Here is a 53,862-nt window from a genome sequence, read left to right as displayed (position 1 = left end):
GGTTTAGGTCTTAATTTGTTTCATTGGGTGTGGTTTAGTCTTAAATTTGTTTGTGTTGATGAGTTTTTTCCCAAATCAAGCTTTGTCATTTTCTAACTTCTCCTCTAACGGAGACGATAATCCATCTCAGCAAAATCTCTCAACAATTTAATGGAATTGGAAGGGAAAAGCCTAATTGAATAACGGTTCAATAGTTTGGGCGTGAAATTAAAGTTTAACAAAGTTTGGGTGTCTATTAGACATTGAGGTCAAAGTTTTGGAGGTATTTTGAAATTTTTTCCATAATGGACTTAGACAACTCATGTGTGACTCATTACGAAAATAGTTAAGCGAATAACAAAAGCAAAAAAGAAAAAAAAAAAAACCAGCTGAATATAGCACATAGAACATAGATCTAGATTACATACCACTAAATTTTGGTTTATAAGTTTAGACATTGTATCTTTGTGATTCTACAATCACACAGCCGCTCTTCAATTGTATTTTGGATTCCTTGTTAAATTTTCTTTTTCCTTTGCTTTGTTTGGATGAAAAGGGGGAACTTAAGAACTTCAGCTGAGGTATATTTCCAGCTTCAATATCTTTTAGACATATTTTAAGCCAAAAGAAAAAAAAGGATACTATTGTTTTTAGTTTCAATGTAAAGGAAGAAACAAAAAAATACAAAACTTCAACTCTGGCTCAACTTGTTTTGCAACTTCAATAAGACCAGAGATGACACAATGTTTCTTTCTCACTTGGCCACAGTTTTTCTTTTTCTTTTTTTTTTTTTGATAACCGAGGAACAGCCCTCAGCCGAGCCACAATTGGATCCAACTGCACAACCCAAATCTCAGGGAGAACTAGCGCGGCCACACCAGTCACGGCCCCCCACTTACTATCAGGGTACTCACCCGGTAGGGAATCGAACCCCTGACCAGAGGTGAGGTTTAACCAAAATGTTTCTTATTTTGATCCAAACAACAAATTTGATTCCTCGTTCTCTTCTTTGTAATTCTTGGTGTGAAAGGAAAAGGAAATGCCTTTTACGATAAACATGACAGTCAAAGAGCACCCACAAGATTCTATCGAAAAATTAAACTGACGAAAAAAAATCCATAATTAGCCAGTGTCTTTGTGAGCCCAAACTTTCATCCATAAAAGAACAACAAAAAGAAGCCAAAAAAAATTGAAAGATAGCTCACCTTCTATTCTAGAGGGGTTGTTTGGACCTTTTGGTGAGTGAGTTTTGTTGTGAGCCTGAGAGAAGTGCAAGGGAAATGAGAACCTAAAACAAAAGACAAAACAGAGAGACCCTTTCGAACCTTGACTTCATGAAAGCAAGAAGATAGAAAGCAAGTAACAAGAGCACAAGCTCCCAAATATTTGCACACCCGCTCAAAAGAGGTGGATTAGGAATGAAGAAAGTAGCAACAAGAGTACATAGAGGAGAGTTTATTTAAGATGGAGATGTCATCGTAGCAAGAAGGTTGTGCAACCTGCATTAGTAAAGGCAAAATGCAATCAAAGCCAAATCATTTCAAAGATTGGATTCAAATATGTTGGCATCACATAAGATGTTCCATATATCTCCACCAAAATGAACGAGGTTTATTTGTTAGAAGAACATTAAGTAAAGATATTATAGTAGGAAAAAAACAAGTAAAATAGGAACACGAGTAACCAAAGAGGAGAAAAAATAATTGTGCGAGATCTTTTAAAAGAAGGAGAATAAAAAAAGCAAGAGCAAGCAGTCTAAAAGAAGTGATCAATTCTAAATTCAATAGGCACTAATTTTGTTTCTATGCTATTGCTTTCAAAACAGCCCTTCTTATGCCATTTGGTATTGGATTCTACCATCCACAAAATTTCAAGGGGATCTTAACTGATGAAGACAACATTTCAAAAACCTTAACAAAGTGGCATTTTGGCAACTTTTTCTTTTCTTTTCTGAAGGCATATGTGGCATTTTGGCATCTCCAATTTGACATCAAAACCTCCTCCCCATCCCTTATGCAAAATTCTATTTATTTGAAACGTCTAGAATTATTCCCATCAGTCAAAATTTGGAACAAAAGAAAATTTGGCATTGGGTGAATTTTGGCTTCAAAATTGGTAGGCGCTTGCTTTCCTCAAATCCATGTGGATTTGAGTCCATGGGTTGGACTGGAACTTGCTACCAAATAATTGGCTTAAATACTAGACACCCCTTGAAGTTTATCTCTTTGTCTCGCTCTCCCCCTCTTAGAAATTCGCCAACGCTGAGATCCACTCATTAGAGTTTTTTTGTCCCGTAAACCCCGTTCCAATCCTCCATATTTCGATTTCAAGTCCGCAATTCTCAGAATAGAAATAGCGTGATGGTGGTCAATGGGGTGATTGTGGTGTTCAGTGGTGGTGTTTAGCCGTGGTGATGGGCGGCAGTGGAGAGTAGTAGGCAAAGAAATGGAGCGTGTAGGTGGTCTACTGTGGTATATTACCTAAAAGGGCAAATTAGTCTTTTCATTCTTTCCATCAAACGGAGTTAGGTCCTCCAAATGAAAACGTTAATGGGGGGGGGGGGGGGGGGGGGGGTCTCTTCGTTGGCGAAATTCTAAGAGGGGGTGAGCAAGACAAAGAGGTAAACTTGTGTCTAGGTATTTAACCCCAAATATTTCTGTTGAGCCTCCACGTCGCTTTTGAAGTGGCCGGTTGGAGATACTCTAAGCAAGAATGTGTTGTTAGGAGTTGATTCAAAATAATAGTTACCTTAAAAGAAGAAAATAACTGAAGGTTGAATGAGACAACTCAAAAATAGTTGTATCCTAAAAGTAACAGTATTAAATGAAGTAATAACAAGGAATATAACTATAAATCTTGCAAGAATATTCTTAATTGATTATGCAGTAGTATCAAAGAGAACCAAAATTAGAAAAACTAAAGTAAGAATTGCAACAGAGAGAACTAGAAGCTACACCCGTTGATAAGCAGAAATACCAAGAACGACTAATTTCAACATACCTTTTGATAGGTAACTTGAAAACATAGTCCTTTTGAATGCAATACAAGCCATTGAAACATATATTGTGTCATACCTTGGATGAGTACACTGGTTTGGCTGTGAGAGTAGGAGAATCCAACCATCTATTCAAGTCTGAGTTGTAGTTGCAAACCTAGAAGTGTTTGTCACTTGATGCTCTCAGGAAGTAACTATTCTTTCCAATTACCAATAAACTCCACAAAACAGTTGAACGAAGATACAACTGACATTTATTAGATGTCATATGAGGATCAGGACTACTATATATGACCATTAGATTATACCAAATTTGTTCACCTCCTATTTGGCTTCTAACATGCCACGTAATACTTTTGGGATGCAGAGGATCCCACATGTACACATGAAGTGAGGTGTATTAATACACATTGCAGGTTGAAAAAATGGCAAATGAATATGGTGACATATATCATTTTCCCCTAAGGATTCATCCCCTTTTCCATAGAAAAACAAGACAAAAATAGAATTTGAACAAAAGCCATAGCAAAGATATTATTAGACTTTCATAAAATAAAGAGATCAAAATAACCTTTAAGACTTCAGATTCAAAATGATTGTCTATTATTTCCTACTTAAATCCATGAGCTTAACTGTAGCTATGGTTTCTTGCAAAATTTCAAATCTTAAAGCTATATTTAAGGCTAATATCACCCTTGTAAAACATCAACTTCCAAGAAGGTTAATTTTTTTAACATGGCTTTGTTCCATCTCCACAATATGATGGTAACAAACTCCTTAATGGTGCATATAAATATACAAAAGAAGCACTTAATCAGTTCCCAAAGGTCTGAGGTAAATTCAAGTATCTCATAAAACAAATTTGTCATTGATCATTACCACTCATGTTCTGCATGAGAGATACTAATATAGCGACTCTATAAAGTAACAATGCTCTAGGAAGAATTGTCCATGAACGTCTTACAGGCTAATAGTAATATCTATGGACAAGAAATTTTGTTTTTGAAATACCCTTTGGAAAGTTATCATAGATATAGAATAAATCAAGGATAGAATTCGCCAGGAAAGTCAACACAAAAAACTCACCGATGGTGTTGAATAAATAGGGGCTTCCACTTTAAAGATTGGCCTCATATCTGTGAGTATATTAGCACGCACATATAGGCATAAAAAAATGGCTAATAACTATTGTAGATGTTGATCTATCATACCGCTAACACCCAATAATAGCATGAATATTGTAACAAAGGCAAGCATTTTCATTAGCTACCATCTCCAAATGAAAGGGAACTGTTCCCAAGGATATTCAAAATTCCAATTGTCCTACGTACTATTATATTTTACGCAACTACAGTACCGATATGACCAAGTTCACCATTCTCCTACGATCATCAATTTGAAACACGGATAATTAAAAATAGGAAGGCAACAACCACATAGAACATGCAAATCCCCTTCTAAAATCAAGCTAATAACAAGTTCATAGATTTGAGCGTAAAATACATAAATGTCAACCGAAGAACAAAGAAACGAGGAAAATAAATTAGAGAATAGCGAAATTCTTTAGAAAAGCTGTGATAACAAGATTGTAACAATTTTTACTAAGCAAAATTATTCGAGCAATAATTGTGAAGTACAAAAAATCCACCACACTAAAGAAACTATGGAAAAAAATGGCAAAACACAATTCAAAAAAAAATACAACTTGAATCACAAGAGAGGAGAACCTAAACCGTACAACTACTCTTTTTATCCAAATCTAAAGATGAGTCATAGAATTGGCAATTTGCCCCCAAAACAAGGGGCCCCAAACCGATCTGCTCATATGGGGTGCTTTTTATGCACTTCCCCTACCCATGGTGTGGTTTTGGTATTAAAATGAAATTCCAAACTAGGTATGGTTAGGGTATGGGAAGCAACCCCCAACCATACCCAAAATTGAACCAAGCAAGTTTACATACATGTATGTATGCATGTATGTATGTATATTGTGAAGACCCGCAAATTCGTAAAATTTATTTAAATATTTTATAAGAAAAAAAAAGGAGGAAATTGATTCGAAATATTGAGATTTGGAGTTAAAATGTTTAAGTGTTGTGCTTGAGGGGTGAATGTGTGATGTGTGTAAAGTGTATATACATATATGTGTGTGTGGGGTGAGAGGTAGGGAATTTATTTCCCTTCTCTCCATCTCTCCCGTTCCCTCCTCTCTCTCTCTCTCGGCTCCCATCTTTCACTCTCACTCTCACTCAAACTCCACCCAAATCACCCAAAACCTACACAAAACTACCTCTAATCTTTCATTCCTACTCATATTGGAGCTCGTTTCTCGTTGGATTAAGCTCGGTGGAGGCGTATCCCATTCGATTGCAAGCTTTGGAGCTAGGGCTTGGAAAATCACTTAAATTCGTTCTTCAATCTTGAGGTAGAGAGCTCTAACTTTCAATATATGTTTATGACTTGTGTCTTGTAGCTTGAAGAGTGTCCTTGATCATTGTTGTTGTTGTTGAGATAGTTGTTGTTGAGGAACCCATTGAAATCTGGAGAAATTCTGCTCGACAGCCTTTGTTATTGATACCTTCACTATTGTTATCGATACCTTTGTGCTTCAAAACCCAGAAAATCACTTGTTATCGATACCATTCATCATTGTTATCGATACCCTTGCGTCTGGAACCAATTTTGGCCAAATGGTATCGATACCTTTGTGCTAGGTATCGATACCTGTTGTCTATCTCCAGCTTTCACTGTTTTGCTTCATTTTTCACCGTTTTGATTTCTAATCACTTTCAACCTATCCAAACACTTCCCGAATGATCCCTTAACTCAATTACTCGTACCTAGTGACTTTGTTGAATGTATCCATGACCTTAATGCTCATTTGAACTTGATCTCACGAAAATCATTTTATATATAAAAGTTTGAATTTGAACGGTACGAACATGACGACAAAGGGATTTTGAAACTTTACGGATACGACGAGAACTCTTCAGGACATCCCAAATGGGTAAGGTGCCTGGCAGAGGACAACGGGTCCTTTAATTGGCCCGGCATGAGCTATACACTCGTATTTGATACTTCAGGACATCCCAAATGGGTAAAGTGCCTAGCAGAGGACATTGGGGTCCTTTAATTGGCCCAGTTAGAGCTTCGGCTCATGACACACGTACGAGACATGTCTTCACATATGGTGTTTTCAAAGTTTGTTCAGTAAGACACATGATTGGTTTTGAAAATGAAAGGTTGGAATCGGATTACTATTGTTGCCCTTTCCATTAGTTTTGGTTGCCATCTTTCATTCTGTGACCGTTCCTGCATTTCATCTGCATATATTGTTAGATTAGAGCTTTCTACTGGGCTAGTGCCTTACATTATCTTTCAAGTACTAACCTAGGGCAATAGCTTCATGTTTGGAGTGCATGGATGTGGACATTCTTTTGAAAGCTAACATTGAAGGGTTACTCAGCCATCTTTGTAAATCTATTTTTGGAAGATGTTTTTGTAATACTCTTTGTAAATCTTTTGATTAAGGAATATTGTAAGTTCTTAACTCTCTTTTGACATTCGGTAATTATGTTGATTTGGGCCTCGGAGCCAAAGATGTAATCTCTTGGAAACGGAAAGGTTAAATTATTTTGGGCTATCGTACAAATTAATGTGAGGTTTTCTTTATGAAAATCCTTTATATTTATGTTGAAAATCGAGGGCGTGACATACACACACACACAAAATATAAAACATTGGTCATTGTGCTTCCTAGAAATGTGTTTAGCACACAACTAATTTGCAATATAACTATATAAGTGTTAGTTCAAATGGATGTTTGGCTTGAAAGAACATTCTACTTTGTAACATGTACAAGTCTACCCATACAATACCATAATTTAAGCCATTGAGCATACCACATTTATGTTCCCATTCATGTTCCCATTATCAGAACTACCATTGTTCTAGCTCTTAGGGTTATAACAAGCATTTTCCTCAAGCTTCACCTGGTGCCTTCACAAATTGTTGAGCACCTCATACACTCAACCTAAATGCATAATCTTATTAAGTTTGAATCCATGCCCAGATTCTGAGGAGGCAGTGCCAACCGAGTGGCATTGCGACTCACTCCCTGATTAAAGAATAGATTTTAGACACCACCTACAAGACATTATTAACACTAGTACACTACCTTCTTTTTCTCTTTTTTTTATACAACAGAAATTCCCTAATACACTACCAAGAATAAGTAAGACTAACAACATAAATTTCTACAACTCAAAACACAACAATCCTAGATGATAGCCTACATTATAAAAGTAATAACATGAGATATGCAATTCGAGAAAGCACACTCTTACCAGCGAAGGCTGAGTAGTGACCAGTACGGATCTTCAAACTTGATTACATCCACAAAATGCTCCCTCCATGTATTCCTACAATTATAGTTCACATTTTAAGACCCTTTTCATGAATGCACCATTTGCAACATCATAAACTAAAGAAAAGATGACAAAAAATACAACAAAACTTAGTAGCTCATAATCCAAAAGCATATAGGTCCCACAATGACAGATCAATACTTTATAGTGATAACTAGCCACTAGGGAACAACATGGTTTCGCACCAATTGCATTGTCATCCTATACCTAGTCGCAACACACTCATGCTCCACGATTTGCAAACTGACAAACTTCCACACACAATCAGATAAAAAGAGGGTAGGAAAACCACAGCCACTCAAACATTCATACAACTTCATTCACAAACACGCTTGATTCCCAAATATCACGATGAAGCATAAATATGTCACCCTAATGTAACGGCATTTCGTTTGACGTTGGAACCACTTCATAGCACAACAAAATGTCATTACTTTGGGTTAAGTGGGCAAAGACAGAGGCCATATAACCCAATTCAAGGCAGCTATTTATAGCGCCATCTTTGTGAACCATCCTAGGAATTATCAACTCCAAAGTTAGATCAAGTACTATTTTGAGCTACCAAGTTTTCAAATTAGATAACATGGCCAAAGTAGAGAGGAAAGCTGAACAAAAGGAGGTCTATGATAACTTCCACAAGTTGCAATAACAAGATTTGAACCAGCAACACAAAATATAGATCAGATTTGGAAAAATAACTCCCGTTTAACTAATTAAAATCTGGAGAGAGAAGTAAACAAGGATCATGCTTGGACACGGTTACCTTAACGAAAGCTTAAAATCTCTCTTGTGCTTCTCCTCCCTACTATACTCGGATTGATTTGCCTCTTCCTCATGCAAGTGAGTCAACAAAAAAGGTCAAGCCTACATGTTTTCATGAAACGCTTAACTGGAGGTGCTAAAAAAAGGGTGGGCTTAATAGTCAAATAGTGGCAGTTGTGTCGGTCAAACAAAACACAGATTGTGGGGAAGCAAGCAGTTTCATTAAAGAATACATGTATCTTTATCTTACCAGCTCTTCAACCTCAGAATCATGTGCAACACCACAAGCCTTGCTTAGACATGTCACAAGCTACAAGCAACAAAAATAAAAAATACCAACCAGCTATATGTTAGTTAAGTCAAAGTTCAACATAATATACAAATAAAGAAAAGACAAGAGAGTGCACAGTAACCTAAGGACACAAACATGGATGCGGACACGGACACGGACACAGGGACACATGAATTCTAAAAAAATGGGAATACGGACACGACGCGGGACACGCCCCGTGTATATTTAATTAATTATTATTTGTTTATTTATAATACATATATAAGGGCCGGTTCCACCCACAATTTTTGACACAAAATTTGACAAATTGTTCCCTTTTTCTCTATCTCACTTGACACCTAATCTCTCCCTCCCTCCGTCCCTCCCTCACACAAGCATGAAAAAAAATCCACTACCACCAACCTCTCCCCACTCTGGCACCTCTATGTCCAGCCGACCAACCCTGGCAAGCCACATCTCCGGCGGCCCCTAATTCCAACGAACTCCATCGTCTCTCAATCCCCTCCTTCCTTCTAGCTACTTGATCAATTGGATAAAAAAAAAAAAAAAAAGGATTTCATATCAAGAAGCTAAGAGATGAGGCTGCAGTTTTCTCTATTCGTTTATTACCTTAGTCTATTCGTGACTTAATCCCATACAGAAACTTGCCCTCCTCCGCTTCGATATGAAGAGAAAAACTAAGGTCCTTCGACCTCCATGTTCTACGTAAACTTGTTACCGAGTCTAATATTGATGTCGCAAACTTGAGAGCATGAAATACAACCTTCAATCAAACAATTCTTGAATCAAACGCTAATAATTAAGGAGTTAGACAGACTGATAAAAACCAGACATTTAGCTACTCTACAAATATGATACAATAATTTTCTGCAATTGCATCATTCTTCAAACAACCATTTGAGCCAAAAAAAAAAATCATACAATTCCATAAATTGTGTAAGACCATATGATTGAATCAAACTACCATAAAGTTGATTTATACAAAAGGAACCAAAACAATCTGAATTTGCTCACCCGACTCAGCCTCTTTTCTTCCCATTTTCACTCCCCAAAAAAAGAAAGAATGTCCAAAACTGTACATGTTGCAAAAAATGGCAATAAAAGATGTTACTCTCATGTAAAAAGGGGAAAAAATGGTTTGAAAAATCACTAAATGCAACTTTAACAATTTTGCGTTCTCTTAACATTTTCATATTGACAAAGTGAGACAACTCTAGATCATATCAGCAGCATCGTAGATGCTGATGGGGACTCTACACAAACTGGTGGTAGTTCAAAACAGCGGTGCTAAATCCCTTAGCATACTTGGCCAGCTCTTACTAAAAAAGGACTGAGCCACTCATCCATAAAGAAGTTCAGATTCGTTTAAGTGATATAAAGAAAATAAAACAAATATAAGCCAATCTACTATAGGTGGAGTTATGTCTTCCTTGTCTAATCACTTTTCCAATCTATAGTTGGCTGTCATGATACTATTGTACACTCATTAGGAAGATGGTAAAAAACTACAAAAACTACAGCGTTGCTCAGGCAACTCGAACTTTAAGTCCCCTAATCCGAAAGGGATTTCCAAAAGGGATTTTAGAGCTAACATTCGCAACTAATTTGTCAACACCATATAAATACCCAAAACCTAGCTTTCCAATCAAAAGCCTAAATTGAATACAATATTTTTTTAAGTTAAACTATATATAAAAATAGCAAAGATTGGAGTAGCCAAAATTTTAAGCCTTCCACTATGGATACCAAAATCATTCAAAGCCGAAATAAAAATCACCACCAGAACCCATTCCAACCAAAGTGACCATGCCGCTGGCCGGATTGCGCCCATATTGAAACAGCGGCCGACTCACATCGGGGAGCCAAAACCAGAGAAATCTTCGAGAAATCTAGGCTCCGTTCCGGAACTAAAAATAAGTCCTTATTTTTAAAGAAGGCAACTTCAAGCTCAAAAATTATGGGCTTATTGAAATCTAAAAATATGCAATATGGATCTTGTTTGGAAGATCTCGATGAGATTTTTTATACGATGCAAAAAAAATTGAAAATTTATTTTTCATTTACTTTATTTTTAAGTTTGAAAATGTGAAATAAGCTACTTATTTTTGAAGAAGGTTTCTGGAACGGGGCCCTAGTCACCTGCAATAAAACCGAACAAAAAAAACACCCAAAACAAGTCTCAGCCACGCATAGGTCGAGCGAATCCGAAGGGAGCCAGTCGGAAGAAGAAAAAGGAAAAAGAGGCCGATCGGACGAGAAGGGGAAATAAGGAGAGGGAGGCCGATCGGGTTTTGGAAAAAGGCCAACCGAACGGACGGGTAAAGGGGCAATCGGAATAGGGGGGGTCCGGACGACTGGGCGTTTGAGAGAAAGCATGCGTGGCTGAAATGGAGGAGCTTCGCCTGCGTCCTCGCTGGAGCAGCAGGAGACTGGAGAGACACGGCCTCGGGAGGCGGCGAAGAGGGCCGAGGTGAGGAGGCGGAACGCGCTCTAATCGAACGAGCTAATCGGTAGAGGGGACTAAGGGGTGCTTATTCATGGAAAGGAGATGGGTTTTACAGGCAGTGGGGTGGTCGGTGTGGCGGGGGAGGAGGCAGCAGCCTACCCCCCACCGAGAGGGATGGCGTTCTTTGTACGCTGAGAGAAAAAGGGGGGCTCTGCTTTCTAGAGAGAGTTTTTTGATCTGTTGGTTTTATTCAACCACTTAGGCTCACACTCTCCCCTGCCACCTTTATTATTACTGTAAAATTCATATTGCTGACAAACCTGCAATAAATGAAATTTGGCAAAGACATAAATAAATTCATATTCTTCAAAACATTAAGTTCAACAGAGAAGATATTCACTTATGCAACATTCAAATGCATGATATAACATCCAAAAATCCTAAAGATATGTGATACAAAAAACAATAGAGCGACTACGACAACTTGGACAGGGACAATGTCGCCTACTCTGAATATGGGGTCAAACAGAAAATAATAAAGACACGTGTGAGGACAGTTTCAAGTCAACATGACTCATAGGATGTTTGAATACATGCCCAAATGGGCCAAATCGACACAACTCATAACCTGAAACAAAACCAACCAGAGACTTTATCACATCCGTACCATTCTAAAAAAGGCAGCCACAAAAATTACAGGTCCCCTGAAACCACCCTAACGAGGCTGCACAAATCCATGCACATACACAATCGTTCGCTTCTCACCGGAACAACCCCTTGTCAAACCGAATTAAGATTTTAGAATAGTCAAAACTCCAAGAACCTAAACTATTGTGTTCATCCGTTTACATAGACAAGTCTCCAATGATTCAAAGAGTAAAAGCTTGTTCCCAAATACTCCCACCGTTCCATTTTAAATATACTACACGGGAAATTTTACAAATATTTTGGGACATAGCTACTGCCTTCTTTTTACGTCACAATTTGCATATCAGAGCTTTCGTGCAAGGTTTCCCTAACTAAGTGATCAACACAAATGTTCACCGCATCTGAGTTCAAATTTTCAGAGTACAATTAGGGGAGTTATAATTGCAACTGTGAATCAACTCCAAGGCCTCCTGCGAATCTGTTACTAGGACCATACAAGGTAGCAACAATGCCTTCCATATGGACCATAGTTCTGGTTCTAACGCTGATGGCAACCAAATGTTTTGCATGAAACAGACAACCCAAAACCAGCACTATCACGCACCAAAACTCCATACCTTCTGTTGCCTGGGTGACCCATGGAGGAAACAAAAGTGTTAACTACCAGAGTTGCTAACAATGGTGGACTCCAAAGTTCCATTCCAAATTTTAGTAGGGGATCACAATAGCTTGAGCAATCTCAAATTCCGTCACCTTTTTACCAATCCATTCACACAATCTGGGGGTACAACAGGATTCTAAACCCACAGAATAGCAACTATTCCCATAAAAGCCCGAGTCCAATAATCTCTAGTTCCAAGGACATTAGCCAGCATATACTCCTCAGAGAAACTAATCACAAGCAAGACACTTATGATGGCTGCCAAGAGAGCATCATCCCGTGCAACAATTGTAGCAAACTGTAAGAACAGGGAGTTAACACCAACCCAAACTACATGATTCATGTGATATTAGATAAGAACAATGATTTCAAAACATCAAAATTCAGTGGCAGCAGGGGAAATACTTTTAAGAAGAAAGAAGAAAGAAGGACATTATCAGGATGTGATGACTTAGAACATTCAGAAATAATTGATTGATTAGCAAACCAAAACATATATACATATACACAAACATCTGCAGATATGTATATATGTGTTTATGGATGGATGGATGGAAACAAGGCCAATGAAAAGGCAGGCTCAGCTCCATTCAACCTATGTGGAGATGCAGGAAAACTTCTGTTTTGTTAGATGTTTAACCAATCGTAAGAAATCAAACCAGTTCCATGTCATGGCAGGTTCAGCACAATAAATACATGATGATTTTTAAAGTACCAAAGCCCTGATTGCAAATAGTGATAAACAAGCACAACAGCACCACAATAGGAAGAAATCAAGTATACAATACACCTAGATCACCAGCCCCATACCCCCAAGAATGTAAAGCACGCATACACATACATGTAATAGACTAATAAAAAGTGACGAGATACCTGTAATGTTTAGTCACTCAAAGATCATTGACATTACACTGTCAATCCTAATCAGTCCTAGATTCACTATGGCATCACGAAAAGGTAAAACTCACCTCTCGGCTTGCACGATTTCCAACGTCAACGAAGCCACTTCCTGAATTCTTTAGCCCAATTTGAGAAAGTAGATAATGGAACGACAATGAGAAATGGCCCATATATTTGTTGAGCATTCTGAGGAAGAGAAAAAGAAATGAGCTCTCAAAAGAACAAGAGAGCATATTTGTAATATCTGTCAAAGCTGAATTTCTGGAGATCATTCTCATACCAAAAATAGATGATTTGTTTTAATGGTCTGATTGCTTAGGACCAGCAAATCAGTTGTAGGATCTTTGACTTGTATGATTGCTTGTGATTAGGGAATTAGTGGTAAATGGCTTAATCTTTGGGATTGGATAGTTGTAAACATTTATTGTATAGAATAATGAAGAGTATAAGAAGAGGGTCTTCCTAAGGAAATGACAACACAGTTTTCCAGAAATATACTCCCTCATAGATTTGTCATGGTATCAGAGCCCTAGCTATGGTGTCTCGCTTTTAGAAGTGTAAGCATCTTAGAATCCATTCTTGGTTTTGTGTTGCTGTCATCAGTTGTTCTAGAGGTATCATCCTACTCAAGTTAGTTAGGTTTTTTTCTGTCATTTTTTAAAGTTTCTTTTGTGGTTAAGAATGTCAGAAAAATCAGAAATCTTGTCCATCAAGATGGATGGGAAAAATTATTTTTCTTAGGAGTTTCAATTTCGCAAGTTTGTGAAAGGGAAAGAATTATGGGGACACATAGATGAGTCCATTCCTAAACCAACTCAAAATGCTGAAAAAGCAAAGTGGGAAAGTAATGATGCCAAGGTAATCACTTGGATTTTAAGCTCAGTAGATTCCAAAATTGTTCTCAATTTGCGTTCTTATACTTGTGCAAAAGATATGTTGGCTTATCTAAAGAAGATTTACAATCAAGATAACCCAGCTAGAAGATTTCAGCTTGAATTAGACATATCTGAATACTCCCAAGGGACTATGTCTATTTAAGAATATTATTCTGGGTTCATTAATATTTGGGCTGAATATAAGGAGCTTGTTTATGCTAATGTTTCGATTGAGGGTTTAAAGACTCTTCAAGCAGTGCATGAAATCACTCAAAGAGATCAGTTTCTCATGAAACTTTCTCATGAAACTGAGACGTGAATTTGAACTTGTCCATTCAAATCGTTCAAATCTGATGAGTAGGGCACCCACCCCATCATTGGAGACTTGCTTGAGTGAACTCCTTCGAGACAAACAGTGATGCTTGACTCAGGCAGTGCTCGAACAGAAAGATATTGGCTCTAATCCACTGGATGCAGCTTTTGCAACTCAGGCTAGAGGAAAGGATGTTAGCACAAAACAATGCTACAACTGCAAAGAGTTTGGCCATATAGCCATTAATTGCAAAAAGAAGTACTGCAACTACTGCAAGAAGCCGGGAACACTTGATCACAGAATGTCGTCGCCGACCTCAAAATCGATCTCCTAATGCTTTTTATGCTGCTCCTGCTGAGGGTTCGCACATGGTTCCTAATGCTTTATATGTTGCTCCTGCTCATACTACTTTCAGTGCTATGACTCCAGAGGTAGTTCAACAAATGATTCAATCTGCATTCTCAGCTTTTTGCCTCACAGGTAAAACTACCTCATCTCCTGTTTGGTATGTTGACTCTTGTGCTTCCAATCACATGACCTTTTCCTCAGCACAACTTGCAAATACAAATTGCTAATGGTGAAGTTGTGCCAATCAAAGCAATGGGTGATATTCCTCATACTTTGCCCTTGCATAATGTTTCCATGCACCACGTTTGGCTTCTAATCTTATATCTGTTGGTCAATTGGTTGATGACAATTGCAACGTCTCATTTTCCAAATCTGGTTGCATTGTGCAGGATCAGGCGTTGGGGAAAGTGATCGTGAAGGGACCTAAATGTGGAAGGATGTTTCCTATTCGTTTATCTAGCTATCCCAAGAATAAATCTTTGTTTTCATTACTTTGTTCTACCTCTACTCCATCATATCAGATGTGGCATAAAAGATTGGGGCATCCTAATGCCAAAAATTGTTGTTCATTGTTTGATTTAGAGAGATAACATAATTGAGAGGAAAAATCCCATTAGGGTTAATTTCATTCAACGTAATGTATATATACAAGCTATACAATTAATTTCTCTATGGTCCTAGATACTTAAACTAATTACATGATAAGACACATAATTATACTAGATACAAATAAGCCCATCATCTAACACTCCCCCTCAAGTTGGTGCAAAGATATCAATCAAGCCCAACTTGAACATAATAGGATGAAAACTCTTACTACCTAGCTCTTTTGTGAATATATCAGCTAACTGGTCTCCAGATCTCACAAACGGCATACATATCAAACCCTCGTTCAACTTTTCCTTAATGAAGTGTTGATCAATCTCTATGTGCTTCGTTCTATCATATTGAACGGGATTATGAGCAATGTTGATGGCAGCTTTATTGTCGCAATAGAGTTTCATCGGAAAGCTATCAGCAAGTCCCAAATCACGTAACAAAGTTTGGAGCAACAAGAGCTCGCAAACACCATGAGCCATAGCTCTAAATTCAGCTTATGCGCTAGACTTGGCAACTACCGATTGCTTCTTACTTCGCCAGGTAATCAAATTACCCCTAAGAAAAGTGCAATAACCAGAAGTAGAGCGCCTATCATCCACAGAACCAGCCCAATCAGCATTAGTGAATGCCTCCAATCGCAAATGGCCATGATTAGAGAACAAAATTCCTTTTCCTGGAGCTGATTTCAGATACCTCAGAAATACGATAAACTGCATCTAGATGTGAAGTACGAGAATCATGCATAAACTGACTAACACCACCTACTGCATAAGAAACATCTGGTCGAGTGTGAGCCAAGTATATTAGTCGACCCACAAGTCGCTGATACCTCTCTTTATCAGTACGCTCCCCCACATCTCCACTAAGATGATGATTTGTCTCAATAGGAGAATCTGCAGGTCTACAGCCCAACATATCTATTTCTTTCAAAAGATCAAGTATATACTTGCGCGTTGGGAGATAAAGATACCTCTATCAGATCTTGCCACTTCCATTCCAAGGAAATATCTCAATGATCCTAAGTCCTTAATCTTGAACTCTTGAGCTAGACGAGACTTAAGATTATGAATCTCATTCACATCATTGTCTGTCATTATTATGTCATCAATATAAACAATAAGGACAGCAATCTTACCATTACTTTGTCGGGTGAACATCGTATGATCTGCATGGCTCTGCTTGTAACCAAAACTCAACATTGCCTTAGAAAACCTACCAAACCAGGCTCTAAGGGACTGCTTCAGGCCATAAAGTGCCTTCTTCAATCTACATACTTTTCCCTTACTTGCAGGAGAAGAGAAACCCGGTGGAATATCCATATAAACTTCCTCTTCTAAATCACCATGGAGGAATGCATTTTTCACATTAAATTGTTTAAGTGGGCAATTCAAGTGGGCAACACACGAGAGGATAGCTCGCACAAAATTCATTTTTCGCTACCGGAGCGAACGTCTCTTCATAGTCAATACCATAAGTTTGAGTAAAACCTCTGGCAACAAGCCTTGCCTTATATCTCTCAATTGTACCATCAGCCTTTTGCTTAATAGTGAACACCCACTTGCATCCCACTGGCTTCTTCCCTTCTGGAAGTGACACTAGATCCCAGGTGCCATTCTTTTTCAAAGCTGTCATCTCTTCTACCATAGCTCTTTTCCACTTAGGTAACCTGAATGCATCTTGCCAATTCTGTGGAATAGATATAGAGGAAAGAAACAAATGCATAATACGAAGGAGACAAACGGTCATAAGAGACAAACTGTGAGATAGGATGTTGAGTACAAGATCTAACACCTTTTCGAATAGAAATAGGAAGATTGTCAGGATCCATAGGAGGGGGTTTAGTAAGAGAAGAATCATTACCAGAAGAGTCAACTGAGGAAGAATCTGGAACTGGAGTGGGTGATTGTGATTGACTAAGTGATAACACACATGAAGACTATCTATTTTTCCGTCTAGCATACCTCTGTAAGCCAACTCCTTGCAGTCGTGCAGGTAGTTGTTTCTCAATGTCACCACCAATATCATGTGTTTCTCTTTCAGCAGATACTAGTTCCTCTCCAGTGTTTTCCTTCTTCCCCTCACTATGATCATAGAACAATTGTTCCCCCTCACTATGATCATAAAAAGTAAACATCTCTTCTTTCTGCTGATGCTCCCCCTGAAGAGATGGTTTGGAAGGAGAATAAAAAATCTCTGTTTCCCAAAAAGTAACATCCATAGAGACAAACATTTTCCTAGAATAAGGGTCATAACACTTATAGCCTTTCTGGGTTGGAGAACACCCAACAAAAATACACCTATGGACTTTATGTGCCAGCTTGCCCCCAGAAGGTTTGGGGGCATGAACAAAACACACACAACCAAACACCCTAGGTGGAAGAGTTGTAACTCGACAACTGCTTGGCAGACACTCAATGGGTGTTTTAAATTTAAGAACATTAGATGGCATACGGTTGACAAGATACGTGGCAATTAAAATAGGTTCTCCCCACAAGTATTTGGGGACATTCATAGTGAACAAAAGGGATCGAGCAACCTCAGCAAGATGACAATTTTTGCGTTCAACGACTCCATTTTGTTGCGGAGTGTCAACGCAAGTCGTCTAAAAAAGAATACCATTATCAGCTAGATATGCCCGAAAAATCTTATCAATATACTCAGTCTCATTATCACTCCGAAGAATTTTAATATTTGTATCAAACTGAGTGCACACCATCTTATGAAAAGATTTGAAACAGGAAAATACTTTATTTTTTGACTGGAGTAAGTACACCCATGTGGCACGAGAATAACAATCAATAAAAGTAACAAACCAGCGATAGCCCTTTAAAGAAGTAATAGGAGAAGAACTCCAAACATCAGAATGGATAACCATAAATGGGGAATCACTCCGTTTATTAATAGGTGCAAAAAAAGAGCGTTTATGTTTCCCAAACTCACAAGCTTCACAAAAAAATTGATCCTTAGGACAATGTTTAACTAAAGTGGGAAACAGTTTCTCTAATATCCCAAAAGAGGGATGACCCAATCTACGGTGTCACCGATGTAACAAAGAAAGAGTGGAACTCATATCTGCATGTAGAGCTTGTCCACATGATAAAGATGGCCGAGATGAATGAGGTGCATGCTCTAGATAATAGATACCACTATGTGCTTTACCACTGCCAATCACCTTTCCCGTTTCCAGTTCATGAAAGACACAGTGAGTAGGAAAAAATATCACAGAATAATTTGCAGAACGGGTAAAACAACTGAAAGAAGGTTAGTGGCAAAGTTTGGAATATGGAGAACTGGAGAGAGAGAGAGATAAAGGGAGAATAGCGAACGAAACCCTTCCCTGAAATAGCAGAGAATGATCCATCGGCAATTCGAACCTTATCCTTACCAGAACAAGGGGAATAGGAATAAAAAACAGAGGAACAACCTGTCATATGATCTGAGGCACCAGAATCAATAATCCAAGAGATACCAAAGGAGGCAGCAAATGCACTAGCTGGAATACCTGAATGAGCAAAATAGGATGCCGAAGGAGCTGCAGTGGAAGTAGGAGCTATAGTAGAGGAAGGATCAGCCCGAGCCATAAAATGCCTGAGAGCTTGCATCTCCCCCTGAGAGAAACCACCAATAGAATCAGAAGATGACTGAACTCCTGTATTGTACCCAAAATTGGACGAGGTAGCAAGTTCTGAAACATGTGCCAAGGCCTGAGAATGCCCGGGACCACGACCTCGCCCTCCACGTCCACTGCCTCGCCCACAAGAAGGACGACCATGTAACTTCCAACAGAAATCCTTGGTATGTCCAGTGTTGTGGCAGTGATCACACTGGAGTAACATACGGTCCATAGTTCCAGTGCTAGTACCAAACTGAGATTTTCCACTGCCTGACCCAAATTGTCCCTGCGGAATAGCAACCAAGGCAGAACGATCAGAAGTAAGAGCTTGCAACATAGCACTCCTCCTGCTGAACAAAGGCATAGGCCTTTCCCAAAGATGGAAACGGAACACGACCCACCACTTGCACTCTAATCGGATCATACTCCACATCAAGACCAGCAAGAAAGTCATACACGCGCTCTTTTTCTATTCTTTTTAACCAAGCAGCAGCATCAACGACGCAGACTACCTGAAACCCCTGATAATAATCAAATTCCTGCCAGGCCCCACTGAGATCTGCAAAGTAAACAGCAACAGATCGATTGTGTTGATCCATAGTATGAAGTCTTTTCCGCAACTCAAAACACTAAGCATCATTGCCCTGCTGAGAATAAGTTTGTTTGGCAATAGTCCAAATCTGCTAAGGAGTGTCAAGAAGCAAGAAAGGACTACGAATATCAGCCTTCATAGAGTTGAACAACCAGGTCATGACCAAAGATCGATGAGACTTAAATGTCTTAAGTTCAGTAGCAGTAGTAGGCTAAGTAACAGGACTTTCAATAAACTCAGACATTCCTTTAGCCTCAATAGCTAAAGTAAAAGTTCGAGACCACAGTAAATAATTTGTACCATCCTGTTTGATGGGACAAATATCCAGTGAAGAGTTATCTAGAGTCACAACCTTACTCACTCCACCCGTTTCCACAACTTGAGCATCTTTATCCTTTGAATCCTCCGACATAGTCATTCAATAAAATAGCAAATAACGCACTGTCTTAATGAAGAAAATAATCAGGAGAAAAGAAGTCAACCCAATGCTCTATTTATATACTTATGTAGGCAAATCAGTGTTTTAAATGGCGAAAGGCGCATCGAGGCGAATCAGTCCCCTGGGGCTTTAGCGCAAGGCGTGGCGTGCGCTTTATTGTCACGAAGCGCAAAAAAAAAAATTTCCTTCGTAACGAGGCAAATTTTATTAGAACAAGTTGTCAACACAAACACGCTTGTAAAACTTTCAAATGTCATAAAACATAACATGTCAATGGTTAAACGAAAGTACCAAACACGAAACATAACATATCATCCATGAAAAGCTAACATAATAATGTTTGGCCTTAGAGACATAACAAAAGGATTAAAGACAATAAAATCTAAAGTCATGCATAGACATTAATCATCATTCTCAGAACCAAGAACTTCATCTTCAATTTCATCATTATCATCTGATGATTCTGATTTATATCCTTCCACATCTTCCTCCTCCTCATCATCCGTCTCCCATTCTCCCTCTTCGATCACCTCATCTATAAGAGATGTCTTTCCTCTTGAAGCCTTAGCCTTTAGAGTTGGTTTTGCCATTTTCGCGATAGGTGTTGAGTCTGTTGACTTTGAACTTGATGCTCTGGTTGTTTTCCTTGGTTCTTCGGCTCCAGAAGCTAAAGCAACATCATCCCAATTCAAATCATCACCCTCAAACACAGCTTCTTCCTCCATCTTCCCAACCAACCATTCATTGCTCTCATCAATATCTTTCAAGGATATAGGATCAATGCGATCACGTTTGAGGTATCGACGTTTCAATGCTCTATTGTACTTAACAACTACCAAATCATTGAGATGCTTTTGAGCTAGTCTATTCCTTTTTTTTGTGTGAATCTGCATTAACAATTAATTATACAAGGGATTTAAATTCATGATCATACATAACTAAAGGAAGTCAATGAATGAACTTGATTATCATATACTCACATGCTCAAAGACACTCCAATTACGCTCACATCCCGAGGAACTACAAGTAAGGCTAAGAACTTTGACGGCAAATTTTTGCAAGTCGGGAGTGTCATGACCAAATGAGGCCCCCCAATCAGCTGCACACCATAGAATATTGATATTGGAAAACACTCTTAAAGTGCAACTCTTAGGACTTAAATTAGTTACTAGATTAAGGTTAACATGGTGATACCTGGTGCCCTTGTATTTCTTTGCCTTATTGCCCCTGGGTTACCGAAGAGTCGTTCAGCTCTCTCATACTTCATCAAGTCGGCACAAATAAGGTCTTGTGTATCATTATTGGGAATCAACTTTGTGATACATCTGTATAGGCCTCCAATGACTTCTGGAACTTTGCAAGCCTCTGGATTTTTGTAAAAAAATTCAAGATTTAAGTAAAAACCAGCTGCATACAAAGGCCGATGCAATTGGGATTCCCACCTCTTGTCGATTATCTTATAGACCTCATCATACATCTCCTTATTTTGATTGAAGGAATTTGCAATAGTTTCTTTAGCCCGATCCATAGCCTCATAAATGTATCCCATTGGAGGCTTGACTTCTCCATCAACCAATCTAAGTACCTTAACAAGTGGGGAAGCGAACTTGAGGGCAAGGAGCACATTCCTCCAAAATGAGGCCATCAACATGACTTTTTCTACATATTTTCCTCCTTGCTCTTTTGCCCATTTGCTATTGGTCCACTTCTCTGAAGTAAACATCTTCCTTAAGTTTCCCTTTTGTTCATAAACCCTTTGCAAAGGCAAAAAAGCAGTTGCAAACTGAGTTTTTGCCGGCTTAACGAGCTCCTTCCTCTGGGTGAATTGCCTCATCATATTTAACAAAGAAGGTCGATTATAAATATAACCATGAATCATTATTGCCCTTTCCCAAGTTGTCTTCAAATTTGGTAATTTAAAAATGTCTTCTAACATCAAGTCCAAGCAATGGGCAGCACACGAAGACCAAAACAAGTGAGGTCGTTTTGCCTCCAACAACTTCCCTGGTAATTGTTATAAATAAGTGGTGTTAGAAGTTAGAACTAGAAGCCTAGAATAATAAGTGATTTTTAATTGTTCATAACTTCAAGTAACACAACCAAATAGCAAATTAAAATTCTCACCTGCAGCCACATTTGCCGCAGCACTATCCGTAACAACTTGAACCACGTTTGTTTCTCCAATATGCTCCACCCACCCATCAAGCAATTCATATATCATTTCTGCATCCTTTACAATTCCAGATGCATCCATAGATTTCAGAAACATGGTCCCCCTCAGAGAATTCACCAAAAGATTCATCAATGTTCTATTTTTCCTATCAGTCCACCCATCGCTCATTAGCGTACACCCATATTGTTCTTGGTCTTTTTTGTGCTCCTCCATCAACTTGTTAACATGTTCTACCTCTTTTTTTAGAAGAGGGACTCGCACTTGATGATAAGTTGGTGGGGGCAAACCCGGACCGTATTGCCCAATAGCCTCTATCATTGGCGCAAAACTATCATTGTTCACAACATTTAGAGGTATCCCACAATCATATATCCACCTTGCAATAGCCTGATGAGCCTGGTCTTTCAATATTTTCTTATATGGTTCATTTTCATCAATTTTTGGCTGTTTGCCCTTGGCTTTTCTATTTTCCACCACCACCTCTGGTTCGGGAGTGTAGTAAGTGTCGAGAGGCCCTATGTTTCTTGGTTTCTTAGGCTTAGAATGAATAGATGCGGAGATTGTGCTTCCGTGAGTAGAAGATTTCTTAGAACGGGGATTGGATTCAATAATATCATCATCCAGGTCCAAGTCATAATCATCATCATCAATATCTGGTATAGACTTAATTTGACTCTTTGTTTCATCCATTTTACGTATAAACTCCCTCATCTCCTCTCTAACCTCAGGTGGGCATCGGTGACATGCCGCTGTATTCCTTTTAGCTCCTCCAGCAAGGTGTTGCTTGATTCTTGACACACCCTCATTTTTCACTTCGTTACAAAATATACATTTCAACTTGGTATTATTGTGTGGCTCAACCTTTTCGCAATACTTCCAACCAGGGTCCTTTTTACTAGAATTTTCAGATGTCATCTACGATTAACAAGTACAAATAATACCATAAACACATATAGCTGCTGGAAAAAAAAAAAAACAAAAAATCTAACAGCAAAACAGCCCAGGAGGTAATTAATGAGAAAACAGAAGGACTCAAATGGGGAGAGACTGAGAGAGAGGGGGGTAATGAACGTGAACAATGTATTGATGGGCATAGTACTGTGTGTGCACACAAATGGACTAGTACTGCTCTTATTAAATTTTCTAATCTGTTATACTCCGTCTTTCAATTTTCCGAATGTAATTAAACAGAAAAAAATGTATGGTAAGAGAAATAAATGCGACTGAATTAATTTATTTCATGGTACAAGTAAAAGAAGTATGGACGGAATGAAGGGGATGAAGACAGTTTACTAGAGAGAGAGAGAGGGAGAAAATTGGGAATGCGGTTCTTTTTTTTGCATGTCAAACACGTCTCTATCCTTTTGTGAGTTTGGAACTCACTTGGTCCTCCTCCAAGAAAAAAAATTGCCCAGGAGGTAAAAAAAAATTTAAAAAGAAACAGGCGTTTAAAGAGAAAGAAAAAAGAAGAAAGAAAGAAAAAGAAAAAATTGCCCAGGAAGGAAGAAGAAGAAAGAAGAAGAAGAAGAACGAAGAAGAAGAACCAGTAACACTGTAACAGTACCGGAGGAGGAGGAGGACGAGGAGGTTACCTCGTCGCTGAAGAGTGAAACTGATGCCTGAAGTTGCTGTCTCGATCGATCGTTGATCGCCTGTCACTGAAGCTGCTCGGCTGCTGCTGGGTATGGATCGTGTATGATCGTCAGCCGATTAAGGTTGAAATTAGACTTAAAAGCAAATATTATTCAGTGCATCGCGTCTTTTCTGCTGAATCTGCACCATTGGATCAATTTTTGGATCACAGACAAAAAGCTTGCGCCTCGGCACCTTGCGCTATAGCGTGCGCCTTGGCGCCTTTTCTGCGCCTTCGTGTTTTCCGCTATAGCGCCATTTTTTGAACCGCAGAACGTGCGCTGCGCTGCGCCTCGCGCTTTAGCGCGCGCTTTTCAAATCACTGAGGCAAATGTTTAAAAAAACTTTATCTAATCCCAACAACAGTTGTCGACCATGAAAAACCAGCAGCCGTCAACCATAAACAAAACTTTATTCACTAGTCTCTCAATAAAAAAAAACAAACCCAGAGCAAAAGCAAAACCAGATCCAGAGCAACAAAAAATCCGTTGACCATCAACGAACGAGTAGCTGTAGTCTCCGACTTCCGGTGACACTATTCTGACTCTCGCCAGTCTCTCGATCAATCTTTTAAGCAAAACCCAGCCTCCGGTAAGTTTGTCCCGACCTGCGGTGTCGTTTCTTTAAGACCCAAGAAACAGATCGACGATCAGCAAACGGATCTGGGTGATTGAGGCTGACAGAAAAAAAATACCCCGAGACCTGGGCGATCGTGACTGACAACGACGGCAGACTCTGCGAGTCGACGGCGGATTGGTGGATCGTGGCTAGTAGCGGCAGTGGTGAGCTTCTTTGATCGAAAGCTCTGATACCATGTTTGATTTAGAGAGAGAACATAATTGAGAGGAAAAATCCCATTAGGGTTAATTTCATTCAACGTAATGTATATATACAAGCTGTACAATTAATTTCTCTATGGTCCTAGATTTTTTTAAACTAATTACATGATAAGACACATAATTATACTAGATACAAATAAGCCCATCATCTAACATTCATGTTGAAATCTGGTCTGCTCTTGAATAAAGATCATGTTTCTTTACAAGATGTTTTGTTCAATTGTGATAGTTGCAAATTGGGTAAACGCAAAGCTCTTCCTTTTCCAATTCACAATGACATAACTACCAATTGCTTTGACTTGATTCACTCAGATGTTTGGGGGATTGCACCTGTTTCCTCTCATTCTCACCACAAATACTTTGTTACGTTCATAGATGACTATAGTCGCTACACGTGGGTCTATTTCTTGCATCATAAATCTGGTGTTTCCGATGCCTTCAAACACTTCATGGCTTATGTCAAAAATCAATTTTCCACATCTATAAAAGTTTTGCGATCTAATTCTGGTGGAGAGTATATAGATCATGGATTTCAAAATTATCTTCTAAGTGAAGGAATAATTTCCCAGCGAACTTGCTCGTATACTCCTCAGCAGAATGGGCTCGCTGAACGAAAAAATCGACATCTCTTGGATGTTACCAGAACACTTCTTCTTGATGCATTTGTTCCAACTCATTTTTGGGTCGAAGCTCTATCTACGGCTGTGCATCTAATCAATAAACTACCTTCACCCAATCTTCAAAATCAATCTCCACACTTTCGGTTGCACAAAACTCATCCCTACTACAACCAATTGCATACTTTTGGTTGTCTTTGTTATGTTCACTTGCCAGCGCCAAATCGAAACAAATTAACAGCGCAATCTATACGTTGTGCATTCTTTGGGTATGCGGCTAATCAAAAGGGATTTTTGTGTTATGATCCTTCCGTTCGTCGCATTCGCATTTCTTGTCATGTTGTCTTTGTTGAAAATCAGTATTTTTTCCAAAATCATCATGCTTCTACTCCTCCACCATCATACTCTTACCTTCCTGACTTCGATAGTATTTCTCCAAATTTGACAAGGTCTAAACCTGAGATTGTATATCAGCGAAGAGGTAACACTACCATTCTACCAGACGGTCCTAACCGCGAATGCTCCCCGGCTCCTGATCCAAGTCCTAAACCTCCTCAACTTTGAAGATCCACTCGCCCATCTAGACCACCAGAACGCTTGTCGTTTTTAGCCACTTCGTCCCCGACATCAATTCCAGCCGTGCAACATTCATGTTGGCAAAAAGCAATGCAGGAAGAATTGGAAGCTCTAGAGAAAAACCACACTTAGGACATTGTCTCTTGTCCAATTAACCATAAACCGATTGGCTGCAAATGAGTTTACTCAGTTAAACTTAAATCTGATGGCTCCTTAGAACGATACAAAGCTCGGTTGGTGGCTCTTGGAAATAGACAAGAGTATGCATTAATTATGAGGAGACTTTTGCTCCTGTGGCTAAAATGACAACCGTTCGTGCACTGATTTCTATTGCAGCTTCTCAATCTTGGCCTTTATTTCAAATGGATGTGAAAAATGCCTTCTTACATGGTGATCTTAAAGAAGAAGTCTATATGAGACTTCCTCCGGGTATCCAAAGGAATTTTATTACAGATGTATGTCGTCTACGACACTCTCTTTATGGGTTAAAACAAGCACCGCAGGCTTGGTTTGGAAAGTTTCATTAGACTCTTCATCAACTTGGTTTAAGTCAAAGTGCTACTGATCATTCTCTGTTTATTCGTCGCTCTGGTGCTGGTATAACTATTCTCCTTGTATATGTCGACAACATCATCATCACGGGCACGAATATGAAAGGTGAATATAGCTACAAGAATCTCTACATTCTTCTTTTCATATGAAGAATCTTGGAACCCTCACCTACTTCCTAGGACTTGAAGTACATAAGTCAACTCAAGGGATTTTTGTTAATCAGTCCAAATATGCAAAAGACCTTATTGCTTTGGCTGGTCTTGAGAACTCAACTCCAGTGGACACTCTACTTGAGGTTAATGCCAAATATCGAAAAGATGAAGGCAATTTACTCTCCGATCCTACGGCATATAGACAACTAGTAGGCAGCTTGGTCTACTTAACAATGACCAAACCGGATATTTCCTACGCTGTCAATTTGATGAGTCAATTTATGCACCAACCTCAGCATCTTCATCTAGCAGCTGTCAAGCGAATCATTCGTTATTTATTGGGAACTCCGGAGCGTGGGTTATTCTACAAAGCTGGTTCATCGATCCAACTTTCTGCTTATAGTGATGCTGTTTGGGCTAGATGTCCAGACTCACATGGATCTACAACTGGGTGATGCATGTATCTTGGCGATGCTCTTATTTTGTGGAAATGTAAGAAGCAAGAAAGGGTTTCAAAATCTTCCACTGAAGCCGAATATCGAGCCATGTCTTCTGCGTGTTCTGAGATTGTTTGGCTGCGTCACTTGCTCTATGAATTAGGCTTTCCACAAGTGGATCCCACGCCTATGCATGCTGATAATCTGAGTGCCATACGTATTGCTGAAAATCCGGTACTTCATGAATATGAAGTAAACACATTGAGGTGGACTGCCACTACATTCGGGAAGCCTGTACTAATCACATCATTACTTTGCCTCATGTGTCCACGGAATTTCAAACCACATATGTTTCTACAAAAGCATTGGCAAAGACTCGCCACCAGTTCTTAGTTGACAAATTGATGCTAGTCAATTCACCCGCATCAATTTGAGGGGAGGTGTCAAAGCTGAATTTCTGGAGATCATTCTCATACCAAAAATAGATGATTTGTTTTAATGGTCTGATTGCTTAGGACCAGCAAATCAGTTGTAGGATCTTTGACTTGTATGATTGCTTGTGATTAGGGAATTAGTGGTAAATGGCTTAATCTTTGGGATTGGATAGTTGTAAACATTTAATGTATAGAATAATGAAGAGTATGAGAAAAGGGTCTTCCTAAGGGAATAACAACACAGTTTTCCAGAAATATACTCTCTCATAGATTTGTCAATATCAACACGAGCGAATCTGTACCTATAAAAAACCCAGCATAGACACGGACTGAACAGTTTTACCAAGACCCATTTCATCAGCTAATATGACATTTGTATCATTCCTCCAACTGTGCTACGAAAACAAAACCAATTAGCACAAGTATTCAAGTGAAGCTATATTAAAACCTCTGTTCTAAACGCGGCCGCCCAGGCCGCCTAGGCGCTTGGAGGTACCCTGCCGCCACGCCAATAGCCCTTGGCGTTTAATTTGGCGCCTAGGGAGGTTTGGCGGTGCTTGGCGGCCGCCTAGGCGGGCTTGGCGGCCTTGGAGCTTGGCAGTCTTGGCGGCGGCCTTGGCGGTCTTGGAGCTTGGCAGTCTTGGCGGCGGCGGCGTCTTTGGAGGCCTTTGGCGGCCTAAAAATATATATATATATATATAAAAGTAATACAAGGGATGTGAGCGAAGCCCTACTACTTATTGTCTTATTCAACTTATTTGCTAGTTGCTACTACTTAATTTCATTTGGGTTTGTACTTTGAAGTTTGAACTTGCATTATGGATACATGGAATATAGTTTGATTGGATGATGGTTTGTTCAAAAAAAAAAAATCCGCCGAATTGCTTGGCGCCGCCTAGGCGGCTTGGCGCTTGGAGGTGGGTCTCCGCCCTACTAGCGCCAAGCGCCATTTAGAACATTGAATAAAACAGAAAATTCCAGTATCAAATTCCAAGATTCAAACAGAATATGCTCTGTGATACCTGTTAACGAGAAAGTTCAAGCCTTCAAGCTGATAATCTCGAAGTTTTCCACCCTTCAACAATTCAGGCTGTTCATCAAGCTTCCTCAGACTTGCTAAAGGGCAAGAGTGTTTTCAAATTAACAAATAGATTCAGACAACTTCATAGATGAAATAGTATCACTATAGTGAAATTGAAAATAAGCAGCAAATCAGGAGCACCGTTATTGAGTTTGGCAATAAGCCATAGTGATGGTATCAGAATAAGAATGTTACTCAGGAAAACAGAAAAGCACATATTACTATAGAAGATGCATGAAAAACATGCCATCAAGTGTAGCAAACAAGGAAAATCCAAAAGAGCCTGCACTCAAACCAAAATACCACAGTAATCACAGGAATTCTTCTTTGTTTAAGAGTGCACATGCAGAAAAACATGCAACCAATCTTGCCAACAATGGTTGACTAAAATGCCGTAATTGTGAAGACAGGACGCACTAACGTTTATGTTTAGATATTTTTGGATGTACCGATGCAATCCGAATTGAGTCAATCATTTGGCATACAAAGCCAAACAAATATATCTTTCAAACCTAGTATGTTTCCAAGGACTTGAATTAAATATTTATCAGAAGCTAACAATGGAGAAACGCTTCAGCATTGATCTTAATAGTTCCGATCAGTTGTTCAAACAACTGATTGCAGTACAAGCAACTTTCATAAGCTCACCATCAGCTATCCTTCACAACCACAAAAGAAAGACCCAGGGTGGGGTTCATTGAAGAACGTCAACAGTGTCATCAAGAATACCAAGTAAACTAGACTTAGAGTAGAAACCAAACCACAGTTTCCATTAGCTTTGAGTAGCCATGGACATCACTATCCAACTTGAGATAATTAAGCAAGAAATACATCATGTGGACAACACAGTAGGTCCATGAAAAGGCTTGCATGTCCAATACTCCCTCAAATTCCGTCTACAAGTTATTTTCTTCTGTTAGAACAGTTGTATCCAATCACAAACTACACAAAAGTTGCACCTTTTTCCTGGGGATTTACTGCTCTCTTTTTTCTGTCAGCTGTTCCACTTTACCAATCAAGGACACCAGAAAATTTTCCCATAGAATTACATAGGTCACTCTGGTATGAAAAAAGGAGAATTCATAACAAAAACTAAAAAACAAACATATCGTGGTGAATTTACTGATGAGCTGTATGCCAAGGAGGAAGAATTATTTAGTGCCCCTGGGGCACCACCACGTGGTACCTCAGACCCCTTTTCCATCACACATTGTGGTGGGGCCCAAGACAAAGTGTATGTAGCCCACCACAAGGTGTGGTGGAAAAGGGGCTGGCAGCACCATGTGACGGTGCCCTAGGAGCACTGAATAATTACTCCTCCAATGAGACAACACTATTGCTGAATCTTGAACACGTAGCACATCTCGCAAATTCCATAGGTACAAAGAATAAATGGTCTCCAACTAGTAGCATAGGTACTTTTTCTATACAGAACACCACTTTTTTCTAAACTGATAACAGAGCATTGCAAGAGGGACACAATTATTTCAACTTTATGTAACCATTCTCATGGTTTTCGTAGACTTTCAATACAACGTGTCATTACCTACTCTAGAACTGCTATTTCTTCGTAGTAGGGAATAATACAGACATTACTAAAAATATTCTAAGTTGAATGTTTTAGTTTACAATGTGGAATCCCAAAGCTGAAATAAAAAAGCAGACAACATTCCAAGATTAACACACCTTTACCGTTCTTGCACTGGGAATCAACCATTTTTCCTTGTACACTTATCGCAGCCTCACGCGCCTGCACATGCCATGAGAAATCAGAAAACTAGACCACCATAATATCCTAAACCACATCTCCACACAAGTTTTCGAATTGGCAAATAGAAGAATTGCACCCAAAAATGTTATACAATATGAATTGACAATAGGAAAATGAAAACAAATCAGCTGATTGTAACGCAATGAATTCAAGATGTGTGAAACAGGAAATAACATAAAGGAGCTTTTAACAGAAGTGTAAAGGCCTGTAATCTGCAAAGGTCGCATATTGAATGGTGAGAACAATCAACCAAAGTCATGTGATGAAGATGAAAGAAAACACTCATTTACCTAGTGAATCCCGGATTCCCCATTCCCCAAACAAAACGAAAAGACTTGACTCTAGTTAATAATGAAGACACTCCAACTTATCTTGATATTCAGCTGGATCAAAGGGCGGACCTCAGCATGGAAAATCAGAAGAATTGGAGGTATCGAGAAGCGAAGATGGGATGATAATGGAAGAGCAGGATTGGGAAAGGGGTGAGTCATCTGGAACGGGATGGGGATGGGCTGCCAGAAAGTCCGCTAGTGCCTGCTGTCCCTGGCCCCCCTTGCTTGTCTGTCTTACGCCCTGTTTCATCTCCTTGTCTTCGTTTGTAGTCGAAAGTTTGACTTCCTTCTTTTCTTTTGTTTTCAGAACTGAGTTATTGATAGAAAGACAGTGGGACTGGATCCTTAAAAAGGGAATTTTCCTAGTTCAATAGACCATTTTGTCATCGAACACAAACTAGAAAGACGTCAAAAACCAAAACTACCAAACTAAGTATTGTCAATCAGTCAATGAATAAAAAGTCTAAAATGCCAAATGTTTAAGAGATATGTAAAACATCAAATTGTGGGCGATAAAATGGACCAAATTTACCAAAACACAAAGACTTAACACAATAGCTTCAAAACTTTAGAAGCATAAGAGAGACTTAACTGAGAAAATCCATTGCAAACTTCAAGGAGACCAAAACATAAGAGGATGAGAAGTTGAGAACATAACCTAAGCGAAAAGAGAAACGAGAGACTATATCAAATGTTTCCTTTGGAAAAACATAACGCAGCTTAATGGACAATTATCCATATTTGTCACCACGCCAATTTGATGGAAGATAAGAAAAGAGGCAGGCAACTGCATATAAAATATATTTTTTTTAAATATAAAATATATTCCAACCCTTGTTTAAGTAAAAAGAAGAAAACACCAATACAACCTCCCATTTCATTTTTTTTTATCTGAGTAACCATTTACTAGTTAGCCCTTTTCAGTTATCCTGTATCCAATCCTTTTCAAATTTCCCCTCCTTGTATATTCAACCAAATGAGTGTGGGACACCCTACTTAAGAAGCCAGATATTCTCCCCCAGTGAGAGAAGGGAATACCTGACCTGTTGTAACTTGCAAGGGCATCAGTGAAAGCAAAGATTTAACAGTCCCAATGAGACCATTTCCTGTGTCAAGGTGATTTCAAGGCAAAGGTTATCCAAAACACCAAAACCTCGAGGTTCTTTTCCATCAGCAATCCTTCAAAGACATCAACAGAGTTCCTAGAATCTAGATTCAGTCGTCATCTGTAATATCTGACCATAAAACATGATTAGCACAAAGTTGATATCTACACTATCAGTAGTCCTCCTCAAACTCTTGCATGAAGGCAATGCTGCAAGAAGTTCCTTAACTTCTTATACCTTTCCAGGCAAACTAGAGCTTCACGCTGTGTGACACTCCTTTGAGGAAGACCACCTACTGTTATATTTTGAAGTTTCTTATTTGCTTTTGAGATTTCTTGTTTGCACAAAACCTATCTGCATTGATCTGTGCTGTTCCTAGCCAGACTGTTGAACATTCCATACGCAACGATGTGGGATACAGTGAGTGATAAAAGAACATTCTGTTGAAAAAGACATATAGCCTACATAGCTTCCACAATATCAGTCGAGCCAAATAACTATAACATCAATTTAGAAATGGATGTCCACACTTTTAGTCATTGGAAAGATCATTACCATTTTACACAACAGTCAAATGATATGAATGTATGTTCTAGCCACGAAGAAGGTTTATTTTTCCCATTCGGCATGTGTCGAAACATGCGAATCACTGTTTAAATTTACTTCTGTGCGTTTTGGGCTTACTAAATCTAAGAGAACAGGTAGCCCTGGACAGAGCTCAATGGAAAAATAAAATTCGTGTAGCCGACCCCAATTGATTGCGACACAAGGTTTGGTTTGGTTTGGGTATTTGACTAATATATTTCAATGCTTGGAAAAATAAAAAGGTCAATAAGCATGTGACAAGCAGCAAAAGCCTGCCTGTGCACCCCAAAGCTTCATAATATAAATGGTAAGTTAACGTGATACCATATACAACACACATGCACCACGTATTTTCATTCATGGAAAGAAGCTAATGCCCCCGTATCACACTGGTTTTCAAAGCAAGAGGTAGGCAGCATCAACAAATAATGCAAATTCCAGCAAGATTAACCAGCATTTCAACAGCAATACAAAGATAAACACGGAATTAAGGAGCACAAAGCACATAGGAATCAGTATGCTACCTTGTACTCATTGATCGCATCTTGAGCTAATGCAATATCAACTTCTTTCTCCCTGGAATATAGCATCATAACCTAATTAGCATTCTGTTTCTGCTACAAAGTCGCAAAAATAACAGTGCTGAACATGAAAACAAATGCAATTGCGTTTATACTTCCTGGATGTAGAGAAACTCTACATGAGATATTCATGAAAACCTATTCAGTATTCAAGAAAACTGAAGGCTACATGGCAGTTTAAACTTTGTCATACCAGGTTGCTTTCGCATAAGACAGTCATTGCCATTTGACTAAATACTCTGGAATCATAACACCTGAGCTATCACTACCCACTCTGTCTGCAATTAGTCTCTCCACCTACACGTGCAATATTATAACATATTTCAGAGAGCGTCAAACTGAGAGAGAGAGAGAGAGAGAGAGAGGAGGAGGCAAAAGACGACCACTGTAGAAACCAAAAGCAAACCTGGCTATTTTTCTTGATTATATCCAAGTCCATTTCCTTGCTCACATCATTGACCTCAATCTAGCCAATTGATGCACCAATAGAATAGCATAGTGAGTGAACCGTTCCACGGAATGTGAACAGTAATACCAGAAATCAAACAACTAAAGCAATTGACCACATACCCAACTGCAAATCTCTACATAGTATGGCAATGTATTTTTCTCTCCTTTTTCTAAAAATTCTGAAAATCATGTGGCATTCTCTACCGCTTCGCCCTCTCCCCCTCATTCCCTGCGCTCACATGATAAGAATATAATGCCAACGTATATTTCCTTTCAAAAACTAAAAACTCTTTCCAAAACTAAAAGCATCACTCCTTTGACTTAAAAAAAAAAAAAAAACTAGCAGCGCTATTCTTCATCTCCAAATAACACTCTAACAGGTACCCAGCTCCCCTCCTATAATAGGTTAACAAAAAAGCAAAAGCGAGAATATAATGAAATTCAATATAAACCAAAATATAATTGTCCGGTTCCTCATTTCACATCTTTTGATTCATTAAACAGAAGAAAATATATATTATTTTTTTGCTTTCACATTTGTAAACGCTATTTGTGCCTTCCGTTGCCAAAATTTTCTGACTATATATCAACAACTTAAAATCATTTTTCAACATCGTATCTCCATATCTCTTCACTATTTCATGTGGAGGCACAAATAAAAGGTATCCTCATAAAAAAGAATTCCAATGTCATTACTATCCTTCAAAATTAATTATGTTCCACTTTTCTTTAATTTGTTCTCCTTTGAGTTGCATGAAGTAATCAATGAAGCTAAATTAAATCTAAACTGCATAACACTGATTTCACAAATTTTGACACATTGAAAAAAGACTGCAGCACCCTCCTCCTCTAAACGGTTTTAAAAAAAAACTAAGAGCAAGAACATAATGACAGTCTTTTGATTCATTAAACAGAATATAATCAATCACTTCTTTCACATAATAATTACAATTTGATCTTTTCATTTACAAAGTTTTCCTTTCACCTATAGTCTACTATCCTTTCTTCAACATTATCTCTGCGTACCTCTTCACTATTATCTCTGTCTGTGGAGGCATTAAAAAAAAGGTAATCCAAAGGAAAAAAACACATCAAATCACATTACAATCTTTCAAAATTGAGTATATTGGACTTCGCTTTTCATTTTCCTTCTTTGAGTTGCATGAAGGTGGCCAATGAAGATAATATGAAGGTTAGTTTAAATGCACAGCATAACACGGGTTTTTAATAATTGTAAAGTATTTTTGACCTGATGGGTAACGTATTTTTTGGTATATAAAAACAAGATGCGAGAGAGGAGGCAAAAGGACATAAGGAAGACAATCAGGTTTATGAAAGAAGAGACAAGGATAAGAAAAGGTCCAAAGGAGAGACGAGAGGTGATGATCTGAAAATTTTCCTATTAAAATGAACTTGCATGGAACCAACCACGTCATTTGCGGCGTCATCACGACTTGAGATCTACATCTAATTGCTGAGATAAATTTTCCAATAAATTTACAAGTTTTAACAAAGTCCATGCATTTGAGACATCTTTATGACTCACAGACCAATTCTCATCATTTCTAGATAATAAAATAGGTAACATCATTACAACTTTCAATTTTGGATTTGACAACTCCAACATTAAGAAAAAGCAAAAACCATTGTACTTTCAAAGTAAAATTTGATTTTGTTCTCAAATCTTTCCAATTCCCATCAATGAACTCCTAGATTTTACATATACTTTGCTAAACCTGAGATTACCTCTTCATGTGAGACTCTCTTCCGATATCTAATATCCTCCATCACTTTTTTAGTGTAATTGATAACCTTCTTGAAACCATTGAGCTGCAAATTTACAGAAGGAAAAAAAGAAGTTGCATCCCGTTAACAAATAAGAAAGAAGAGAAGTAACTAATTTCAGGCTATTAAGATATCTTAGGAATCTGATTTTAACAGAAGCCATGATTGGGGCAATAGTACTGACTATGCATCGGACTAATATTAATGACCAGTATAACATAAAAATCTACATGCAATTACTTACATTTTGAAGCTCAGATAATAATTTCCACTTACAGTGTAGATGTGACTGGCCTTTCCATTCTATTATAAATTCCATCTCCTTCCAATTGAGTTCAGCATCAAACAATTGGCTTAACAACACAGGTTCTGTTGACTTCTGATTCCTCTTAGCTTCTTCGGCTGTTCCCTTTGGCTGATGCCACAACACCTTTTCAATATAGTCGCCATCTTCCTCTTCAATGTCGTCCTTTGAAACACGAATAAATATGTAACTAACATGAATTTGAAAGAATAGAGAAACTATAAGAGACAATTATAGGAATTCAACAAGAAACATATGCACATTAAATTCAGGTACAATGACAATAGCTTAAAAAAGACAATAGAAGTGAATAGTTCTAGGAAGTGGAAGACCAACCAACAAACACTACTTAAAAACTAACTAATCCGGACCATTAGTTTGCAGACACTAGTAATTAGTTTAGATCTTTTATCAGCAACAAATGAAATTCATCACAAAAGGGATATGATTACAAGGAGGATGGAATCCAGTTTAAAGGAAGATGGTTAAGTTTTACCTAGAAGAGAGAGTTCCAGTGACAAAACACAATGCAAAGTGGAAAGCACAGAAACTAACATAAACAATCGGGTTAAGTTTAGTGTGATCCCATAGTTTGAATTTGCTAGATGCACGAATTAGTTTCCTTATCAGAATAACCAAACCAAACCGAGCCTTATGTCCCAATCACTTGGGGTCGGCTACATGAATCCTTTTCCTCCATTGAGCTCTGTCAAGGGCCACTTGTTCATATAATGCATCTAATGTCAATTTAGGACTACCCCTCTCCATAGCATTGCTACCCAAAGCTATCATATCTGCTCTCTTAACTACTGCATCTCCTGGTCCACGGTAGACATGCCCAAACCACCTTCACCTATTTTCCCTCAACTTCTCCTCTATAGGTGCTACACCTACTCTCACGCACCGTTTCATTTCTAATCATGTCTCGTCTAGTCTTACCACACATCAACCTCAACAGTTTCCTTATCAGAATAAATGACTGGTAAATCAAGACATTGTTAAATGCAAATATCTCCATTAACTTTTGAGATCTGTTGATCCATATGTCAGGAAACTGGAATCAGGTAAGATTACAACAGATTTAAGTGCATCCAACAAACCCTCTCCCCGTTATATTCACTCTGCTGTAACCACAGTATCAAATAAAGGGAGAACTACAAGACCTTTTGAATAACCAAATCTAGTTCCTAGGAACATCAGGTATCATGTCAAGAAAAATGCCCCCCACAAAACCCAAGCAGAAGGCTGTCACTGGGACAGCCATTAACACGAAGAACGCGTATTCAACTCTCGCTAGAATCCAGGGTTCAACGATACACGGTGGGTCCAAAGTGGCCTTGCCTTCGAAGGGTGCCTTGCTACCTTAAACAAATTAAAAGACATGTCTTTGAATGCAAAATGGATGTTGAGAAACGCAACCACAGCCCCAAAGCTAAAGCATGTCTTCTGAATTATATACTCCAACAAACAGGGCCGACTAGGAATATAGAAGACAAAAATTTCAATCCTCAAAAGACTATACAGTCTGGTTTCGATCCAAAACGAAAACGAAGTCAACCACTTCAACCGAACATGAAGTTTAGAAATAAATTTATCCAACTCAAGAACTAGAAAATGGAAGTGTAATGAACATAAATGAATCCAACAATCAATATATTCAACAGTAAAAGCACACCTTATGGCTCTTCTTTTTCTTGCTTTCATCAAGTTCTTCACTTCCTTCACTTTCAACATATGATACTTTACACACTGACCGAGTTGAAGTTCTTACTTCATTGTATTTTCCACTTGCATAAGCGGAACGACCACCAACACTTTTGTGGATATGTGCACCTCTCCCAGTCATACTTCTGAAATCCTCATCGCTGTCAACCTCCGAATCCTTTGCTGATGAATCTTCCTCTTCAAATGACATTCTACCTCATTTTCGTCAACTTGAAGTAAACGATTTACTTTCTCTAGCCGACTTCACACTATGTGCACCCCTACCTGGCTTCCTACCCCAAGGTTTCTTATAAGCATCATCTTCACCTGATATATCCAGATCAACTTCATCACCACCACCACTTTTATCATCTTCATCAGAATCTTCTTCTCCATCCCAATCTTCATCTTGATAACAGCCGAAGAATGCAATTTCTTAGCACGCTGAAGTTCAAGTTCCACGTTCAATTCATAGAAAATCTATAGTAATCAGATCACATCATGACTATAAGAATTCAAAATGAAAACTGATAACTATACAAGTCGTTGCTAGAGTTTTATACTCACTAAACAGAACCAGCGTCAAAAGAAAAATGGAGAAACCAATAAAAGAGAAAAAAGTGCAAAACATTCTGAAGTTCACTTCACATGGAACGAAAAATCAAAGAAAGGAAACGAAACAAATAAAAAATTAGTGGCAATAAAAAAAAATAAGGGGTTGAGAAGAGGAAGAGGATGATGAAATTGATTCCGAGTCGTATTACAATTATGACTGTACATTGTAGCATTCTTATGTGAACTATTTGTGAAAAAACTGTTATCACTCTAAGAAAGAAGTTCTACTGAGCTACCTCCACATATCCAGAACAGATTGATGCCTCCCCCACTTTGGTTGCTTTTAGCAATGTTGAGGAAAATGCTCCAAAATAATTCAGATGCTCCACAATAGATTAATACTCCTATGTCTTTTACTCACATGGAAGGAATAATCAAAGCAAGAAATATAATTTTTTTGGCAATGAATGAATACACAACTTAAGAGTGACCAACAAATACGATGGCCGGGAAAAAGGAGGTCCAAGGAGGTCCCCCACTCCGCCCACCCCCACCCCCCCCCCCCCCCCCCCTCGCGGGGGGGTGTTGTGGAATTTCATTTATCACTCTGAAAGACTGGTAATCAGCAGCACATGAGTAGTGAAACAACAAACAGAATAGAGGTGTAAAACTATAAAAGCCATAATGCTAGAAACTAGCAAGACAATTGTCCATCCACAAGAATTTCTGAATAATTGTCAAGAGTTCAGACCATAAATCTCAAATTCGAAGAATGACATTAGTTTTGGTGATGTTGAGCTACTTCGGTCGTCCATAAAAGAATTATACCTCCTCCAGGTCTTTTTCTTTGAGCAATATCAAGGCAATAAAGACCCTTCACTTAAACTCCATCTAAACCTACTTGTGGCTACTTTTGTTTTCCTAAATTTCTGAATTACTACCCAATGCAAGCATCTAAACAATCAGGCAAATTGGAGTCTATCTCAGCACATAACTCTTGCTAGTTAGCAAAGTGGTATCAGCTGCAATAGATGCGATGACGGAAAGTGCAAAATGCCATGCGAGGCCTGGGGCTTTTTAAGCCAGGTGAGGGACGGGGACGCGAGATAACACCAAAAGAGCGAGAGAGCCAGTTGAATATAGAGAATTGATTGAAAAATGCATGTTTGTATGGATCATCTGGATCTCCCTTCTTTTGTGCCAGTTCTTATATTGATATTGACGAAGCCGGGAATGGGGGCTGCAATGCCTTTAAGATTTATCCCTCCCCGGCCAAGATTTTTATGGCACTTGAACTAATCGTATCTGACAAAATTCTAACATGGGAGTTAGTAATGACACATTAAATGGACATCTAAAATCTAAATGAGCAGAGCCACGACATCTAAATTTACTCAGTGATTTGTTACCACTGACTCTTAACATCTTGTAACAGTGTGACACAACTAACAGGCAAGTTGTTTGAGTAGGTCATTTTGATCATTTCCCCACCACCTAACTGCTAACCACCCAGTGAGTGCCAAGTGGAAAGAACAACAAAGCGACGAACTTCAATCAATAGGCAAAAAATTATCCCTAATAGGAACCTTGATCAGGTAAAAGGACAAATTCTTGCTACAAAATCATGAGAACATCTTTGTTCCCTAGACTAAGGCACTAGAAAGCTTCAGCCCTCAGGAAGCACCAGTCACCACTCTAAAGTGCAATTACAACATACAAATCCAGTTGTCTATACTTAGCTAGGAAACCTCACTTTTCAATCAAGATCACAATTTTGACTTAAAGAACTTCCATATGTTGGAGCTTTGTCCTAAATCAGTCAATTATGGCCTCAATAACCAATACATGACCCTCGGTGGCCTCTTCACTCAATTGGATGTTTTCACATGATATCAAAGCCAAGGTTTCGGAGGCTTGGACAATACTCTTTAGATTGTTGCCCCATTTATTCAAGGAAGTGCACTTGGTTTCATTGTGATCCCTATATGTTGGATTCTTGTTTCACCGCTCCACGTGCGCATTGGGGTTGCACGCGTGGGGGAATGTCAAAGCTTGTCCCACATAGTTTAAGTAGACCTTCAAAACTAGTATACGAGCCCGGGCAACGGCGGCAGCCTCCATTTGATCTTGAGTTGGAAGCTTTAACACTACAAGATCAACGAATCTAAAGCCTTTTGCAAACAAAATGGGTAATTGTGCAATAGAAGCAACTTTTAGACACAATCACGCTACGTAGATGAGGAGTAGCACCTACTAACATCAACCTCAGATGAGAAGCACGAGACCAAAAAAGTAAAAAACTCCTAATCAACTCCATCACTCCAAGCCACAATGCAGACGTCAATTACACAAACTACTACTTTCAAAGATGCCAAGAAGTCACATTTAACTTGGACAGCCCATGTAGAAGCCACCAGAACTGAATTTGATACTTTCGAAAATTACTTTTCAGATCTTCACAACACAATAGAGTGTCAAGGCCGCAAAGCCAAGTAGTAGCTTTGTGGAGGAAGTAAGGGTGTTGCAATAGTGGCAGCGTGCAGTGATTGTATTACGGTCAAATGCTCGTTGTTTTGCCACTTGGTTGGTTCAGATCACAGCAGTTGAGTGAAAAGGTGGCACTAGTGACAGTTATGGTGTTGATGGTGGTGGTACAACCCAAGTGTTGAATTTGTGCTTTCAAAAAGTAGTTGAATATCTGAAGTTCGAAAATCAGGGTTGGTCTGGTTTGGAAAGAATAGCACTTGATCATTTCCAACTTAGCAGCTCTATCTCTTCACCAGCATCACATGCCAATAACTTTTTTTTGGCTGCTACGATCACAGGCCAATACTTAAAACCTCCACAGACAATGCTGAAAGCTTTATGAACATCACTGCCTCCTAAAAGGACTATTAAAGCAGGCGATGTTTGCATCATCTAAACAAAATAGAGGCTGCTCGCTATGGTTGGTGGTCCTTGTACATTTTGCAACCAGCAGACATACATTTTTCTAGTATTTATTTCAAATATTACCTTCCATAATGTTTTAACTCTAACGTCATTTCATATACTTCAGCTTACATCTCCAAAGGTTTCAACCTATTTTGCATGATATGCTTCACATGACAGATCAAAATGAATATGACTCATCCCAACTCAAGTCAGAAATGAAAACAGTGGACAAAATTGCAATGTAAAACAACAGTACAGACAACGCACGAAATAAGAAATAATCCGTGTTTACCAGGTAAATAGCAAGAACATTTGAAGAATAACTAATAATATAAAGGTCTTAGATAAAGAAATACGTATGTGATTACCTTGTTTCTCTTGGGGCTTGTCATAGCACCATACTCAGGATCAAAGTCAGCATCATCGGGATCATCCCCTGCCACAACAAGAAAAGAAACAATCAACCCAACAACCATCAAGAGGCATGTGTGCAAGCCAAAATTATTTTGTTATAAAATTCACTCAGTAATACTCATATACCCTTCAAAAACATATCTAAGAAGAAAATCTGACGATGACAAACACCATTACCATCATTCACATCTTCGTCAGAATCAGCATCTTAGTCATCATCTTCTTCACCATTTGCAGTTCTTGAATTCCTAGCCACAATGTTGTTTGCAGCAGACCTTGACTGCGGCTTTGAATTATAACCACTGGAATGATTTACTGGTCTGTAGGGCAAGGAGTCGCTCTGATCATCACCATCCTCTTCATAGTAATCATCAGACAACATCTCATCTACAGGGACATCAACGTGATCCCTTTGAACCTTTTCTGTTTCCTTGTACTCATCATCATCTTCTGACCCTGCTCTAGCTTCCCCAGCATCTGATGAATCTCCTTCGAATCCTTCCTCGCTTTTATACTCGGATCCACTTTTTGACTCCTGCCCAGATTCCGAGCCCCCAGCATGAGCCTGCATAGGTTGACAGTCCTTCCAAAAGGTTGAACCCCATTTTCCCACCAAAGCTGTTCTCCTTCCAAAAGGCTGCAAGCTTGAAATTCTACCATTCTCTATCGCTGCATCATCTTGTACCCTATCATCTTGAATCCTACTGTAATTACAATCGAAAATATATTATACAAACTCAAGTATAAAGTACAGAAACCACATGCACCACGAACACAAGTTAACAGACCACCATCTCTAAAATCACAGGAAGCACATGCATACATAAAATCACAGGTACAAAGAAGTTAAAGAGCCACAACAGCAACCGCCACGCCAGTTTCTCAAAAGAGACCGCTGATTATTTACATTATTCTTTCTTTTTAGCAGTGGAGTTTTTGCGCAAAGAAATCCACAGGTCCATCTATAGTGCAACCTCGGAAATCCCTTTCTACTTTGACAAAAGAACTAATTTTTTTTTGCAGGAACAAAACCCAAATACCCCACAAGAGTTATTCGTTGGCAAAAAAAAAAAAATTATAGAAACAAAGAACTAATTTTTCCTTCTTTCAGCGCTGAGTTTTTTTATGTCAAAACAACGGACACTCAACAGAGGAGTAGGCTTAGCCATCGCCCAAATGTCCCCCGATGAAGAAAACAGCTATTTTTACACCCTAATGCAAAAACCACCCAACAAAGGCATAAACACCATCATTACCTTAACACACGCAGAACGCAATGGAACAGCCTGGGAGCCTTGATGAAAGCAGAAGAGAACAGAACTCCACACTGCAACAAAAGAAGGCAAAATAACTGAGTCAACACCAAACCAACAAACGTAACATGCAAAATCGCAAATATATTCGGCAGTATAAATTCCTCGGCAAAAAAAATTCAGATGAGATGCAATGACGATGGCTCTAATTAGGATAGCTTATAGTAATGAGAGAACTGGTTTCAAGAAATGGAAACCAATTCATGAACACTATCAAAAATAGAGAAAACCAAAAACCATTTAGAAAAATCAAGAAACCAATGCAGTACTCTAGCCATCAAGCGCTATCCATACGGCACAAAGCATCTAATCATGTGATGTAGGACAAAAATGGAGAGTTTTTGTATTTTATTTTTATTGTTTTAGAATAAGAATTTGACCAGGAATATTTTCGTTTAGGTTAGAATTATTAACTTTCCGTATTCGGTTTGATTTTGATTTCTGCCTTTATTAGGATTCTTGGTCTACAAGAATTAGGATTTTATTTTAATTAATTAGGAAATTTCTTTTATTTAATGCCGCTTGTTTTGGCATGATTTATTATTTCTTTTACAGTAGGATTTCTAGGGTTAGGGTCTTATAAAAAGGGCTGTAACCTATTCAATTAAGAAGACTTCAAAAGAACTCGACCTCGAGTTCTCGTTAGGAATCTGCCATCTTCCATGCCAAAGAAACAGATACTTAGAATACTTCAACTCCTTCCTTAACTTGAAATAAAACTTCAAGAAAAAGTGTATTTGCAAAGATTGTTTCTCAGCATGCTTTAACTTGTTGACAAAATTCACTAGATGAACGTTGAGAACCCAATCAAATTGCTGCACTCCAAGAAAATCAATTAGAACCTTATGCTGAAGTTGCTGATTCTCTAGACTTTGATTTATTATAGAGTTGGTTGGCACTCCTTTGTTAGAAAATCGGATTTCAGCAACAGCCATATTTTCTTGTAGTGTTGTAGTCAACTCTATTGCGGGTGATTCATCAAGCCCAAACGCACAAGCCTCCAATGCAATATTATTTTGGTCCTCCGCAGCCTCATCTGAAATAATTTCAATATTCTCTTGCACACAAGTATTGATGCCAATTTCATCTTGATCATGAACTTCAATCTTGCATTCCTCTTTTTTGCTAATATAAAGGTCAACTTTCTCTTTATCATCAGTTTTATTGTACCCATAATGATTGCATTCAACATCGACCTCCACTGTTTCTTCGATGTTGGGCTCAACAAATATCACCTCCTCTAGTTCAACTCGATCTCCTTCCTCTTCTGCGATTTCATATCCATCATAATAGCTGGAACGTGAGGAATCTGAGATTGAAAGATTTTTATCGGTTTGTTGACGCTTTGAGTGACCTGAACCCAACAGTCTCTGTGATGTGTCCCTCGAGTTTTCAGTAGCCGCAACGGTATAATTTTTATTACTTGAAAAAGAATAAGACAACCCAAGATTATCTCGGGACAATCGCTTGGACTCAAGATCTCTTCGATATTCTTCATATAACATCTGACCATGATGCGATTGAAGAAATCTATCACTCATCAATCGTCTCATCCTGAGCCATGTCTTGACTGGTTGTTTATACTGGCGCTCCCGATTATATTGCAATTGCTTCCACCATCTAGAAGCATAGCCTTGTAATTTACAAGTCACGTATCTAACTTCCTTTTCTTCCGGAATTTTCATATACTCAAGAAACTTATCAACTTTACGAAACCAATAAATTAAATTCTCAGGATGGCAATACCCATTAAAACTAGGAATTATTGGTTGTACCTGAAAAGTTGAAAAGTCGTCATCTATGTGATAAAACCCTTCAAACCTTGAGTGTCGCTTATTCGACTGATATCCATAATAATCCTCAAATAACTCGTCTTCAGATTCATCCTCACTATCAAGTTGATAATAAGAATATCTTCTGGAGACGTTTTGATTAATAGGTTGGTTGCGGGCAAATCCCTCAACGCGGTTCCTATTCTGGTTAGGAGGTTGGCGATGGGCAAATCCCAACGCGCGATCCTTCTCAACCCTTTCTGGCCTTTGGCGAATTTGTAGAGTCAACCCATGCAGTAAATCACGGATCTCTGCGAACTGAGTGCGAGTATCTTGACGGATTTCGGCTAACTGAGTGCTTCGATCCTGCAATTGTGTTCGGGTATCCTCCATCATCTTCCTTAGGTCAGCATGCCCACGACCAACGTCAATGGGTGTGTCTTCAACTTTGTTTGGTGCCATCGAACCAGGCAAAGCCTTGCTCTGATACCACTTGACGCGGCGGAATTCACGAGAGACTAGTTAGCGTACTAGTCCAAACGAGATAAACAACTCGTCGCAACGAGCAATTCTTGCGCACAAGAAAAAGAGAGAGAAAATCTCTGAATATTATTGATAAAAGTTATAAAAATTTTAAAGTCTTCTTAATTGAATAGGTTACAGCCCTTTTTATAAGACCCTAACCCTAGAAATCCTACTGTAAAAGAAATAATAAATCATGCCAAAACAAGCGGCATTAAATAAAAGAAATTTCCTAATTAATTAAAATAAAATCCTAATTCTTGTAGACCAAGAATCCTAATAAAGGCAGAAATCAAAATCAAACCGAATACGGAAAGTTAATAATTCTAACCTAAACGAAAATATTCCTGGTCAAATTCTTATTCTAAAACAATAAAAATAAAATACAAAAACTCTCCATTTTTGTCCTAGACCCTAACCCTAGAAATCCTACTGTAAAAGAAATAATAAATCATGCCAAAACAAGCGGCATTAAATAAAAGAAATTTCCTAATTAATTAAAATAAAATCCTAATTCTTGTAGACCAAGAATCCTAATAAAGGCAGAAATCAAAATCAAACCGAATACGGAAAGTTAATAATTCTAACCTAAACGAAAATATTCCTAGTCAAATTCTTATTCTAAAACAATAAAAATAAAATACAAAAACTCTCCATTTTTGTCCTACATCATCATGCAAAGCTATAATGTAGATCATCAATATAGCAAAAAAAAACCATTTACCGAAATCTGACCCCAAAATGATAGTAAATTATACTTGCTCAGCTTTGAGAAGTGTACTTGATCTATTTCACTCAAGAAAAATTGCAAACACTATTGTTAGCCCCTCCTCTAATTCTTCCGTTTTATTTTACACAGAAAAATCAAAAGCAAACACAAAGGGAAAACCACTTAAGCAACATCTGGTCATGATTAACGCAAATCAAAAAGTGCTAATTAGGATAGCTCATAGTTAATCATAACTGATTTTAAGATCAGCAATCAAAAAGGCTCATAGTTAATCACAACTGCTAATAGCCTAATTAGTGCAAACCATGATTGCATCAATTTGAATGTCAGGCTTGATGCCTTGATGAAACTAATTACATCCATTGCATGACTGATGTGTCAATTTAAAGCTTGATGTTTGCCAAACTCATAAAGAATAGAAACCAGCATATGGATTATTGCTACATGACTCATGTATCATATTAGATTTTTTCTGTCAAACCTTTACCGAAAAAGAAAAGAGAAAGAAAGAAGAGAGAAAGAGAGGGATACGTAGGACACTCAATTTCCAATAGCAAAGTTTGGTAAGTTGATTCTACTCTCAAATCAACACCCTTGAAAAACAAATGAGAGGCAAAGGTTAAAGAGGAAATTAAACAATGCAAAAGTAGAAGTTAAATGGGACAAAGCAAAATGGGACAGAATTTGGCCAGTCGAATCTACTAACCGACACTATTATCTTGACCGTGAAATTGATGGCTCCTTAGATCTAAACCTCACAACAGCCCATCGTGATCTACCACCCCCATCATGATCTCCTAAGTCTTACCCCATCGTGATCAAACAAAGGAAATTGGGAAAAAAAAAAAAAAAAACAGAGAAAAGATAATGAAAGGTATTGGTTCAGTAGTGTACTCAATAACAAAACAAAGAGATACACACGAGATAGAAAGAGACATACACATCAGTAGGAAATCACAACATAAAACCTTGAAAAACAAATACGATTTTTGAAATCGTATCGTCCTAGCAAATTACAAAACATCATCAAGGGAAATTTCATGGTTCCCTTTTCCATAAACTAAAGTAGAGAGGATAGATAAGGACCAACAAAGTAAACACTTTCAAGTGTAATGTTGTCAAAAAGAACACATCAACATACAAATGAGAAGTTAAAATATGGCATGCACACGACACTAAAATAAGCTTTCTAACCTGCAAGTTTACACCCAGAAGCAAGCCTTTTGAAGCTTTGACAGAGAAGAAAAATATAATACTCCGGATAGGCAAGCAATGTACCCCTATTGTTGTTGCTCCGTACTCTGTTCTTACAGAAACACTGTGAGAGAAACCACAAGTGCAAAGATTGGCAATCTTTGGCAAACAGCTGCAGCCCATGCTTCAGATAAAAGGCTTAAGATTTTGAAAATAATAGTGCATGCAACTCATTCACAAAGAATGCAATCATATAATACTAATCTACTTAAAAGTTGGTTATCTATCTTGTATCAATATCCTATGCAAATGTGTGTTGCCCTCTCATCCCTCCAAATCTTCATCCCCAATTTTCTGTGTTTTCTTATTATTAATTCATAAATTAATAAGGTGGCAAAAAACTATTAGTCTTTCCATTCCCAAAAAACTGAATAGCGGTTAAAATTTAGAAGAAAAAAAAACACGTGAGTGAGAATCGTTGCCACCTCCCCCACGTTCTCTTCTTCCCACTGCCTAAAATGTTACTCTCATATCATACACCACAGCATTTACGTACTTTTCAAACAAATAAAATAAGTCAACAAAACAAAAGGGCATTTAAACTTAATTACCTCTCTAAACTCCCTCTCTTTTTTGGATCAATGGCATAGACGCCAGAAGAACCATAAGGAATTGTGCCTTGCCAATTGCAATAAGAAGACAAACAAGGGGTTCAGATTTGTAGGAGGACACTTTTCATAGTAGGGAAAAAAAAAAGGAACAGTTTACATCCCATAGGGAAAAAAGGTGAGCCATGTATGAGGTATTTCTGTTCGAAGTTTGTCTCCCTTTTACACTTCTTTCTTTACTAGCGTTGTTCCCGTTCAATGCATGGAACAATACAAAAATTGACTTCGACATTTTTTCATCCCGTACACCGGACGCTAGCATTGTGCCCGTACAATATACGGGCACACTACTAGCGTTCGGTGCACGGGACAACAGAAATGTCGAACTCAATTTTTGTGTTCCCGTGCATTGAACAGGAACAACCCTAGTTTAGAACAGAAAAGAGAGAATCTATTGGAAACTCAGAATTCTTCCGCACATCTTCTATAACATGTAAAATGTTCACACAAGTCTCCAAATGCATAAGGCACAACCATTTTATCACTTCTTCATTTTCAGGCACCTGTGCAAGAAATGCATCTAGAACAATTGCATGCAAGAATATGTCAAACCCATCCGGTAGTACCACAACAGTCCCAGTAAGAACTAAGTACTAACCGTCCTACCTCTTTTCCCGTTAAAACATTACACGAAGGATAATTTTCCCACCCTCAAATTCCTAGACCATTGGTATCATAAGAAGGATGATTAAGAACATGAAATTGAAAAGGCAACCTCATTTTATCATATTACCAAAATACATTCTTCTACGAGGTCAGAACATGGCATGTCATTGAATGAGATGCACCATTCAATGACATCATAGAAGGGGAGTTGGATGTAGTTGAGGATGGCTTGAATCTGTTCCTCCTCGGCGGTTAGGAGGTCTCAATTGGAGCAATTCCCTTTATTGCCTTAGCCATTATCACCTGCTTTCAAACTCCAAAACACAGTCTTCAAAGAGAAACAAGAGAATGTTTTATGTAGCTACACTCCAGAGTCGAAACACACCTTTAGTAGCTACAATTTTGGGAAAATAGGCATATTTCGAAGAGAAACGAGAGAATGTTTTATGTTATTGAAGTATATGGCTTTTGAGTGAAATTTAACAGAGTTGGTTATGGCATGCACAGCACCCTAAGGTAAGATACCAGCTAGTTTACTCTTAGAAGCAACAATGAAGCAAAAGATAATTATCCAGCTAGCCAAGCAATGTACGCAGTACTTCCAAATCATTTGCATGTTTTAGAAATGATTCTTAGAGCAACCAACGAGCAAAACCAGCAAAATGAACAATTAAAAAAACATGAACTTAATATACATGTCAATTTCAAATATCATCTTTACCACTTTCCATAAAAGGAAAAAAGCTAAGATTTAATCCACAACCCAAAAAAAAGACGCGACCTGTTGACTGATCTCTATATGTAGAAAAAGACAATTGCGTTAAATATAACTTGTACACAATTGAGAACAAATAGTTATACTGTAACTTAAAAAGGAAAGAAGATAAACACAAATTCAAATCAAAGATCAAGATAAACATGAATTAATTGTTGGAAAATCAAAAAATGCAGCTTAGAAATAGGTCATTGAAACTTTTAGGTTTGAACTTTGAAGCAAGCCCTACGCCTGGGCTATCTTTCTTTTTATTTTTGCCCCTTCCTTGGCTTGCCTCTACCATTCTCTCCACCATTCTTGTCGTTAAATAAGAACGACAACATATAAGCATCAGATACAATAACACCATGTATAAATAAAGAGCTGAGGCATCATGAAAGATTAGCATAAGAGAAGTAACTCAATCATGATGGGCTAAAGGAAAGATCAAAGAGATATCAAAAGAGGATGTCCAATTTAGATGGGAAAAGGATTTGACTTAAACCTGTGTTGTATCCCATTAAACTGAAATCCAAGTAAGCCAACACGCATCAACGTCTAGAAGCACCAAAGTAACTAAAACCAATAAAAAAGATGGCTTAGTAAGAATATGTCACACAATAAAAACCAATAGCACCAAGACCAAAAACCAACCTCCCATATAAACCATTACATAAGCTGAACTAATTGGTACTCAGGGAACTTTATGTGACCTGCAAACAATTGAAGATAATCTAAAGGACTAGAAAAAGGATGCATCCGCTGTAGAAATGTGACAACAAGCCAAAGGTTAAAGAGCTATCACCTAATATCCCCATGATCGACATTCCACGATGCCTTTTTTGTTCCATCAAGCAAAACCCCATGACAAAAGTTGCCCCTGAAACAAAGACAATCTTGTAACCACAACACCCAATTACAGCAGAACAGATGAATAGAGCACCTCTATGTAATTTGTGCCAAGTCTCTACTCTTGCACATTAATTAAAATTATGAAATCACAAACCTTCTTGGTCCTAACTCCCAAGGCAAATGAAAAACAAAATAATCCTCCCAATTCGAATTTTCCCTCAACACAAAAGGTCAAAAAGCTAGAAAGACAGAAGAACACCATGTAAGAGTCAAACCCTAACATCTTTGCATTAAAATCGAACATAAATTGATTATTGATTAATCTTAAAATATACTACAGGTGTGAGTTTCACTGTTCCAAATATCTTCTCCAAGAGAGAGAGAGAGAGGAGACCGTACCTGGTCGAGATAAACATACTCAAAGCGATGGTGCCACAGACTTAGGGTTTGGGATTTCCGTGTGAATTGAAGAACCCTATATCAAATAAAACAATAGAAGAGCATAATAAGAATCCTAAATCAAACAATCGCACAACAGAATTGAAACACTAAATCGAAGAACTCTAAAACAAGCTATAAATCTCTAAAAAAATCAAATAAAAGGGATATAATACTGATGGAAACCCAAATACCTACAACAGTTATTCGTTGGCAAGACTAATGGAAATAAAACAATAATGTCTTCTTCTTTCAGCGCTGCGTTTTTTATGTCAAAACAACGGACATTCAACAGAGGAGCAGACCCCAATCCCTCGCCCAAATGCCCCCCAACAGAGAAAACAGCTATTTTTACACCCTAACACAAACACCACCCAACTAAGGCATAAACACCGAGCTGATCATTACCTTTACGCACACAGAACGCAACCGAACAGCCTGGGAGCCTTGACGAAAGCAGAAGAGAAGTCCACACTGCGACAAAAGAAGGCAAAATTACTGAGGCAACACCAAACAAACAAACACAACATGTAAAACCGCAAATATACTATGCAGTGTAAAATCCTCACGCGGAAAAAATCAGATGAAAGGCTTATACACACACACAAAGAAGCGACGAAAAAAGATGAAGGCAGCGTAGAACACTGCTTTTGGGGTAATGAGAAATACCGAGGGAGCAGAAATTTTATTCTCTCTCGTAAGCCCCTACACGGTAGCCCATTGCCATCCCATCGCAGGCTCCAAGGTGAAGATTTTTTGGATCCATGAAGAAAAATTGACAAATTTATTGACACAAACTGATTAATCAACACAAAATCAAGAAGCAAATAGAAACATTCATACCGAAGTAAGGTATTCAAAATCTATAAATAGATTTTCCTCCCCATCCATATTCCTTCAAGGTTTCTGAACTTCGATCGTGGACACAAGTCCAAAAAAACAACCCTCTTCCTGGTCGAAAACCTAATAGAATGTGGTGGTGCGGTGGATGGAAGTTTGGAGTGGTGGTCGATCTTGTGGGGAGAAGGGGAGAGGAGGGAGTTTCGTGTGCGAGGGTTTTCGAAAACCTAACAGAATGTGGCCGTTGTGGTTGTGCAGGCGTGGCCGTGGGGAGAGAGAGAGAGAGCGGGGGGTGGGGTTGGGGTTGGGGGTGGGGGCGAGGGTGGAGCGTAGAGATCATTACTAAGGGTTTATAAATTCTAAAATGTTTTTTTTATGGTAAAAAGAATTGGACGGGCCATCCAATTCACCCTCCAAGGCCCGTTTCCAGTTTAAAACTTTCATTTGTAAAAGTTCTTTTTTTTAATTTTTATTATAAACTTAAATATAATGAAAATAAAAAAAAATTTAAATTTTTTTTCTCTGTATAAAAAATCTTATTGAGATCTATCAAATAAGATTTATATTCTTAGAAAAATTATTTACGTAAACACATAATTTTTAAACTTAAAATTACCTTTTTTTTCAAAAATATTTTTTTCACAATCCGAAACACCCCTAAGGCCCCGTTCCAGAACGGGTTTAAGTTTTTATTTTTTGTCTAATAAGAAGGGTTGTTCCACAAAATGGTGAACAATTACTTATTTTTTAAGAAGATAATTTCAAGTTCAAAAATTATGTGCTTACGCAAATAATTTTTCTATCAATATGGATCTTATTTGATAGATCTCATTGAGATCTTTAATACGGTGCAAAAAAAAATTGAAAAATTATTTTTCATTTTCGTTATTTTTGAGTTTGAAAATGTGAAATAAACTGCTTATTTAGGTTTTGTGGAACAATCCTTCTTATTTTTCTTTAAGAAGTTTCAAAATAAGTACTTATTTTATAATAAGGTTTCTGGAACGGAGCCTAATTCTTTTTTATGGACACTTTTACTACATGTTTATGGACCCTATCAATCTTATTATAAATTAGAATGTTTGGTCGATCTTTTGCAATAAAAAATAGGGGCTCTCAACCGTTAGAGCATCCGCAATGAGAAAAATCAAAATCAATAACTAAAATGTGTCACGTCAGCATTTGATTATCCATTTAGTTCATAATCAAATTTAACAAATTTTACCTCCACATTGTTTATTTTTGCATCCCTATAAAAAAAAACCCCACAATACGCAATGCACCTATGTCCAATTACAAACGAGTTCTAATCACGCACCCGACCACACCAAATTATTCTTCTCGATGAGACGATTCTAATGTGGGGTGTTTTTGAGTTTTTTAGTTTTGAATTTGGTTATTGGGTTTGATTATTTAGTTTTGATTATTGGTAAAAGTTGTTAAGTTTGGTTATGGAATGGGTGGAATTTGGTTATTTGCCAAAAAACTTGTAACTTTGTTTATTACAATGTGAGGTATTTTTTAGCATTGTCGTTAAGTTTGCTTATCCATACCAATTTGTTTATTACAATGTGGATGCTCTTGTACTGCATTGGATTTATTCTTTCGATGGGAGAGAACAAATAAAGGGTAAAGATTAACAAGAGGCAAATTGGCCAATAAATGTTCGTTGCACTTATAAGGGTTTATTATCAAATATAACGGCTATTCATCACCCAGCTTTTGATGCACTTTTCGTATTGAACCAGTTTTTTGATTATTTTTATTAAACTTATTTCGTTTGGATGGTCCATCGGTAAAAAACTGATTATAATTGTTTTGTGAACAAAATGTGTTGGAAAAAAAATGCTACTAAAATTTTGATGATTTATCAAGAAAGATGTTAAAATATAAAATTAATACATAAATCTCGTTTGGATGGTCTACTCTTCGATGGCGGCCTTTTATCATTTGCTAGGTTTAACCTACATATTAACATATCCAATGCATGCTAAAAATGCATAAGCATATGCATAGAGCATGCTCTATGAGACTGCCACACACACATTCTTTTCAAAAAGAATGAGCTGCCATTTATAGAGATATTTTCAGGTCAGCTAATTTACTTTTGTATGGACTCCTACTACTTCATGGTAGTCATTTACTTAGTCATTAGGCACGGATATCCTACAATTATAACAAATACAAATAAAAGGGAGTAATTAGCCCATAAACACTTTCAAAAAAACTTGTGAAGTATTCTAAAATTCTAGTATGTACCCTAAGAGAATGACATCTATCTAACAAATATGATCCCACATAGATCTCTTCGGAAGTACAGGTACAACATAATGACTCGCAACAGCTGACTTGCTAACCATTAGTATAATCACGTGGCTCAAAAAAATAATAATCTTGAACAGCGAAAAGAAATTATACTAACCTTAGATTAACATGAACAAGGAGAAAACAACGATAGTGTTCAATCCCAGACCCAAACCCAAGATTGGTAAGTTGTCAACCAAAGAAACACCTAAATGGGACAAGCCCAAACACCAGAAAGGCCTAAAGCCGAGATACATGGGACAACCCCAACAGTTAAAACAATGGGGCGCACCCAGAACACACGTGGCTCAAAAGGTTAACCTCAAGTTATACAATAGCTCGTGGCGATATGTTATATATATACCAGCTTCATTTCCTACATCTTGCCAATGTGAGACTTATATGCCAAGGTGAGCTCTCACAATTTCCTCACCTTATGATGCAACGTCCTCGTTGTATTGACCCAGTATATTATCAAGCTCGTTCCAAACCCAAAAGGTGGCCCCACCATATAGACCAAAATTGTGCTCTAATCCCAATTATAATGACTCGAATCCTTAAGTACCTCTAAATAACAAAATAATTCTGTAAAATAATCCTTTCTCCACCCAATCCCAGAACCCTCCTAAGTCCCCCTTTTCCCCTTTATTACACCATTTGATTTTTATGCTCCTGAAAGAAAAAGAAAAAGAAAAAGAAAAAAAAACAATAGTTGACATTTTTGTAACACCCATCATATTAAGAACCGACTAAACCGCTATGTGAATTTAACAAAATTGAAGCCATAACTTTTTTATCAAGCGGTGGAAATTTCAGACATGATCTGTTAACACGACACGAACCTAACACGAAGTTAGAGGGTTTGGGTCGACCACTTTTTGACACGAACATGAGTATGACACGACCCGCCAACATGGCAATTAAATGGGTCAAACATGGATTTGACACGCGTAACTCAATAAGGA

At 38.1% G+C, this 53,862-nt stretch overlaps 1 protein-coding gene, 1 long non-coding RNA gene and 1 pseudogene across 2 annotated transcripts; all 3 read right to left on the bottom strand.

Moving 5' to 3' along the window:
- Positions 1-7,359: 7,359 nt before the first annotated feature.
- Positions 7,360-10,224, bottom strand: LOC131312996 (uncharacterized). The gene is made up of 5 exons (XR_009196040.1): positions 9,470-10,224; positions 9,065-9,218; positions 8,414-8,473; positions 8,165-8,265; positions 7,360-7,395 (listed from the first exon to the last, which is right to left on the bottom strand). It is a non-coding gene; the product is annotated as an uncharacterized LOC131312996 (long non-coding RNA).
- A 1,907-nt stretch (positions 10,225-12,131) lies between these two features.
- On the bottom strand, positions 12,132-50,884 carry LOC131312995 (protein CHROMATIN REMODELING 5-like; annotated as a pseudogene).
- Positions 20,073-27,390, bottom strand: LOC131312994 (uncharacterized). Its single transcript, XM_058341032.1, has 4 exons — positions 22,015-27,390; positions 21,085-21,894; positions 20,871-20,989; positions 20,073-20,777 (listed from the first exon to the last, which is right to left on the bottom strand). The coding sequence occupies exons 1-4, from the start codon at positions 22,976-22,978 to the stop codon at positions 20,292-20,294; spliced, it is 2,379 nt and encodes a 792-aa protein (XP_058197015.1). The 5' UTR covers positions 22,979-27,390; the 3' UTR covers positions 20,073-20,291.
- Positions 50,885-53,862: the final 2,978 nt, after the last annotated feature.

Source organism: Rhododendron vialii, chromosome 13a (assembly GCF_030253575.1).
Source record: "Rhododendron vialii isolate Sample 1 chromosome 13a, ASM3025357v1".
Taxonomy (NCBI): domain Eukaryota; kingdom Viridiplantae; phylum Streptophyta; class Magnoliopsida; order Ericales; family Ericaceae; genus Rhododendron; species Rhododendron vialii.
Note: the sequence above shows the minus strand (reverse complement) of the source record. Positions and strands in the feature narration are given on the sequence as shown.

Bases quoted from the DNA above. Each gene is read 5' to 3' on its own strand.
- LOC131312994 (XM_058341032.1), bottom strand. From the start codon at position 22,978: ATGACATCTGAAAATTCTAGTAAAAAGGACCCTGGTTGGAAGTATTGC. The intron at 21,895-22,014 runs GTGAGAATTTTA...AACAATTACCAG, and splicing joins TGCGGCAAATGTGGCTGCAG to GGAAGTTGTTGGAGGCAAAA. The intron at 20,778-20,870 runs GTGAGTATATGA...TTGTTAATGCAG, and splicing joins ATTGGAGTGTCTTTGAGCAT to ATTCACACAAAAAAAAGGAA.